The 59,902-nt window shown below is 54.1% G+C and overlaps 7 protein-coding genes across 17 annotated transcripts; 3 read left to right on the forward strand and 4 right to left on the reverse strand.

Annotated features, from left to right (window-relative positions):
- Positions 1 to 274: 274 nt before the first annotated feature.
- On the reverse strand, positions 275 to 9,520 carry PMVK (phosphomevalonate kinase). Of its 2 annotated transcripts, XM_028502814.2 has the most exons (5): positions 9,137 to 9,520; positions 7,353 to 7,416; positions 4,832 to 4,984; positions 1,998 to 2,127; positions 275 to 795 (listed from the first exon to the last, which is right to left on the reverse strand). In XM_028502814.2, exons 1-5 carry the CDS (start codon positions 9,229 to 9,231, stop codon positions 659 to 661), a joined length of 579 nt encoding a protein of 192 aa, XP_028358615.1. In that variant the 5' UTR covers positions 9,232 to 9,520; the 3' UTR covers positions 275 to 658. The 2 variants fall into 2 exon arrangements, with proteins under 2 accessions (XP_028358615.1, XP_035870909.1); XM_036015016.1 differs by lacking the exon at positions 7,353 to 7,416 and having other exon boundaries at positions 280 to 795; positions 9,137 to 9,217.
- A 9,175-nt stretch (positions 9,521 to 18,695) lies between these two features.
- Positions 18,696 to 29,332, reverse strand: PBXIP1 (PBX homeobox interacting protein 1). 4 transcript variants are annotated; one of them, XM_028502805.2, is made up of 11 exons: positions 29,230 to 29,332; positions 26,850 to 26,936; positions 24,988 to 25,114; positions 24,670 to 24,734; positions 24,431 to 24,596; positions 22,768 to 23,001; positions 22,620 to 22,643; positions 22,261 to 22,343; positions 22,028 to 22,159; positions 20,179 to 21,401; positions 18,696 to 19,727 (listed from the first exon to the last, which is right to left on the reverse strand). In XM_028502805.2, the coding sequence occupies exons 2-11, from the start codon at positions 26,898 to 26,900 to the stop codon at positions 19,646 to 19,648; spliced, it is 2,187 nt and encodes a 728-aa protein (XP_028358606.1). In that variant the 5' UTR covers positions 26,901 to 26,936; positions 29,230 to 29,332; the 3' UTR covers positions 18,696 to 19,645. The 4 variants fall into 4 exon arrangements, with proteins under 4 accessions (XP_028358606.1, XP_035871143.1, XP_028358607.1 ...); XM_036015250.1 differs by lacking the exon at positions 29,230 to 29,332 and adding an exon at positions 27,894 to 28,007; XM_028502806.2 differs by lacking the exon at positions 29,230 to 29,332 and adding an exon at positions 27,591 to 27,833.
- Positions 29,333 to 30,188: 856 nt separating this feature from the next.
- PYGO2 (pygopus family PHD finger 2) lies at positions 30,189 to 34,297 on the reverse strand. The gene is made up of 3 exons (XM_028502922.2): positions 33,979 to 34,297; positions 33,512 to 33,561; positions 30,189 to 32,907 (listed from the first exon to the last, which is right to left on the reverse strand). The coding sequence occupies exons 1-3, from the start codon at positions 34,079 to 34,081 to the stop codon at positions 31,846 to 31,848; spliced, it is 1,215 nt and encodes a 404-aa protein (XP_028358723.1). The 5' UTR covers positions 34,082 to 34,297; the 3' UTR covers positions 30,189 to 31,845.
- Positions 34,298 to 34,748: 451 nt separating this feature from the next.
- SHC1 (SHC adaptor protein 1) lies at positions 34,749 to 44,998 on the reverse strand. 4 transcript variants are annotated; one of them, XM_028502565.2, is made up of 13 exons: positions 44,795 to 44,975; positions 41,187 to 41,354; positions 40,561 to 40,631; positions 39,971 to 40,034; positions 39,692 to 39,811; positions 39,396 to 39,449; positions 39,159 to 39,210; positions 38,860 to 38,986; positions 37,884 to 38,082; positions 37,743 to 37,812; positions 37,528 to 37,662; positions 37,144 to 37,382; positions 34,749 to 36,385 (listed from the first exon to the last, which is right to left on the reverse strand). In XM_028502565.2, the coding sequence occupies exons 2-13, from the start codon at positions 41,349 to 41,351 to the stop codon at positions 36,257 to 36,259; spliced, it is 1,425 nt and encodes a 474-aa protein (XP_028358366.1). In that variant the 5' UTR covers positions 41,352 to 41,354; positions 44,795 to 44,975; the 3' UTR covers positions 34,749 to 36,256. The 4 variants fall into 4 exon arrangements, with proteins under 4 accessions (XP_028358366.1, XP_028358369.1, XP_028358365.1 ...); XM_028502568.1 differs by lacking the exon at positions 41,187 to 41,354 and having other exon boundaries at positions 37,528 to 37,659; positions 44,795 to 44,998; XM_028502564.2 differs by lacking the exon at positions 44,795 to 44,975 and having other exon boundaries at positions 37,528 to 37,659; positions 41,187 to 42,078.
- Positions 44,999 to 45,189: 191 nt separating this feature from the next.
- CKS1B (CDC28 protein kinase regulatory subunit 1B) lies at positions 45,190 to 48,917 on the forward strand. Its single transcript, XM_028502714.2, has 3 exons — positions 45,190 to 45,339; positions 47,402 to 47,529; positions 48,397 to 48,917. Exons 1-3 carry the CDS (start codon positions 45,281 to 45,283, stop codon positions 48,447 to 48,449), a joined length of 240 nt encoding a protein of 79 aa, XP_028358515.1. The 5' UTR covers positions 45,190 to 45,280; the 3' UTR covers positions 48,450 to 48,917.
- Positions 48,918 to 51,792: 2,875 nt separating this feature from the next.
- Positions 51,793 to 57,755, forward strand: FLAD1 (flavin adenine dinucleotide synthetase 1). Of its 4 annotated transcripts, none has more exons than XM_028502863.2 (8): positions 51,793 to 51,882; positions 52,346 to 52,570; positions 54,196 to 54,940; positions 55,634 to 55,781; positions 56,246 to 56,344; positions 56,426 to 56,615; positions 57,368 to 57,441; positions 57,543 to 57,755. In XM_028502863.2, the coding sequence occupies exons 2-8, from the start codon at positions 52,490 to 52,492 to the stop codon at positions 57,676 to 57,678; spliced, it is 1,473 nt and encodes a 490-aa protein (XP_028358664.1). In that variant the 5' UTR covers positions 51,793 to 51,882; positions 52,346 to 52,489; the 3' UTR covers positions 57,679 to 57,755. The 4 variants fall into 4 exon arrangements, with proteins under 4 accessions (XP_028358664.1, XP_035870923.1, XP_035870922.1 ...); XM_036015029.1 differs by lacking the exon at positions 51,793 to 51,882 and adding an exon at positions 51,905 to 52,039; XM_028502862.2 differs by lacking the exon at positions 51,793 to 51,882 and having other exon boundaries at positions 51,906 to 52,570.
- Positions 57,756 to 57,901: 146 nt separating this feature from the next.
- LOC114489180 (lens epithelial protein) lies at positions 57,902 to 58,874 on the forward strand. The gene is made up of 2 exons (XM_028503182.2): positions 57,902 to 58,423; positions 58,509 to 58,874. The coding sequence occupies exon 1, from the start codon at positions 58,191 to 58,193 to the stop codon at positions 58,371 to 58,373; it is 183 nt and encodes a 60-aa protein (XP_028358983.1). The 5' UTR covers positions 57,902 to 58,190; the 3' UTR covers positions 58,374 to 58,423; positions 58,509 to 58,874.
- Positions 58,875 to 59,902: the final 1,028 nt, after the last annotated feature.

Genomic DNA, 59,902 nt, shown 5'->3' on the forward strand with positions numbered 1-59,902 from the left:
TGGCGCCTCTGCCCCTCTGTCCCACCTCTGCCCCCCCGGGTGCCTGCCGCACTGAGCCTCCCTTGGAGGCCATCCCAGAAGATGAGACCCTAAGACCCCAAGCCTGTCTCCAGCACAAACAGAACTGCCGCCTGCACGGCTCGGGCCAAGGTCAGCCTCTGCAGGACACGTTCCAGCCCAGGAGGAAGGCAGCCCAGGAGCCAGGAGACACCCAGACCACCCAGGGGCCCTGAGTCCCACCCGGGCTGGGCGGGCAGCTAGGAAACAAGAGATGTCCAGTTCTGAGCATGTGCTCCGAAGAGGTTTATTGATGCCCACATTCTTGCCAAGAACCAGGGGCTAAAAGCATCCTGCTGGGGAAGCAAGGCCGCCGCAGGCTGATAGGCTGGACACCCACAGGGATGGTGGTGCTTCTGCCTCAAGCATAGCCCTTTGCCCTCTAAGTCCCCTGCTATGAGGCAGGGCAGTCCAGTCCATAGAGAAATGAGGTCTTAGAGGTTTCTTGACTTGTCTGACATCTGCCGGCCCCCCAGAAACCTGGACCCAGACCCTCTGTGCGCTCCCCACGTGGTTGCCAGTATCAGCAACCACGAGTCAGGCAGAGTCGTCCCTCCCCATCCTCACCCCTACAGCTTCTGGCGCTCCCAGAACCTGACGACTACAGTCTGGTGCGGACAAACTCGACCAGGTCCTCCAGCTGCTCCTCCAGGCGCTGCTCGTCTCCATGGTTCTCAATGACCCAGTCGAAGTCCCCAAAGTTGTCCAGGCCACATTCGGACTCACCATCATCCACTCCTGTGGAGGCGGCAAGGTGAGGTCAAGCCCGCTCCCTCAGGACATCCAGGCATTGTGCATGCACAGAGGCCCCAGATGGAGCGGCCCTCTCTTCTGCCACTCTGGGGCCAAGTTCCACCCACCCAAAGGAGGGTACTTGCAGACCTCTTGAAACACCCTGGGAGCCAGTTCAGTAGCCTGCAGCCACCTGAGCCCTCAGAGGGTTCTGCTGACTAAACTCTTCACTTGTCACTTCCTACAGAGCAGGACTGGGTCATCTGAAATCACAGACAATGCAATAGGGCAGCAGGTCCCCAACCCTTTAGGCACCAGGGACCGGTTTTGTGGAGACAGTTTTTCCACAGACAGTGGGTAATGTGAATGAAGCCTCACCCGCTAGCCCGCTGCTCGGCTCCTGCTGTGGGGCCCAGTTCTTCACAGGCCACAGATCAGGACCAGGCCGAGGCCCGGGCATTGGGGATCCCTACAATAGGTCACTGCATCTTCACTTTATGTGAAGATCAGTATGTTGCTTGCTTTCTGCCCCTAAATCTCTGATTCAGTCCTCTTGGGAGGCAGCATATGTCCCCTCATCTGACAATGAGAAGAGTGATACCAGGATCACCCGGTGGGTTTGATGTGTCTATAAAATGAGCTTCAAAGCACTTAGCACAGGCCCGGCCTGTGGTGAGCGCCAAGGAGACGAGCAGCCGTCAGGAGGGGTTGGATCCAGTGGATCTGAACTCTCCCAAGTTACAGCGAACTAGGGCAGGAGGCAGCCTGCGCTCTGCCTCTGAATTGCCACAGAGCAGGTCCCGGGCTTGCACCACTAAGGCTGCCTAGTATAGCTTCCTCTCGCCCAGCCCACTCTTACTCAAGCAGCAATGAGTTGTCAGGCCTGCCTCTGACCCACTGTCAGCCCCCCTAGGCTGGGGCTGGGTCCCAGACAGACCTCCAGGAGCCTGCTGGCCTAAGAAGGACAGCCCAGGTAAGGGTATAAAGCCAACATCATGGGGAACCTCTACTCCTCCCGACCCACCCCCCTGCCACAGGACACCTGCCCCTACCCCACACCACGTTCTAACCTGGGGACACTTGTGAGTCTCAGATTCCCTTTTCTAATCCCTCGATCATTCCCCCACAGCCTACCAGGGAGAGAGCAGGTGGCCTGGTATAAAAGTGGGGTGCACCGAGCTCTGGGGCAACGGCTGTGCCCAGCTCACCTGGCGTGAACACCCAGCCCCGCTGCTGCCGGCTCTGCTCCAAGGCCACCACACGCACCGTCTGTGTCACAGCCCCGTACGTTTCCTGGAACCACTGGATGTCAGACACCCTCCGTGTGTCACTCACCAGCTGCAGGGCAGGAACAGACAGGTGACCACGAGGACGTGGTGCAGGGCGCAGCAGGGCAGGGCACCGAGGGGAGGGGGGAAGGAGGGGAAGACCGGCCCCACTCCGAATAAACGGGAGCACGAGGCTGGTAGGCGCACTGCAGAGCCCGGACGAGTGCCCTCCTCCCCCATTATCACCCTACCAGCTGGGGCCAACACCGCCCCGCTGCTGCCCTCCAGGCAGCCCTCCCTGGTTGCTGCAGCCCGCTGCCCAGTCTGCGCACACTCTCTCTGTCACGGACACACGTGTGTCCGATGGGCGTGCTGGTCATTGCTGTGCTAAAGAAAGGGCCTCAGGCTTTGAAATAAGTTCAGCCAGTTCGACATATTCACTTTACGGACAAACAAACTGGGCCAGAAACAAAGATACAGCCCCTGCTCCACCCCAGCACCTGTTAAATCATAAATGTGACTTTTGTCAGCCCCTGCCCCCAGCCTCTCAAAGGCTTCTCATCCTTCTAATAAGATCCGAAGTCCTTGCCTGGGCTCACGAGGACAGATGTTGTGACATCTGGCACCCATTTCACGCCATCCTCCCCTCATCCGCCCCATGGCGGCCAACCGACCTGCCTGGTGTTTCTCAGACACGCCAACCAGGTGTCGTCCTCAAGGCTTCCACCCGCCTCCGCCTAGGATGGCAAGGCAGGCTCCCTCACTGCACGGAAGTCTCTGCCCAAACGTCACCTCCTCAGAGAGGCTTCTCCTGCCACCCGGTGCCCTCCCTGGCCCCCTTGATTCTGGTCTGCGACTCATTTTCCTCTGAGCACTCAGTACTCTTAAAAGCATCATTATTATTTGTTTGTATGTATGCTGATTGTCTGTCTGCCCTACCGAGAGTCAGCTCCGGGGAGGAAAGGACTTTGTCTCATTCACTGCCGTGTCCCTGGCCCCTCGAGCACTGTTCAATGAATGAAGGACTCAGCAAGTACTATGGCAAGTACCTACACATGCCAGGCACTGGGGCTAGGGTGGTGAGCAAAACAGAGCTGGTGCTTACCCTCTCAGAGCTTCTGGTTTTGTGGGAGACAGACACTAAGCAAGCAGCTTCACTAACAACCACGTAATCACAGTGCATGGAAACAAGCATCTCCACCTCACCGCTGCCAAAACTGAACTCCTGACTTTCTCCCCAAACCTGTTCCTCCCACACCTTTCCTGTCTCAGAAAATGACAACTCCATTTGTCCAGCTGCTCAGAACAAAATCCTTGGCACCGTCTTCTGTCCCCACACTCCACAGCTAACTCACCAGTAAATCCTACTGGTTCAATCTCTAAATCTATTCAGAATCAACTGCTTCTCTCTCCTCTGTCAGCACCATAGGCTGGGCTGTGGCCACTCTGCCTGCCTGCGGAGAGATCCTCTGCCTGGCTCCCTGGCTCCACCCTTGCCCTTCCCCCAGCAGCCAGGCTGAGCCTTTGAACCTCAGATCACATCACGCCCCTACTCTGTTCGAAACCCTCCACGGAGTCACCATCTCACACATATATCCAGGCTCTTCCAAGGAACCTGCCTGACCTAGCCCCGCCTGCCGCGCACCCCTCACCCACAAACATCTGTTTGTCTCACGCCCTTGCTGCCTTCAGATCCTGCTCAGATGTCACCATATCGGAGAGGCCTCCTTCCACCCTTAACAAAGCAGCGACCCAGCCTTCCTCGTGCCCCTGGCCTGCTTTATTTTGCTCCTTATTATTTATCTCCAGCTGACAGATCCTATATTATGTTAGGACCTACCTGCCTCTACCCCCAGCTACAGCGTAAGCTCCCTGAGGGCAGATTTCACCGCCTGTTTGCACTAACACATCCCCAAGCCACCTGGAACCAGGCTTCATCCAGGAGATAATGCCAAAATGAACATGGACAAAAAGGGTAAGGCGCTGTGGGAGCGCCTGGCAGGGAGCACCAGCGAAGACCTGGGTATCAGGGAAGGCTTCCCTGCGGAGGTGCCATGGAAGCTGAGCTAGAGCTAGCCAGGTGAAGAGGGAAAGAAAGGGCAGTCCAGGCAGGTAGAAGAACATGTGCAAAGGCCCTGATTCCAGAAGGAACTCAACTTATTTGCAGAACAAAAAAAAAAAAGCCAATGTAGCTGCAGCTTAAAGAGTAAGGAGCCTGCCCTGGCTGGTGTGGCTCTGTGGATTGAGTGCAGGCCTGTGAACCAAAGGGTTGCCAGTTCAATTCCCAGTCAGGGCACATGTCTGGGTTGCAGGCCAGATTCCCAGTAGGGGGCATGCAAGAGGCACCCACAGAGTAATGTTTCTCTCCCTCTCTTTCTCCCTCTCTTCCCCTCTGTCTAAAATTAAATAAAATCTTTTTAAAAATGTTTTAAGAGTAAGGAGGTTAAGCCAGATCTTTCAAGACCCAAAATTCATGTGAAGGATTTCAGTTTTGTTCATTAGAACAGTGAGATAAAGGAGTGACATGACTTGGTTTGTTTTTAAAAGGCCACTCTAGCTGCTCTGTGACGAATGACTTAAATGGGTCAAAGCTGAAGCCAGGACCAGCTTGGGGCTACTCGGTTGTCTGGGGGAGGTGGGGGCGCGGTTCGGGTCATGGGAGACGGCAGTGGAAACAGAGAAATGGGCGTATCTGAGATTTACTGGGGGAGAGACACAGACTGGGGAAACGGGCTTTCCTTAATGCTGCCCCGCAGCACTCGCAGCACTCTTACCCAGACCGGCTGGGAGACGCCCTCCACGACCTTCCTGCAGAAGAAGCCTGGGTCAGCCTGGCGCTTCTCCTCTCCCCAGCGGATCATGTCCCTCCGATAGGCCTCCTTGTAGCTGCTGGCGTCCAGGAGTCTCTGGAAGTCCAATCCATGCTCCTGCCCAAAGCACGTTATGTCTATGCCCCAGCCTCTCAACCTCAATGGCTTCTCCTAAAACAGAGGAGGGGCCATCCCTTCTCTCACCTGCCCTCCCCCAAGATGATGCAAGGGCCAACAGGGTGTCCACCAGGACAGAGGCCTACAAGGGAACGGGCTCTAGGAACAAGGAATCCCAAACATGGACAGAAGAGAGGTCTTGAGATAATTTTTGCACTTTTTTTAAATGTGCAGTGTGGTTGTGTGTTTATTTGTATATTTGTTTGCTTGTTTGTTTTTGCAACAGTTTTACCTTCCCAATTATATCTGAGTTAAACTAATCCTAAAATTATATAGTTTGCACCCCCTGGGCACAGGCTTGGCCTTCAGCTAAAGTTGGAAATAGGAAAACACTGCATTCCATATCCTCCCACTGCCCACTCGGCATGCTCGCTGGTCCCAAAGCCCCTCGGAGACACGGCTTCCCTGACTCTCTCCTTTCCCTGTTACCCCCATCCTCACCCCCACCCCCTGGCGCCACTGCTGAACCAACAGCACTTTCCTTGGCTCCGGCTCCGGCTCCCCGGGCCTGAAGAAGGAACTGCCCTGACCCCCTGCGGGAGCTGCTTCCAGACCAGGCTCCCTTTCTCCAGGGACACCAACGAGCGGGAGGGACCCATCCAGAGAGCCCAGGACAAGAAGGGTCTGAAAAACACCACTCGGTGCAGGTTCTAGCTCTCCACTAACTCCCTACTAACTCCCAGCAACAAGGCCTCTAGCCTCAGACACTGTTTTTTCGGCGGCAAACTGAGGGGCCAAGACCTGGCCAGTCAATCGCTTCTACCTGCACCTCCGGCTCCCAGGTGATGCCAGAAGCCGCCTCTTCTTGTAAACTCGTTCAACTCCTCTTTACGGCAGGGGAAGAGTGGCCGCTAGGAGCTTCATGGTCTCCTTGTCAGTTTTATTTCCCACTGTGATTTACATCAATGCACCAACGTTTAGTTTTGTTTGTGTGTTTAAATGGGAATGGGGTGGAGTAATGCTGGACCTCCAGACCAAGGGGCAGGCTGGCCTATCAGAGTCTCTCACTGAGTTTTCAAAAATGCAAACTCCCGTCCCTCCGACCCCGCCCCCCTCCCCAGTCTGACTTGAGCCAGGCATCATCTGAGAACTCGGGGAAGCAGACTCTGGTTTCCAAACTCCGCCTCAGAGCCTGGGGGTGCTTCGGCGGTGCCTGGATCCCACTGCGGAAGACTGAGTGCCCCCCAGTCAGAGTCACTCCTAGTCTGTCTACTGAATATGAGGAACTCTGCATCCAAAGGTCCCCACTTAGAAAAAAAGAAAGAAAAAAGGCGGGGAATGAAAACCACTGACCCTGTCGTCCCCAGAATCCCCCAGGCTGCAGTTCTGTCATGGGGCCTGTTTAACTGGGGCAGAGGCCTCAGTGGCACAGGAGGATGCTTCCCGTGAGACATGGGAAAGGGGCAAATCCGTCTCGTGTGGCCCCAGAAGGCCAGACTGGGTCTCAGTGACCCAGGGGCCATGAGCTCAGACGCCTGGAAAGGTGTACTGGGAAGTCAAGGACAAAAATGCAGGCCACCGTGGGGACTTTTTCCTTGTGTGGGAGGCTCACCCTTCCCATTTTCTACGTCTAAGGTTCTAAGAGTTCCTGTTTGTTTTTTTAACCCTATGTTAACAATCCTGTTTATTTTTTGTAAAACCCACGTGGCTCAAAATTCAAAAAATACACAGTCACTTACAATGAAAAATCCCTTTCCCAGCCCTGTCCCCAGCCCATGGAGGCTGCCAATAGTACAGCCTCTCATCTGCCCTCCCAGCACCAGCACATCCAGAGCTCCAGAACAGTGTTTAACACGCTGCAGGCACCCCATAAATGTCTGTTGGATGGCTGAATATGCGGGCAGATATTCTTACATTTTTCCCCATTTTTGTACAACGTTCTCTATATATACACTGTTCCGAATCTTATTTTTTTTTTCACTTAATAGTACATCTTGACAATTCGTGCAACTGAGTTGCTCTGGAGAGAGTCCCAGGCCGAGGCCGGCCAGCTGCAGCTATGACGGGCCACCACACTCCACTTTCTGGGTAAGACCGAGCGTGCAGACCTTGCTAACACCACGGCACCAGGGCTGCCGGCTCACCTCCGCAGCCTTCCCTCAATCAGCCTTCTTGCAAATGCCCTGAGGAGGTGGTCTGAAGTGAGTGAGGCCGAGGGGAACGAAGTTGAAGCTGAAAATACCCCCACGAAGTCCAACCATAGAAAGCCAAGAGCTGGCCGCTACCCTGCCAACAGTGGTCACAGCCACCAAACGCAGGGAGCTGGCTCCTTCCGACCCACGAGGTGTCACAGAGAGCCACCACCTACCTGAGCATACTGCTCCTTGAGTGGGCTGGAGAGCCGGAGGATGGCACAGACGTGGGCTCCAAGCCTGTGGACCGGGAGACCCAAACCCCGTTAGTCTGGAGCTTCCCAGCCGAGGGAGAGTCCAGAGGCCGGGGGTGGGGTCCCATTTCTGCTCCTGGGATCTTTCTAACTGTGTTAGGTTTCAATGCCCATGACCCTATTTTCTCATCTGTAAAATGGAGATACCAGTTTCAATTCTGTCTCCCACAGGGTCATTAGGAAACTTAAATGAATGTGAAAGAGCCCTAAAACTAACAGGTAAAACAAATGAAACTACAATGACAATGTGGTATTCTGGCTAGACTGGGTTACTGTCGGACCCCTGAACTAGCTGTCTCTCAGTCTCAACTGACGTGGTCACTGCAACACCAATTCACTCATTCAGCTCAGTTTGCTCGGCCAGCTGTGTATTGTATGGTGCTGTGTGCTCACACACTCATTCAAGCACTGACATAGCGACATAGATGTTTCAGATGAGGAAACTGAGGTTGAGTGAGTGAGAACTGACTCACCCAAAGGTACGCTGCAAGTAATGAAGCCAGTGTTGTTAAAATGAAACTAATAGCTAACATTTAGTTCCCGCGCCTTTATGAGGTGTCAAAAATTATTCTAAGCCCTTCACATGCATTATTTCATTTAATCCTTACAGCCAACCTATTATTACCCTGGTCCCACAAATAACAAAACTGAGTCACAGAATGGGTAAGAAACTTATACAAGATCACAAACTAGCAAGTGGTGAGTCAGGATCTGAATCCCGGCAGTCTAATTCCAGAGCCTGTGCTTCTGACAACTATTTAACTTCTGCGTTTGCAGGTAAGGAGAAATGCAACTTAGGAACAGGTGGTGGATACTTGATGGGGAAAGATTCAGGCAGTTACCTCTTCCCTGGGCTCCCCCACAACCTCTTAAAACCCTTGCAGTGCCCGATAACAACCTCCGGGTGCCCCCACCACACTGGTCTTCAAGAGGAGGATGCCCGCCCTGCTGTCTCCCTGACCCCGCTGCTCCCCCAACCCATGACTCCACAAAAATGCTCCCACACAGAACATCTTGCTTTGAGAGAAAGGTATTATTTGGGGGACAGTGAGATAGAGCAGAAAGAACCCATTCCTCGGAGCTAAAGTTTGAGTCCTGGATCTGACGATGACTTCATGACCTGGCAAGTTTGGGTTGTGTTTTGTTTTGCTTTACTTTTCAGAGCCTCAGTCTTTTCATCTGTGAAATGGGGATACTGACTAGCACTGCCACACAGTACCTAACAAAGAGGTTTGGAGGATTAAAGGAGATAATACATATGCACAGTGCCTGGCACATAATAAAGCCTCAATAAACCCCAGTTATTAGGCGGTGTGCTGGGCAAGGATTTGTCTTTGGAGTATGACACAGTTGGGGTGTGGTCTTGAGAAAATCCTTTATCCATGACTCAGTTTCCTTATCTGTAACGGTTACCTGCAACATTGCTCTATGGATTAAGAAAGGTGTGTAAAATGTGACTTGGTAGTACCTGTTATTAATGCTTCTTGACAAGAAAGACCTACAGTTTACAGTCTTTGGAGACGTGGCCACTTGGTAATTTGAGGTGGGAGTGTATCCCCCACCAACAGCTCAGTGCTCCTCCCATCAGGAACCCGAGGACCCCTACTCCACAGCTCACTCCATCACACCCTAACACACCCCTCGTGTCACGTGATGCGGCATTTCCCCTCCCCTCTTCCCTATCTTCCCCTCTTCCTCCCCGACACCTGCTCTGCAGCGCCTCGGTCACGAAGTCCTTCCCGGATTTCCTCTTCCCGCTGAACAGCAGCACCAGCCGGGGGCTTCCTCCCAGCGGGGCCATGGGGCCCCCACGCTTTGCGATCCTGAAGAGGACACTACTCCCAACCCTTAAATCGGGCCACCTGTGCGAAATGGATGCGGCCACTAGAAGGAGCGACAACGGAAAGGGCTTCCGTACGCGTCTTCTCCACAGCTGTAAAGAGAGGACTACCAGCTCTCATACGGCTTCCGAACATTTTAATTAACATCCAAACTAATTAAATAGGGAAGCAAAGAAGGCTAATTCCCAGGGCGGTCTTCTCCCCTGCAGAAGCTCCCCTCCCAGCGCTCATTTAGAAGAGTCCGGCCCCGCCCAAACCCTGACGTCACAGTCCCGCCTCCGCAGCTGACAGGCGGGGCGGGGACTGGGTGCGTCTGTTTGCCTCCTGCGGAAGTGACGTCTTAAGTACGTGAGCGACAGCAATAATACAGGCTAAAAGGGGTACTTGAGGTCGCCCCGGCCGATATTACCTAGTGTTTCCTGGAGTCCCGTTCTCAGCCCGAAGTTCAGGGGCAGATGTAAGTGGCCGTGATCTGTCCCCTCCCTGAATTCCCAGTTCCGCCCCTGCCCACTGCAGCGACGGGCAGCCAGTCCCAGCCGAGTGGCTAGAATTGTCTTTAGCCAAGACTCGCTCGCTGGTATTTCTCTGAGCTGGTCCAAACAGAGCCCGTAACCCGTTACCGCCTGCATTTGAGGAGCTATAAAGTCATGCAGTCGTGCAAAGAGAAAAAGTGAGGTGTGGAGGCCTGAGAGACCGTTAATTCCCTGAATACTGAAAACATGGCACAGAAGCTCAGGAAAGAGTGGTCAGTGGTCACATGCAAGAAGGACTGGCTTCAGGAAGGTCTTGGTCTTTGTCTTTTTTAAGCAGCTGTGAAAGCGCCGCACTCATCAATGCACTTAGAAGGCAGCGTAGAGTGGAGTTTAACTCCAGCTTTGGCACTTGGTAGGAACGCCACCGTCAGCAAGTCACGCTGAGTTCATCATTGATAATGCCCACCTCTCAGCGTTCTGTTAAGGGGATGTGGAAAATATGTTAAAATACTTGATAAATTCTCAAATATCACCCAAATGTGGAGTTGTGGTTTAGTCTCAGCACTTTGTGACTTTAGAGTTTATAATCCAACCCAGGATCAGATTTTCCAGCTCACCTTCCAAACATTTATTTGGGACTCCACTGAAGCCTGAATCGCGCCCATGCTAGCAGAAACCAACAGGACGACCTGCTCTCACACGCCTGCTTCCCTGAGGCTCCACGAGGAAGGGCTCAGAACTCCCCCTCAGAGTCTCTGCGCCTACGTGAGCAAAAGCACACCCTGCCCCTTCCTCTGCCCACTGGAATGGAGCCCCCGGGAATTCCCAGTCAGTGATCAGAAATACCCTAGCCTCTTCTCAGAAGTTTCGCTCTGCTCCCTGACTCAACTGCACCTCACTGTCCCCCACTGTCCTCTCAAGTGGAGGCTTTTCATTTTCCCAGCCCTCACAGTTCAGCACAGACTCTGTGTCTGGCTGGGGCCTCCCTCCCTCCCCATTTCAGCCTCCAGATCATTATTCCCTGACCTCTTGGAAAATTCTGGCTCCTTTAAAGCTTATATACCACCTGGCTAACCCAGCCTTTCCCCTCTCCTCAGCATTGACAACCACCAATCCTGAGACTCACCCTCATGTACTGAGACTTGGTCACTGGCTCCTGGCCATTTCCACCCTGTCATCAGTGTCAGTGACCTCCCTACCTGCATGGTCAGCCCATCCAACACTCTGACCATTCAATGCCTTGGGCTCAGGTGACCAAAGGCTTTTTTGTCCTCTCCTTCTCAGATACTAGCTCCCATGGACACACCCAGGGCCTTGTCATCCCCAGAAGCCATTCAACCTGCAAGGCCACTTTCTAAAATACTGCACAGAGCAGTGCTTCCCTCCCAGGGCACCGCTGGCCCATAACACCTGCTCTCCTTCCTTCCACAGCCAAAGGGAACATTGAATGAGTGAAGATGTATGAGAAGCCTTTGTAAGCTGTACAGGGCTGCACAAATGTGAGGTGCTGTTCTGGGGCAGACTGCTGGTCTGGAAGTTGGGGTGTTACTGAGGGTGAGGCAGGAAAATAGAGAGCAGCAGGATTGTCTGATGGGAGTAGAAACAACCTGGGAAGGGGGTGGCCTGGGTGCTTGGGAACTGAGATCAGAAGCCAGAGGTGCCAGACACCCTGGTGTGATGGAAGGCCCAGAGACAATGCTCATGAAAGCCAGTGCTGGCTTCAGACAATGGAGAGTGCACCCAGAAGTGAGACACACGATCACCCTAAGAATCACCTCTCACTGCGGGGACAGACCATTCAAAGAGAGGTTTGCCACTCCAACCCAGAGGACAGCCTGGAAGTCAAATCTAGACACTCTCAGGGAGCCTGCTCGCTGTGTTAACACAGCCAGGGGAGCCTGTGCCTGCAGGGGACCAGTTCCTGCAGCTCTGCAGAATCTGGAGAAGCTGGGCTTTGTCACTGCCCCTCCAGCCCTGCCAGGCAGAAGGAGGGGGGTCCCAAGGTCTGCCTTTCCAAGGCAAGCCTGTCCCATAGTGGAACCAGATGTCATCCTGGCTCATAACACCACTGACTACCCTTGCTTCAATTCCATGCCTCTGGTTCCAATGTATCTTCCCACAGTCATCGTCCAGCTGAGCCAAGGGTGCCCTCCACCAGTGTGAACCAGTCTCATGTGTGGGTGCCCATTGCTTCTGGGCCAATGGAGCCTGGCAGCTGAGGGACAGAGAGGGTGAGGGCTGTAAGGAAGTGGGACAACAGGGGAAGAAAAGAAGAGAAGGGTAACCTGAGTCGTTGGGGAGCTAATGGGAAAGAATCCTATTTATTCTTGTACTTGTGCAACATGCATCCAAATGTCCAAAATGTGCCAGGTACTGCTAGAGACACAATGGTAAACAAAACAGAGCCTGCTCTTAGAGAAAGAGATCTTACAGGCAAGAAGGGGTTGGAAAGAAGTATTCCAAGTCATGAAAGGCAAGGACCTACATCCCAGATTGCTCTATCCAGCAAAACTTTCATTTAGAATGGAAGGGCAGATACAGTGCTTCCCAGATAAGGTCAAGTTAAAAGAGTTCATCATCACCAAGCCCTTATTATATGAAATGTTAAAGGGACTTATCTAAGAAAAAGAAGGTAACAAACGTGTATAGTAAAAATGACAGCAAACTCACAATTATTAACAACCACACCTAAAACAAAAACAAACTAAGCAAACAACTAGAACAGGAACAGAATCACAGTAATGGAGATCACATGGAGGGTTATCGGGAGGAGTGGGAGGAGGAGAGAGGGGGAAAAGGTACAGAGAATAAGTAGCATAGATGGTAGGTAGAAAATAGACAGCGGGAGGGCAAGAATAGTATAGGAAATGTAGAAGCCAAAGAACTTATGACACATGGACATGAACTAAGGCGGGGGATATGGGTGGGAGGCGGTATGCAGGGTGGAGGGGAGTGAAGGAGGGGGAAATGGGACAACTGTAATAGCATAATCAATAAAATATATTTTTTTAAAAAACAAAGATTCATGATTTAGAGTAATTTTTGTTTTCCTATTAGATTATTTCATAGTGAATGTAAACCTTGGAGCTGGAGAACTAACCCCACTTCAAATACTATTAAAGAATGATTTATTGATTTTATTTTACTGTGGTTTTTTTTTTTTATCCTCACCCAAGGACATGCTTATTGATCTTAGAGAGATGGAACGGGGAGGAAAGACAGAGGGAGAGAAACATCAGTCGGTTGCCTCTCACATGTGCCCCAACTGCGGACTGGGGATCAAACCACAACCTAGGCATGTGCCCTGACCAGGAATCAAACCCATAATCTTTTGGTTTACAGGATGATGTTCCAACCAATTGAGCCACACCAGCCAGGGCTCATTTTACTGTTTGTTTTTGTTTTTAACAATCTTAGTGATAAAGGTTGATGTTTATTTTTGAAAGGAAATTGGGAGACTTGCCTCACAGTCAGAAGCTATAAGTTGAGAAGCCGAGTCGTGCGTCTCCAAAGCTCGGAGTTTCTGCAGGCAGGGCGGCCTCCTGGACCTGCAGGCCATGCCTGGCCACGGGACGGTCACTCCTTCCCCACGGGCCTCTTGGCAACACTGGACTCAACACTGCTGGAAAGCCTGTGAAGAGGTCCCTGTCCAGGGCCAGGCTCAGGGTGAGCGATTCATCAATGACTGATAGATAAATGAATGAGCGAAGGGGTGGGGACTGCAGAGACAGCTGGGAGGCCAGGACTTCACTCCTGAGGCTAAAAGGGCCCTTCGTGTAATCCTAAAGCTGAGGCCTCATAATGCCAGACCCAGCTGCTCAGTTTCCTGGGGCAGCGGCTGGAAACCCCTCTTTCACTCCCATCCCAGACCTTGGCAGGTCCAGCTTCCTGTCTCTCTTGCTACTGCCCCCCTGTGGCCACTGCCAGACGTCTCTGGAAAAGGAGCCATGAGTGAGTCACCCATCCTTCAGGGGCAACAAGAAAAGGAAACTTGTATAGCAAGCAGCTCCTGCGGACCTCACCTGGGAGCCTGAATGCCCAGCGTGAGGAGCCGGAGAGACAGGGAGAGGGGAGGAGGAGGAACGGGGGACTCTCAGTCAGGAGTCCACAGCTGTGGGCCTCCGTCTCCACTCTGTCCCTAGCTTTGGGACCTTGGACAAGCCGCTTCCCTCTCTGGGCCTCAGTTTCCACCTCTGAACAACAGAAGTGGGTGTGATGCTCATGCTGCCCTTCTACAGCCGGCCTTCTCATACCCACAAACTGGCACTGCTAAGGTGGCAGCTGGTGGCCAGAGAGGAACCGCCTCCAGGACCAGGTACTCGGGTCACTGACGTGGGGTACACACAGGCCCAGGGAGGAGGGGTCAGCTAGAGACACACAGGTGAGAGCTTAGATGTTGCTTCCAAACTCCAGGTCCGCTGATGGGGAAGGAAGGGGGCGAACAGCAGTGCCCGACATTCTAAATGCCCACCGAGGTCCTAAGGGCTGCCTGGGGACCCGTCTTCCTACTCTGCCACTGGCCAGCTCTGATGGACCTTAAGCAAGTCACCTCATCTATCTCAGTTTCTTCATGTGTGAAATAGAGATAGTTATGGCCATACCTTCTTGGAGATCTACTTCCCAGGGAGAGAGAAGGGTTAGAATTGCCCTGAAAGATCCGAGGCCTGAGTAGATGAGTGAGTGGCCTGTTTCTCTGCGGGCCTCAAGCCTTGGTTTCTGTTCTGGTCCCTCCCAGCCAGCTGTGTGGGACCAAGGCTGAACGCTGGATGAGCGGGTCTGTCTGGCCCGTGGGTAGTTGACCTTCCATGGGGGGCTTGTAACATTTTCCTCTCCACCGCTCTCAGGTTTCTGCCTCTCCGGCCACAGTCCCATGACCTGTCCCTTTGACTTTGGACAGGGTCACTGCCCTCTGCTGGGTCAAGGGAAGTATCGGATGCTGGTATGAATGGCTCTAAAGGGCCCCACCCTGGAGAGGAATTGGGGGCGTGATGAGACACGCGGCAGCTCCGTGGAGCCCAGAGGTGAACAGCTGGGAGAGTGGCTCTATCCCGACCCTTATCCCGTACGTCAAGCCCCGCAGCTTCCCCCCACCTACCGTCTGTCTGCACTAGCAGTTCGGCCTTTCCCCCTCTCCCAGCATTGCAGGAGGGTGTAGTCATCCCCGGTCCTGAGGCCGGGAGCTGAGTGTGTCCTGGACTCCTCCCTCTCCTCCCCGCCCTTGAGCCAGCCCAGGCCAGTCCATTCTGATTCACTGATCTAAATCAGGCGCCTGTCATCACCCCCCTGGGCCCTTGGTGGACACCTCCTTAACGACCTCCAGGTTCACATCTCTCCATTCTGCCCCTCCGACCACCGGCTACAGCGCACCCACGTGTGACTCAAACGCCTTCAGTGTCAGGGGCACTCTCCCCACTTCCTACGGGAACGCTCCCCCTTAGACCTGCAGGAGAGTCCTGTGAGGGGATTTGCTCCCTTGGGAACGTGAACTTAACCCTCTGGCCACACCTTTGCCCAGGCTGGAATCTCCTTCTCCTGCACAAATCCTATTATCTTTTAAGATCCAACTCAAAGGTCACCTCTCCTTCCTCTTCAGTTCCTCAGCTGATGCCTCTCTGATGCTGTGGGGAAAGTAGTTAAAATTCTGCTTCATGTTAGACTCACCCACTCAGCCTCAGGGACAAGACTGGGGTCTAGCCCTGACTGGCGTGGCTCAGTGGGGTGGGCATTGTCCCACAAACTGAAAGGTCACTGATTCCATTCTGAGTCAGGGCACACGCCTGGGTTGTGGGCCAGGTCCCCAGATGGGGGTGCGAGAAACACAACTGGTCCATGTTTCTCTCACACATCGGTGTTTCTCTCCCTCTCTTCTCCTCTCTCCAAAATAAATATTTCTTAAAAAAAGAACTGGGGTCCCCACGGCACTTTGTGTCGGGACTTGAATGCTCGTGTCTTCTCCCCGCCAGCTGCTGCTGAGGGTTTGAGAGCCAACACCATCTGCCCCCATAGTAGTTCGCAGAGGCCCCGGCTTCCCCCTTAGAGCTTAATTAAAAATAACTACTATTTAGCCCTGGCTGGAATAGCTCAGTGGATTGAGCACGGGCTGCAAACCAAAGTGTTACAGGTTCGATTCCTAGTCAGGGCACATGCCTGGGTTGCAGGCCATGACCTCCAACAACCGCACATTGATGTTTCTCTCCCTCTCTCTTTCTCCCTCCCTTCCCTCTCTAAAAATAAATAAATAAAATCTTAAAAAATCAATAATACCATCTTTAACAGTACTCTACAGTCTGAAAAACCTTTTCATTTATTTGCTAGTGACTTACTTTATCCTCACAACAGCCTATGAAGGGCTGCCGTTTCCACTGTAATGCTGGGAATGCGAGGAGGGGCACCTTGCCCAAGGCTCTAGGTAGGCCCCCAAGTGGTGGGGCCCCAAGACTGGGCTTTCTGATCTCAAAGCCTGCCCAGGCCGGAGGTCTAGTTAGAAGTGAGCTGGGCCAGGCCTCCCTCTGGCCCGGAGTGATTAACAGGTGATTGGGAAAAGGGCCCGTTTTTGCCCTAATGGGCAGGGCCCGTTCTGGAAGCCAAGGATTGCCAAGGAGATGGGCAGCACCCTTAGGGGAGAGCCCACAAGGGGAGAGGGAGGGAACTCGGACAACGCAACAGGAGGTGGGGACGAAGGGCTTCTGCAGCTCAGAAGGCTGAGTGGTGAAATGGGGCGAGGGGCCTGCTGGGCTCTGGCACCAGCGCCCCACCCTGCCCTGCAGAGTCCCTGCCAGACCTCTGCAAGCATGTGAAGTGTGAAGGGACTGGGGACGTCTGTGTCCCAGAACAAGGCCGAAAGAGATGTCTCCGCATCAGGGTGGCCCTGGAAGGTTCCCATGGCAACAGCTAGCCAGTCCAGCGTCTGTCCTTGGGCCCACTTGGGGTGGGAGAGCAAGGGGGTACCGAGGAGCAATTGTCACGAGGAACACGTGCCTCTGACCCTCAAGGGGATTATGGGAGTGGTACGGGCTTGAAGGAGACCCAGCACCAAATTTCAGCCACCTCCCCACCCATCACCTTGGGGCGGGTGGGAATGGGAGCAGTGGGCAAAGCCTGGGTCCTGGAGGACCGAGGAGGCCGACGGAGACCGAGAGCCTGGAGGAGTTAAGGGCTGGGGGGAGGGCTTGGTGAGAGAAAGCTGAGCTGAGGGTTATGGGTAAGGGCAGCTCAAGGAAAGGAGGTTAGGCTAAAGGATGAGGGAGGGAGAGACGGCAGATTGGGGGATGGCGGGGAAGTGAGGGTTGGGAACTGGCCAAAGGAAGCAGAACTTTTCCATTTAAGAGGGAAGGCACAAGAGGGCCACTCCCTACTCCCGTGATTCCCCTGAGGCACCCACAGCTGAGCTCTGAGCTGGGGAATTCCCAGAGCAAAAAGCAGAAAACCATGGGCTCAAAGTACCGAGCTCTTACACTGCAAGGGCCCAGGCAGGCCCTGAGAGGCCAAGCAGGCCTACCCACAGGCTTCCTGTTCCCCTGGCCCCGGGCGCGAGCTGTCCTCCAGCTCTGTGGGAAAGGAGGGGAGCCGTCGCCCAGTCCCAGCCTCCCCTGGCTCACCTCCACACACTGGCCCTGAATCAGCAGCACATCCTCTGGTCTGGGACCTGGGGCCCCTGTCTTGGCCAGTGCTAATGTGGGTGCATGGATGTGACGGAGAGAGGGGCCAAATGACCTATGATGGGCACAAGAATTACCTGCCAGGGCACCCCGGAGAGAGGGTCACCAGAGTGGCCCACATCCCCACTGTCCTGGCCCTCCCCAATACACCCTTGGGTTCCTGGCTCTTTTTCCCCCTGACCTGATTCAGCAGTTTGAGAAACCTGCAGCTCAGCACAGCTACTTCCTGAGTGGGAAAGGAAGAGGGGGTGCTCTGGGGAACTTCCTAGCCTGAGAGTCCGTTATGCAAACGAAGGAAATGGTGAGAAATGGAACTGAGAAGCCCCGAGTGGCCACAGTGAGAGTCAACAAACTCCCTCTGGGAACCCGGAGGCCAGGCTGTGGCCCCTCCCCCAAGCCCAGGCTGCTTTCCCCAGACACAGAACCCCGCCTGCCTTCCGGTCTGAATCCCTCTCCCGGACACCGGAGTTTAGCACCAGCATATGTTCTGAGCCACAGGAACGGCACAAGCTGGCTTCCTCAGGAGTCACCACAGTCCACAGAACTGGGATGCCAGCCCCAGACTCTGGCCCTCCACCGACTTGTATGTGCTCCTCCCAGCCCCTTCTCCAGAAATAGCACAGTCCTCTCCTACAGCACCCCCAACCCCTGGCACCACCTCTCTGCCTATGAGGACATTCTTCATCAGGTCTCGCTGCTCTCTGTCTTGCTGTAGAAAGCAAGTACACAGCAGACTGTATAAATGTTTGCTGAATGTGTGGTCCTTGTTGCATCTCCAGCCAGCCCTGCCTCCGTCCGCCCCACACCTCCCCGCAGCTGCATTAAATGAGCTGATACACTCACAGCCCTTGAACAGAGAGGGGCACCCTGTGAAGTCACGTAGTGTTACATAAGCACTTGCTACCCATCGTGGCCCCTTCTGGATGGAGCCTGCAGGCCCCTCCCCTGTACTAGTAACACTTCTGACCTAGCCTGCAGTCACCCCGCATCCCGCCCCCTAGGGGATTCCCAGGGTATCAAGAAGCCCCTCAGGATGGACTTCCTAAAGCATAGCCTAACGGAGACTGGGTCTTCTTGGAAAAGCTCACCCGTGAACAGGTTGGGGTCAGTGGGGTGGGGTCCGAGATTTGGGGCACTAAGTAGTGGGGGGGCAGGCCAAGGTCTGGAGCAAATGTGGGGCCAGGGCGCCACCTAGCGGCTCCCTCACCTCCCCAACCCAGAAGCTTCATGATGGGAGGTGGTAGGAAGGGTTCTCCCCTCCCTCAAGGGTGAAATAACTTTTGAGTGCCAAAGTCTGGACATTTTGCTTATATTGCTTTATTTAATGTCTCCCCAAGCCCTCCAATCCCCTTTTATGAGGATAAGAAACACAAGGTTCCTGGAAATTAACTTGCCCAAGATTACTCAGCCTGGATTTGGGCCCAGGGCTCGGATGCCAAAGCCCATGTTCGTTTTCTACATCTTGCAAGGGTGCAGGCAAGTCCGCTGTAAGCGAATGGGGTGCTCCAGCCCCTGTAAGCAGATGAGGTGTTCCAGCCCAGAGGGCCCGAACTGTTGGGAGGGCACAGAGAGGGGAAATGGGTGTATGGGGGGAGGGAAGTACCAGTGCCGACGAGGTGGTGGAAGTGTCTCCCTGCCCTTGGAAACCACCCCAGGTGACAGACCTGGCCAACGTCACAGCTCCAAAAGCTCTTGACTGGGATCTGAGTTCACAGTTCCAACGGGGAGGTGAGGCCAAGTGAGAAGCCAGTGTAAGAAGGGGACTTCACCCCCTGGGGAGAGCTGCTTCCAACTCTAATAAAGCCCCAGGGGAAGCCCTGATTCTGGGCCTCCAGCCAGCAGCTCTCGAGCCCCAGAGGGCACGGGGTCAGGGGGTGGGGACCGTGGCCCACTCTGGGGCAGCACACACAAGAGGCGGGAAGCTCTTTGGTTTCAGAATCAGAATGCCACCCCCCACCCCAGCCCATTCCATCTCCCCATAAAACAAGCTTCTCCCCCGTCCCCTTTCACATTCGGCATGACCTAATCAGACTGCCAAGGGGCCCAGCCCAGGGCCCTGGACACGCGTGTACATTTGCGCAGACAGCAAGGCAGGCCCAGCTACGGCCTTCTTCTAGAGAAAGTGGCATCAGTGCAGGGCTGGGTGATTTCACTCTCCTCTGTGAAGGACATTCAAGGACACCAACCAAGCCAGGAGAGATGGCAGTTTTTAGCAGTCCCCAGGGGTCGGAGAACAGCAGGCCTCAGCCCCTGCGGTGGTGGCTGCGCTCCTCCCTGGGCCCCACGACTCTGGGGCTCCGCCAGTGTTTGTCTTTCTTCCCGGACCTGTGGGGAGGAGGGCGGGAAGAGGCCTTTAGAGAATAATGCCACGTGCTAAAGAAGGGTTCCCTGAGGAGAAGGGGGCCCTGTTTCCCTTAAGGAGGCCAATCACATTGAGGGCCAGACCTAGTCTCCCAGAATGAAGGCCCCCGCTGGGGAGGCAGGAAGGTGGAAGCAATCTCCCTCACGCCCTGGGCCAAGCGGATGTAGGCAGGTCAGGACAACTGGGGAGGAAAAATCCCCCGGCCCAAAGGGGACGCCTTTCGGGGGAGCGTGGCAGCCTCCTGCCCTCAAAGACAGGAATGTATCTGGCTTACGAGAAGCCGGAAGGGACTAACAGTGGAGACAAGGACCCATATGAAAGGCCCTGGTCTCAGGACCCTTGCTCCTTCACACAGCTCCCACCTCTCCCCTTCTCCTCTGTCCCACCAGACCCAGCGCCCCCACAGCGGCCCACCTCTTCTTCAGTGCTTTGTCTCCAAAGAAGTGGCTGAAGATGAAGTCCTCAAAATCATCCACCTCATCGTCATCACCTGTCTGTCTCACCGCCACCTCCTCTAGGCTGTCCTCCAAGGCATCCACAAAGTCCCGAAAGCGGAGGCGGTCGTGGCGGAAGATGCCATCCTCACCAAAGTAAGCTGGCGAGAGGGGTAGCTCCTCGGTCAGTTGCCCGGCCCAGGGCAGGCGCGCCAGGTATGTCCTCAGCAGAGAGGCCATCTCCTGCTGCCGCACTGGGGCTAGCTCAACGCCATACAAGGCCAGACCCTCCTGTCGGGCACACTCATGCACGCCCGAGCAGCCCTGGGGTGCCCGGTACTTGTGCCTCAATAGCTCCGCCCAGAATGGCTGGGGGTTACGTCTGTCTTTAGCCCCTTCCTTCCGCTGAGGGTGCTTCTGCTTTTCTCCAGAGGAGTGGAGGCTCCCACTTTTCCTCGGGGACTCCTTGGGACTCTGTTGCTTACCATCCTTCTTGCCCGACTCCTCTGCCCTTGGCTTGCCCTCCTTCCATCTCCCTGCCAGCTGCATGTCCTCCTCACCCCTCCAGCTCTTCTTCCTTTCCCAGCCAGATTCCTCCTTTTTATGCTTCCAGTGCCCAGCCTTCCAGTCCTGCTGCCCGTCCCGCCACTTTTCCTTTCCACTCCCCTCTCTGGAACCCTGGAAGTATGGCTCCTGATGCCAGGTTTCTGAGGCATTGGCAGGGACCCCAGTGTCCTGGCCCCAGTTCCCCAGGCCCTGCAGCTTCTGGGCCAGCCTGTGGCCCAGCTCAGCAAGGCCAGGGTGAGCTGGGTCCCCCTGGCCTGCATCCTTCAAGCTCCGCTCCAGGTCCTGCTGCACAGACCCCAGGAGCCGCCGCTGCCTCTCCAACTCTTGCCTTAATGCCTGGGCCTCAGCCTCCAGCTGTTCTTTCTGCTCTAGGAAGCCAGTGTCCTGCCCCCAAGGGCCTTGCTCCTTGGAGACCTTGCCACCTTGTGGGCCTCTGCCCCAGCTGAGGCACACCCCATCGGTCCCCCGGACGCAGTCAGCCTCTAGCCCCTGCAGGCGGGCCCGCAGCTGCTGCAGCTCTGACTCCAGGGCCCTCTGGAAGGCCTTGCCCTGCTGCAGGGCCCCTCGGAGCTGGGCATTTTCCTCTTCTAGCCCTTTGGGCTGGTGCATCAGGCTCCGAAGCTCTTCCTTCTGGGCCTGGAATGGTGTGGAGATGGAGGGTACCACAGAAGGGTATATTCAGGATGAGTCCAGTGCCTTCTACCCCAATTCTATTCCAGTATAGTGGACAGGTGGCCCAAGGCTCTTTTATGGCCTGCGATACTCGGAGGATTTGGTTCTAGCCTCCCTCCACCATCCGCAACATGCGCCAGATCCTGGGGTCCCCAAATTCAGTCACAAGCCCCAGCTTCTATGTCCGTATATAAGCACACACTTCGATTCACCTAAGGATAGCCAACATGTGGCTCTCATTACCTAGTTTCCACCTCCTATGCCCAGAACAGACATTACTAATTGATCACAGTCCTTCTTTCCCATTGAGCCTTGGCATGTTCTTCAAATCCTCCACCCAATGCTCTAAGCAGACCATACCAATCAATCAGAGGTGGCATGCCACATGAAACAGGTATGCCAGCCCTGGCCTAATCTTTAGCATGAGAAATATGAGCAGAGAACTAGGAAGATGACCTCCTAGAGTGGAAAACGGACAGGGTTAAGGTATATGGGTAAATAGGGGAAATTTCTTTTTGAGGGAGGACAGTGGGACAGACACTTGACCTAAGGAGGGCTGGCCTACCCCACTGCTTCCTGCTTGCGCCTACCTGAAGCTGGGCCTGCAGCAGGCGGATATCCTGGTTCTCCTTGGCCAGCTTGTCCAGCAGAAGGGCCATGTTCTGCAGGCTGGGGACGCTGTCCGGGGGCGCTGAGGCCTGCAGCTGCTGCTCCAGCCCCTCCTGAAGGCAAAGGAGCCAATTACCCTACCCTGACCCACAGCCCAGGCAGCCCTGAACACCCCCAGCCAGGCCGGCACACTGAGGGCCACCTTCACACAAACCTGCCCCTCCCCCACAGCATCCGGTGTCTCGGAGTCCACTGGGGCATCTGGAAAGACCTGCAGCTCCACTTCCTCCGAAGGCCCTGTGGGAGAGTGCAGTCCTGAGACTGGCCCCCAGGCACCCAGAACCCGCTCCTCCCACTCACGCACAGGGTCACTGTCCTGCCCTGGACCCACCCCTGACTGAGAGGTCCAGCCAGCTGAAGAGCCAAGGATTGCTCTGAACAGCTGACAAGGCACAACTGAGCAATAAACGTACACCCCCGGCATCCCTACTTCTGACCCAAACTGCTGCCCCCATCGGCCTCCCTCAGCTGGGAGGGGACAGACACCAACAAGCCAGGGCCCTCCCCACTCACCGCTCTCCCACTCTGAGAGGCCACCTGAGGACGGAGACAGAGCAGCCCGGTGAGACCTCAGAGGAGGGCGTGGGGTGAGGCGAAGGGCAGGGGGACAGGAAGGGCCAGGCTACAGGCTCAGGGCCCCAGGAGGGGAGGCGCCACTCACCAGAGAAGAGGAGGACCCCTAGGCCCAGAAGTACCAGGGCCCCGAGGAGGCACATGTTGAGGGAGAGGCCCAGCTCCCCACTTATGCCCGGGCCTCTGGCCTCGTCCCCCACACCCAGGGGCAGCGGAGGCTGAGGAGCGCTGGGCTCCCGGCCCCGCCGTCTCCGCAGACCCTCCACGTCCACGTCGGTGTCATCCTCGCTGCTGGTGCAGTGGGCCTCCTCCCCGATCCACGCTGGAGGAAGGGTGGGGACAAGGCAGTGAGGCAACTGCAGAGGTGGGACACGGGAAGAGGGGAATGGGGGGGAGGCACAGGGAGGCCCCCAGCCCTGATCACAGAGAGGCGTCTGTCTGCACAAGCGTCAGTGACCCCCCCTGCCCAGTCTGGAGATGGGAGACTGGTCCTTTCGGTCTGCAAACTACAAGGGCAGCTTCATCCTAAAAGCACCCTCCTTCCTCCCATCACCTCCTACAGGATGCCTCCCATCAAGCTCCTACAGCGACCACCATCCTCCCAGGTCAGTCCTGACTCTGGCCACTCCTGTGCAGTCCCTCTCTGGCTCCACCTGGTCCTAAAGGTGGTGGTCTCCTGACACCACTTCTGTTCTCTGCTCTTCTCACTGTACCCACCGTCTCTGCCCCACCGCCGACGGCCCCCTGGAGCAGAGGAATCTGTCCTGCCTGACCTGGCCTCCCTAGAGGTCCAGGTCCAGACGTCTGCCTGCCCACCGGTCACGCCTACTCGGATACCCCGCGGGGACCAAACACTCAACACACTGCCCTCCGAACTGGTTCTCTCCTGGTGTCGCCCCAATTCGGGGAAAGGCACACTGCGACCATCTAGCCAACCGAAGCCTTCACATCACATCCAGACAGTTCGACACCTGAACATCTTGACATCGCACGCCTTGTGTGTGCCATAGTTCCGGTCTCCATCAGCTTTGCCTGACCACTGCAGTGGCCCCCTAAATGGCCTGAGGCCGTGGCCTCTCCCTCCACCCTGTCACCTCCAACACAGATGAGTTCATACGCTCTTCTGCCACAAACCTCGGGTGCAGCCTCCTCAGCACAGGACAGACGGCCCCCAGCCCTTGGCTGACACTGCAGCCTGGGCCCGGCTGTCCTCTTCCTCCTGCCCTGCCTACTGAAAAGCCTGCTCTTTGCTCCAGGCTCCGCCCAAACGTCACCTCCACGGTCAACCTTCCCCAACCACCCCTGCCTCCTTTCCCCTCAACCTCCCTCAACCTGTCCCCTGACTGAGCCACCCTCCCCCTCCTGTGGGAGCAGCTTAATTATATGTCCCTTTGCCTAGGCCACGAACCATCCGCTCCCCCTCCTCCCGCACGCAAAGAGCTAACTCGTGGTAAGGACTCAGGGGACAAGAGTTGAATCGAGAGGCAAGAAAAGAGGAGGCCCCAGGGCAAGGAGAAAAGAGCCAACCGGACCTGGGCACTCCCACTTTTCATCTGTGTGACCTAGGTCAAGTCACCTAACCTCTCTGAGCCTCAGGGGGAGGGGGTGAGGACTCCCCGATACAATTTAAGGAAGCACCGAGCTACTAAGTCCTGGAGCCTGGCCCGGGGCCATGCTCAGCAGGGATGGCTACTCCCACAAACACACCTTCCGGAAGAACAGTGCCAGAGGGGGACGAGGAGGACTCTCACCGGCTTTGGGGGATGAGGGCAGACTCTGTTCCGAGCTCTGATCCTCCAGGTCCTGTGTCTCCCGTCCCAGCTCTGCCACCACTGGGGTCTCCTCCAAGTCTCCCTGGGCCACTGTGTCTCCTGAGCCAGGGCACTCCACACCATGACCATCACCTTCCAGCGCGCCCTGATTTAGACACAGCTGTGAGCAGCTCCCCACCCTGCCCACTTCCTTCCCTGTCCTCAGCGAAGGTCCTCACCTTGGCCTCGGTCTCCTCTGGCAGAATGGGACCAGACTGGGAGCTCTCACTCTGGCAGAGGGTCTCTGTAGTGAAAGAAAAGGCCCAGGGAAAACACCACAGCCCCCCAGTTACACTTCCTACACAGCCCTCTCGCTCCTGCAGGCCTCAACTGGTTGGAAGAGGCAGGAAAAAGCCAGGATGGAATGAGGGGAGAATATCTTAAACTGAGATTAATGTGGGAAATGAGACTAACCAGCTTCCCTTCCCTGATTAAGCCGGAACCCTAGAACACGGAAGAGAGATGGTTGCACCCCACCCTCAGCAAGGGCCTTTTACCTTCTCCATCCAAGGTCCCAGCTAGTTCTTCGCCATCTGCCTTGGAGGAGCTCCAAGGGGCCTGGGGAGCTCTCTGAGGTTCTAGGTCCACCCTGGACTCGGGGCCCAGGGTCTCCACAGGCAGGCTCTGGGGAAGGGGAACAAGCAGGAGGTGCTCCAGAGAAAGGACAACAGGCCAAACCAGAGTCCCTAGGACCAGCTGCGCTGCTCAGGGACCCCAACCCACATGTCACAGAAACTCAGCACACCGAGTAGTGAGCTGATCCTAAGCGAGGCGGAGTGAGGAGTCCGCTGGCACTGAGCATCGCAGCTCCATCGTGTCTGGCCCTTCCTACCCTCACCTGCCGCTGAGGAACCGTCAGAGGCTCAGTTCTGCTTAACAAAGAAGCATCACTGGACCAAGGCGCTGGACACCAAACGAACCTGCCCCCCACCCAGAAGCTGGGTGCACAGAGCCTGGGTCTCCCTCCCCTCCAAGATCGTCAGCACTTCCCTCCCTGTTACTGGCTGCAAGGTAGGAGGATGGCAAGAGAACCAAGTCCCCTGGGTGCCTAAGGGTCACAGTGGTCAGGTCCTCCAGGGGCTTCCCTGCAATTCCCCTCAAACAGCTGGCACGCCCACTTCACTTACATCTTCTAAGCTTTTCTGGCTTTTCCCACTCCCTGCCGTACAGCCCTCTCCCAGTTGGTGCTTACAGAAGCCTGGCCCTCTGCATCCGTCCTTGCCTCGCCTGTCTGCCGTGGTGCTGCGAGCCTGGCTGTCCAGCTCGGCCTCTTCTCTCCATGTGCATTCCTTCTCAGCGGGCCTGTCACCTGCTTACCCTGTCCATGGCTCCCGCCACCCCTCCAAGAATAATTCTTGACCTTAGAATGTTTCTTTGCAATTTTGGAATCACTTTTTTCTCATGGCCACCTCTACAAGGCAAGAATCACAACCCACCCTTTTCACAGGGGAAGACAGCAAGGCACAATGCACAGCCGTCCACAAAGGCACCCCAGGGCTCTGAGAGCAGAGTGTCCACCCTGTCCTACTGGCGAGCCCCAGTCCGTGTGTCCTGCTACAGCGTCACCCCTGAGGTCGGCTTCTTCCCCACACAGCTGGGTTCCTCCAGGGCACTCGAACTCCACGTGCCTAACTCCAGCTCCTCGCCTTCGCTCCTGGCAGTTCTAACGCACCAAGCCACTGGGGCTTGGATCCCTTTACAAACTCTCCCCAGCCCCTCAGTCCTCCATCCCGCCAGCCCCTCCACCCTTCTCAGTGGCTTCAGGAGCACAAGAATCCACTGGGTCTGAGCCCCACCAACTACTGCTTGGACTACAGGATTTTTAAAACACCCTCCGCCTGTGCCCCAAAGCCGCAGAGGCTCCGCCCTCTGCCCGGGCAATGAGTGTCCTGACTCCTTCAGACTCAGAGCCCTCAGTGGTTTCCCAGCAGGATGAGCCCTGAATGCCTGAGCCAGGCCCATCAGAGGTTGTCTCCCAGAGGGCCCAGGCTCGGCCCTGGCCTCACTCCAACACTCTGACCCCTGCTGCAGCCTCACCCAAGGGGCCTCCTCATCGTCTCTGCAGAATGGCTTTCCTGCTGTGCCTCATACCCTCTGGTCAGGCCGGTCTCCCTACCGGAATTTCTTTCTGACTTCCCACAGCTCACAACAACAGTTGGTTCCCTACTTTCCAAGCACAGTCAAGTCCCAGCACCTGACTCGTGAGGTCTGATTTCCTTCCCCTGACACTAGGGTCCCTTTCACAGGTGGCAGGAGGTGAGGCAGATGACCATCAGGACCAAGGAAGGGACAGACCCAGAAAGCAGCCCAGCCCTGCAGGAGTCCCCCTCCAGGAGGTTCCCAGGCCTGCTTTTCCTACCTCTGAGCCAGCAAGCATCCAGGTGTTGTCCGAATCTGGGCAGGAGGCCATAGTTGCTGAGGTCCTTGAGGCTGCAGGGGCTGCCACCTGCAGAGAAGAGCTTCAGCAGCCCTGCTCCCTTCAGGAGAGGCAGGATGCAGGGAGCAGCCCGGCTGGGTTCCGAGGCTTAAAGGCTGCCCAGCAGCTTCCAGACCAGCCTGGTTCAGTCCTCCTGACCCTAGCACTTCATCTCTGCTGGGCAGTATTTGTCTTGCAAATCAGAACCTGTGGGCAGCCAGGGAAGCTTGCCTGTCCCAAGGACCAACAGGGCTTTGGGAAACTGAACTGACCTTGAAAGGTCAAGTCAAATCAGAGGGCTGGAAAGGCTTTGGGGAATAACCAAGCCAACTGTCTCATGCTGTGGCCAGGGCACACGGAGGCCATAAAGTGGCTGAGCTGACTTACAAAGACGAATGGCAAAAAAGAGTGAGGAAAACAACCCAGCCCTCCCTTCACCCAGGCAGGCTCCCCCCAAGTCATTGCCTCCTCCCCAAGGCTAGGAAGAGAAGACTCCACTGCCTCCTTCAGCCCTAAGTCTCCTATTCACCCACCCACCATAAGTCCTTCTTACAGTCTAGTTCAGGGGCCCTCAACACTGGGTGCACACTTTTCAGTCTCAGGGCATCTGAGACTCTGATTCAATTGTGATCAGGGGCAGGCGCAGGCAAGGATCTTTTTGAAAACCTCCCAGGCGGTTCTCACCTGCAGCCAGGGGTGGGAGTCTGAACGTGCCTTTAGTCGCTCTTCTCTTACCCTCGCTCTCCAGTTCAAATTCTGTGCCCTTCTGAGCAACCCCCGAGTTTCATCTAAGGGAACTTAAAGCTGATTGGGGAAAGGGCTTTATGACAACTGTCATGTACAAAGACTTTACAGTTTTGAAAGCATGGACAGAAACCAGGGCTGTGGTCCTGCCCGGGAGGATCTGCTCTGACTCGGCAGAGTGGGGGCGGGAAGTTTCTGCTTCCAAAGCCTGGTACCAAGGAAGGCAAGTAGAAAAGGACCCACCCTTTCATCCAAGGCCCCGAGTGACCCCTCAGCTGGGCACCTGCAGCTGGAAGCTGGCTGGCATAAAGGTGGAGGAATAGAGGGGCTGACCCCCCTGAGTCTTGAGCTATGATCCTACAGAGAAGGATAAATAACTTCTTACTTGGGGGCTAGTTCCCCTGGGGGACAGAAGTGAGGCTGGGAGGACTGATGGCAGTTCCACCTTCGGAAACCACGTGCTGTTCCCTTATGTATAAGTGGGTGTAAGGCACACAGTGGGTCTTCAAGATCCAAGCCCACAACAGATGAAGGAGAGCTCAGTGTCTTTCCCTATGCCTATGTCTCCCAGACACACACACCCATCCCGTAAGGACACAGGAGAACGGCTGCAGTGACTCCCCGTTCCCAGTCCCACAGCCCCACCCCCCACCACCAACCAGCTTCTATGGGCCTCCACAGAGCCAGCACTGTGCAGCCACCCTGCTCTCAGGCACCTCCTCCGCTGCTCTGTCACCATCTCCCCATCCCCAGTTCCTGTGTGACTGTTAACAGGTGGTGGCAGGAAGGAAGTGCAGCAGCTTGGGCTGAGGTCCCTGTTTATCCCTGGCTGTGTACAGCCTGCTCAGGTCCTCCAGAACCAAGCACTATGGTAACCAGCTTGTGATGTCAGACCATTGTCTCCATGGAAACCGGCAACGGTATTTGGGTCAACAAGACAAACACTTCTGAGACCCAAACAGGAGACAATGCTGGAACCGTTGCACGCAGGGTTCTAAGCCCTGGTACCTCTCTTGGTTGGGTTCACCCAAGATTCCAAAAGATCCCCCTGTTCTCCCAAGTCAACATCTCATGCCTTATTAGGAAGTTCCTTCTGCTGTCTAACCTCTACCCTTCCGCTCTGTCCTTTCAGATCTCTTTCTCATCATCGCTCTCTGGGAAGAAAACCCACCACCACCCCCTCCTGCACTACCCCCTCTCTCTTCATTCAGGCAGAAATCAACAAAAACACCCTTTAAGGACTGTCAGAGATTTCTGCTATTTCTACAAGACAGCTAAAGGGGGAGCTCTCCCATTCCGTTCAAAGATGGGAATTCTGGTCTAGCTAATGTCAACCCCTCTAAGAGTTGTTCCCCCAAAGCTCTAAAGCGAAGGACTTAGGGCCACAAGTACTTGCCCGGGGGCCCCAGAGCAAGTTCCTGTTTTGGCAAAAGCAGCCCATGGTCCCCTTTCCCCCATTCCAGCAGTGACAGCAGCTCTGCAGACTCCGTGGAGCACAACCCTTTGCGTTCGGCCCTTCCTCTCCGTTACCCTCCCTCCCACGGCACATCTGCGGGCCCTCTCCGCTCTGGGGAATTACCTGATCCTGCTCTGGCTTCAGTCTTCAGCTGAACTTGTTGCGGGCTCCCCTGGTTCCCAGCCCCAGAAAGCAGAGTAGTCATGTGACCCAGGATTGGCCAATGGGGAGTCAACTTCCCTGAGGGCGGGGGTGGGTGGAAACTTTTGGCCAATGAGAACTAGAGCGGAGGGGCGGGGTGGGGGTGGGGACGGAAAGATAAGGGAGGACCTGTACAACCCTAACACCTGGGCTTGCCTCCTGGTGGGAGATTGGAATTCCAACAAACTGAATTTTGGGTGACCATCCCTCCTTTCCCAGTGTCTGTTTACTAGAAGGAAGACTCAACTGAAAGGTAAACGGTGGCATCTCCAGAGAGGACAGGGACAAAAGCCAAATTGGGCCCAGGATAGACACAGGCAGCTGCAGGATGGGGGAGGGGAGAGTGGCAAGTCGTGGTTGGAAATAGCCTTCCTGCCGCCCTCCCCTTTCTGCTGCCTGCAGATTGTTTAAGGATGCCCCTATCCCTTGTTTAAAAGAGGGGCCTGAAAAGCATCCCCAAATGACATCTGCCGAGCCAGGCAGGGGGTGCCCCTTCCCCCATCCTTGGGCCTACGTTCGAGACCTAACCCAAATAACTGGAGGTTGGAGGGTAGGCGCTACACCCGAGAAGGCTAAAGGCACTTGTTTCCCCGAGGCCCAGGAGGCAAGGCTCCTGCTAGGCTCCAGGCCGGGCCCAGGAATGTGCTCAGAAAAGAAACTTTCTCAAAGCAGGGACGGACAGGTAGGTTGGGGGAATGCGGGCGTAAGACGGGGGGCATGCAGGACTCCCTCCACCCAGGTCCAGCTACAGGGCTAGATCTTTCTGCCATCCCCACTAACCAGGACCCTCAGGGCATACACGACCCCCCACCCCAAGTGCCCTTCCCAGCAGTGACGTTTACCCACCCCAACCTTTGTGCACAGGAACAGCAGCGAGTCCGTCTGGATTTTCAAGTCATTTTATTAATCCAACAGTACAAAAGACCCCTCTCCCACCACCTCAACTCTGCCACCCCCACTTTCTTCCAAAACAGTGAGGGAGGGACTGAGCAGGCTTCCCACAGGAGCCACTTTACAAAATGCTGATGTGGGGGAAGGCAGCACAAAAATAGCAACAGATGAAAGGGGCAACAGAACCACAAACACAACACAAAGACCAGCAGAGGGGCCACTCTCTGTTGTTTTAAAGTTGGGGGTGGGGACCCAAAGAGGCCACAGGCCCCTCCTTTCTTCCCACAGCCTCAAAGGCTGGCTGGCTGCACTAGACAGGCAAGCCGAGTTCTGCAGCGTTACCTGTCTCCTCTGCACGTGCTGGGGTCTGGGCAACCACTAACCCTCCCCGCCCCACTGAGCAATGTGTGCAGGAGCGCTTAAAGATCAGCTGTGAGGGGCTCCTCAACAGGCCCCAGGCTTTATCTCTGGCAGGCAGTGCTTTAAAATAAAAACAAAGCACAGCATTGGATTCTGCCTGAGAAATGAGTACTGAACACCTGGCCTGAGGATATAAAGGAGCAGGGGAAGAGAGAATACCCAAGCTCTGAACTGCATTTCAGTACCTTGGCAACGAGGGTCCTGCTGCTTCCCCCACCCACAGGCTGTGACAGGGATCCTTTTATCAGAAGAAATGAGGTATAAGGGCCCTGAGCCCTTTCAAGCTTTCTCCTGCAATCAAGCCAGAGAGGTGGGGGAAGGAGGGCACCGGAAGTTGAGGACCAACGCTGAGAACGATGTGCAACAGCTGGGCAGGGCCGGGGCACAACACTGTAAGGGCTTCCAGGGCTGTCCAAACTTCCAAATACTCTGGTCTGTCAGACCACATATCCCAGTTTTTGGCAAAAAAAAAATATGGTCATTAGCAGAAAAGCTCGAGAAAGGCTGAGAAAGGACCAGTGACTTTGGTATGAGGGAAATGTGTCCCGACAGCATCCTTTACCTACTGTCTCGAAGCCCCAAATCACCAAGAAAATGCCGTGGCCAAGAACTCCTGTTTCTTCAGACTATTTGGTTCTCCGAGTGGGGAAGAGTTGAGCAGGTTTTGGAGGTGGTAAGGGGAAAGTAGAAAAAGGGGAACATCCCTTTTTATCCCCCAATGCTGTCTCTCAGAGCCCATGGAAGGGCTGTTGTAGGGAATGGGAAGAGACCGGAACTCCTCTGGCCGGAAACCCTTAACACTTGACTCCAAAAACTAAGGCTGGAGCTGTGGGGCTAGATAGAGGCATGTTAGGCACAGGTGTTTGGGACGTCCATCCATCTGCGGAGGGGACATCTCTGCCTTCCAGATCTTTCTCCAGCCTCTTCTCTCTTGCAGCCATACCCCTAGAGGCTTCCGGAGACTGCCAACAAAAGGTGGCTCTGCTCAGCAGGGCTTTGGTTTCCTGGATCTCTGTAGATCTCCACGTGAAAGTTCCCACAACAGTGAGTGATCCAGGTTCTCCTGCCTGCCCACCCCAGTTCCTCTTCTGCCCCCAGGAGCCACTGTGTTTCTGCTCCAGGGGGATGGGACACCAGTGGAAACAAGGACTAAGAGCCAGACGCGAAACAATCACCCTGGAAGAGCAGGGAGGAATGTATGCACTTCCCTGGGTCACCTGGCCAGTGTCACCCATCGTTGGCAGCCACCAGCTGCCCCATGCCCTCTCGGATATAGACCGACTGGATCTCCTTGGTCTTGAGGCAGAGATCGCAGGCCCAGACTGCAGAAGCTTCAGTGGTCAGCAGCCCATAGGCGCTCTCAGTCATGCCCGTGCACTCTCGGTGGAACCACTTCTGGCAGGAGGCCTCACACAGAATGGCGTCCTGGTCATCGTTCACCTCGCTCCGACAGGCACCGCACGGGTACACCAGGCCCGGAGGAGGCTGGGGCCCTGAGCCCCCACCTGCCTTGCCAGGGGGCGCCAAACTGTTGGCATCTGGAGTGCCCCCACCGCGCCCACTGCTGTTCGGGGGGAAACTGGGCTGACTCCCATTAACGGCGGCAGCAGGGGAGCCCGAGTGGGGCTCCTGAGGAAAAGCAGTGGGAGCAGGTGGATTCAAGGGCTTCCCCCCGTCCTCACCGCCAGTGCCGGGAAAGCCAGGGTCCGGACCGGAAAAGGGACTTGTGTTGGGGGGCAGGCTGGGGAGGCCCTGACCAGGTCTCTGAAGAGAAGGGCCAAAAGGTGCTCCTGGCTGGGCAAAGCGCTGGGGGAGAGGAGGGCCCAGCTCCCCTCTGGGGGGTTGTCCCATGGTGGGTGAGATCATGGGACCAAAGCCCCCAACCGGGCCTGGCATCATCTGCCCACCGGGAGGGCTAAAGTTTTGACCCAGAGGCTGGTTGAAGGGTTGGCTAGGAAAGTTCATGTTGCCTGGGGGTGGGTAGCCAGGGCCCTGTGGGGGCATGTTGAAAGCAGGGCCCATAGGGTTGGGAGGGAAAGGGGGGGGCTGTCGACGAAGAGGCTGTGGACCCCCTCCACCTCCAGTGCCGTAGCCTGGGGGTACTTGGCCTGCCATGCCCCCCTGTACACGGAAGCCTCCAAAGGGGACAGGACTGCCAAGAAATGGAGGGGCCGCGCCCCCCACCTTAGGGGCTCCGAAGTCATCCTCAAAAGGGTTGGATGCAACCAGGTGATCCACCATAGGAGTCGGGGGTGGCGCAAACTCCGTCAGATGCGAGTATGCAGGGCCCTGGTGGGGAACAGAAGAGGGAAAGAGAGGGTCATGGAGGGGAAGTGCAGACCTAAACCAGGAGAGCACCGGAAACACAGTGCGCATTTTGGAAGCTGGCTCCAGCCACCTCAGATCTAAAACCAAGACGGACCTTAGTATGCCACAGAGAAATGGGGGAGCGCAGAGCAGCAACTGTGTTTTTAAAACAGGCAGAACTCTGCTGGAATCCCAGCTCTGACACCAAATAACCTCAGGACCCTCAGATTCCTTATCTGTAAGAGAGTCAACTGCCCACCTCCCCAAACCGTTAAAACAGTACAGCACAATCTTGGGCACCTAGGGAAAAATCAGTGATAGGTGCTATTGTTATGAGGGGACCAGGACAGGAAAAATGGGTGAGGAAGATTCTAAACCCGACTGACAAGGTCTTTGGTCAAATCATCTCGTCTCCCCCCACCACCCAAACTTGTTATGAAGCTGAAGGAAAGGACCAGGAACAGAGCAACAGAGACCACTTTCTCTTCTCCCTGCCCCTGACCAAGGCAAACCCTGGAGTGACAGAGTGGACAGTCCAGGGAGGGAGGGCCTGCTAGAATTCTCGCGCCCACTGACCACCATTCACCTGAGTGTTCGACTTCCTTCGCTTCTTTTCTGGGCTCTTCATTTGCAAACCTAGAGGAGCAGCAAAAAGCAAACACAAACAAGTTTCCCTGAGGTTTCCCCAACCTCCTTGCTCCCAGTCATGCTCGCAGGAACTCTCCTAAATTGAAAATACACTTACTTATTTACAACAGATAAGTACTTAAAAAAGATATAGTATGAAAAGTAAATTATACTACCACACTCTCAGCTGCCTCTTCCTTTAAATGAGACATCCCATCCCTTGACACTCAGATTCCCAAATGACTCCTGAAATTCCACGTGCCTCCAAACCAGGACACCTGCCCCTAACCCCTGGAGGGCTTCAGGCTTCACTCACACATCGCCTCTCGGCCTAAGGACTCCCGCCTCCCCCTGCCCGACTAGTCTCCCTTCCAAGACCCCCAAGTCCTCGGCTTCTCCAACCTCCAGCCCTCTCAACGCTCTCACCGGCCTTGCCCTGCTTCCTCCCGGTGCTGGGCGGCGCAGGGGGTGGTGCGGGGCCGCCACCTCCCTCCAGCTTGTCCGGTGGGGGCGGCGCCGAGGCGGCCATGGAGCGGGGGACCCGGGTCAGCGACGGCGGGGGACGGACGCGCCCTCGGGCGGTACCATCGCCCGGAAAGGGTGTCGGGGGCAGCACAGGCCCCCGAGGTGTGGCCACCCAGAGTGCGGCAGAGGGCAGGCGCCGACCTGAAGTGGTAAGAGTGCGCTGAACCCAGCTTCACTGCCCGCCTGCGGCCGCAGCCACCGGAACCGGAACTCGGCTTGGCCACCACCACTGAGCTGGCTGGGGGAGGCGGGGTCCGGCCTAGACCTTCCCAGAGCTCCGCCAGGGGGCAGGGCCGTACCACTGCAGGACCTGGGTGGGGGAGTGTGCACCGTACAGGGGGAGGCAGCGGTACAGGCTAGCTCCCCCGGGCAGGCGGCAGCCGGGTCCCCGCCCTCAACTGGACCGTACCATCCCATCCAGGGCCGGAGGGCCGCTGCACAGGGGAGCGCAGCCATGAGGCCTGGCTGTGCAGACTGCGGTCCGGTCCCCATTGCAAACACAAACGTGCCCCGATCGGTGGTCCCAAAGGTACTACCCTGTCGCACCCTCCCGGTGTCCCCCAGTGGTCGCACGCAGCCGACAGCTCGAGTGAGGCCAGGCGGAGCCCACCACCCCAACTCTCCACCAGGAAGGGCCCATAGCGAACAATAGCGACAGTGACTTGAGAGGCTGAGGTATAAGAAATACGTATTTTAATGAAGATTCTTTCCCTTTGGTATAAGTGAGACCCGTGAAATCATCCAAACAACAAAAAAGAGGCGAGAGTTCAGTAAAGTCTTCCTTAGAGACGGGCCGGGCCGGCTTCCACGTCGTTGTAGCCCCCCAGACTCGAGGGGTAACAGGGTTTTAGGTTCCCCGCCCTCAGCCCACCCGTGAAACGGTGACACTGATGCTCAGTCAGCGGGACTCCCCGCCCCCCCCCCCCCCCCCCCGCCTTTCGGTAAGGGGCCCAAGTGCTTCTTCCCGCTCAGTCCTACAGCGGACTTCTGACTTGGGGCTCACAGAAAAGATAACGCTGCCGGCCCCGCTGCCTCCCAGGCTGGGGTGAGAGAAAAGCCAACAGTTGTGAAACGGCTTTGAAGTTAAAGAGATGAATGTATAAACGTAATCTATTACCATCATTTTGTGCTCAAGAATAAGCCACGGAAAACAAATTAGGAAAGTATATCTACAACCCTAAAATATATGCACAAAATAAAAAGTAAATGCAGTTACAACAAATCTGTAGGTGGTATTTGGGGATTGTCTACTGCGTTGAGTCTCAGCGCCCAGTCCTGCCTCCACCAAATCCATCTGGGGGAAATAACAGTCCAGGAGGCCCCAATTCAGTCACCCCCCTCCCCACCCTAGCACAGGGAGGCAGGGTGGAGAATCCAGGGGGAAGGGCTACACTTTGGCTGTAGAATACAACATGCATGCAACACGGAAGGGCTGGGGTGAGTGGCGTGTATATACAGACCCCTGGGGTCAGGAGCTCCGCCAGGAGGCACTGAACAAAGGAGTCCATCTCCCCTGGCTGGGAGGGGGGCTCTGAGGAAATCTGTAAAGGTGGCATATGCCCAGGGAGAGGGAACAACTGCCACCCCAGCCTCTGTTCTCCCACCGCAACTGGAGAGGGTGCTGAGCAAGGAGAGGACAGGGTCCCAGAAGCCAAGGTATCAGCACCCCATCCTTGACCTCAGGGGCCCGAGAACTCTGTATAAAATACAGTATCTTAAGAACTAGGAGATGGTCAAAGGCACAAAGTTTAAACACTGGGAAGGGAGGGCTGTTGAGACGGGCTGGAGTAACCTGAGCCCAGGGGTAGACCACAGATGTGATTTGCTCCCCGTTCCCTGGAAGGGTGACTGCCTAACACCACAGGACATTTCCCACTGAGGCACACTGCCCAGACCTTGAGCACCCCCCTTCCTAAGGAAGAAGGTATCGGGTTGGCACAGGAAAGGCCCTAGGAAGGGGGCCACTCTAGGTTAATACTTTGGTGAGGTTTGGGGAGAAGTAGGATTCTCCCCCAGGCTCCTGACTCATACCTTCTCCCTGAGCTGGGCGCTAAACCCAGTGTCTGCACCGCCCCCAGCTCCTGCACAAGGCCAAGCCCACAGGACGCTCCAGAGTGAGGCCCTGAGAGGAACAGTGGAAGGGGTTGAAGAGCATCTTCTGAAAAGCACCTGGGACAGATCACAATTTTCGCTCCACAGGTTGCTGTAGACACAGTTCGCTGCCCGCAGAGATGATGGGCAAGTGATTGTCCATGTGGTAACTGATGAGGTGACTGACACTCTCAAAGCGGTGATCCTTTGTGCGAACCTGGGAAGTGGGAAGGGAGCGGGTCAATTCAGATGGAGAGTCAGGTAAGGCCTCAGACCAGAAGCCTGAGGATGCTGAAGTATTCAAGAAAACTGAGAAGGGAAAAAAAGATGCCAGGGGCAGGAGGCCATGGGAATGGGAAGGTCACGGACTGGGAAAAGGCCAAGGGGACAGGAAAAGTTGTGAAGGGTGTCTACTCCTCCCTTGACCTAGGGGAAGGTGGCAAGTCTCAGGGGACAATACACAGTACAAAATGGGGAAAGGAGGCCGAGACTGCTGTAGGAGAGAGAGCAGAGCTGAGACACAGTGGGGCAACAACGCAAGTAAGACACAGGACACTGGCCTGGGCCCCAAGTCTAGAGAAGGGAGCAGGCCCATGGCTCTCTTACAAGAGGAGACTTGGGGTGTCCAGTGTAACCATCTGACACTGAGCATAACCTCTCCAGGATGGTTACCTCGTTCATCAAAAAAAGGGGCTCAGGTAAGATAAGCACCTTTTAGCTCTCCTGGGCATAAAGTCTGGGGATTTGAGGACTGGCCAGGACTAAAGAGAACACAGCTCCAGTTCAGGAATGTGACAGGGGAAGGAACCCTAAGCCGCTGGATAGGGGATGCCAGGCACCTTGTGAGCAGGGGAGGCCCATAAGGGGTGCCCAGCTGGGAAAATCTAAGGAGCAGTAAGGGAAGGAACAGGTCTGCACAAGAGGGTACTGCGCCTCCCTTTGTGCCACCCCCACCCACACCCCTGCCACACTCACCACACCCTCGGGGTCCACCAGCAGCAGGTGCTTGGGCTGCCCACTCTGCAAGCCAGTGAGCACGTACTGGCCAGGCGTGGTCGTGCTTTCCCGCACCAGGAAGTCCCCGTTGAGCTGCAGCAGGGCTTCAGCCTCCCGCCGGCTCAGCTTTCCGTGGAACCAGGGCTCGCCTCGCAGCTGCTCAGCCATGGCCATCAACTGGGCAGGTGGAGGCACCCGAAGGGCATCTTCGAAGGGCTCTAGGGGTGCAGAGAGAGGACTAAGAGGGGCAGCTGGCACAACACATGCCCAGGACCCAGAACCTTCAGGGAGGTGAGACCAGGAAGGAAAGAGCAGAAGGAAAGTAGGCAGATGGAGATGCAGAATGGAAGGAAAAGCACTCACTCATGTCAAAGAGGTCTCGAGGCGCACTGCCATTGACAGCAAGATTGGGGGGTCCGGCCCCACCCCCTGCTTGTCGGACCTTGTCCAGGTTCTGGACGTTGACATAGGAAGGGTCATCAAAGAGCTCTCTGCCTGCTGAGGAGAAGGGAGGTTTCCAATGACCCCAGCCCTGCCTCCTGTACCCCTGGTTCTGTCCCACTCAGCCCCCTCCATACCTGGGCAGGGTGGTGGAGGTGGCATCTGCTTATGGACTTCCAGGTCTGCCCCAACAGGCTGCCCCACAGGCTGAAAGTGACAAAAATAAGGTGAGACCACTCCTATCCTGGGCCCAACCCACCTCTATCCAAGCAACTTACCAGTGTAGCTCCCAGGTGGCTGGGGGTCTGGGTACTGGGCAGAGTGGGTCGAGCAGGCCCCGGGGAGGCTCCTTCCCGAAGCCTCATGTCCACCACCCCCCCAAGAGGGGGTTCCTTCCCCGGGAAGTCATTATAGTATTGATGGTCAGGTGGCTCTTCCTCCTCCTCGTCCCAAGCTGAGCCATCAAAGCCAGCCATCCTGTGGGGAACAGGAGGGAGTGAAGAATGTAGGTGGGAGGATGGAGGGAGGAGAACAGAACGATGATGGCCAGGTACTGGGATTCCCTTCAGGGCAGGCCCTAGGCTGGCTGTTTTCTATAGTCATTTCATCCTCTCTCACCCCTGTAAGGCAGGCAGTTCTTCCTTCCCCAGTTTTATAGAAGAGAATGAGGGTCACAGATGAAAACATTTGCCCCGGGTCTCACAACAAAGGTGGTTCAGCTGAAATGTAAATTCAGATTTGACCTGAAAGTCAAATCTTCTTGATTACTGCACCGCCTCCTTCCAGAGGGAGGGGCTGCTCCAGAACATTTTAACCTCCTGTCAATACTCAACACCCACTGGCCCGAGGAAAGGTAGGGATCTCAGGAAAGAGGCGTCGACCCTCACTCAAACTTTCAGTGGCTTCTAGGGAAGGAAAATCAAAGAACAGGGCAGAGAATGGGCAAGAAAGAGGGACAGGCCATATACAAGGCAGCGGGGAACGAAAAGCCTGTCCAGCTAGGTCCCGGATCCAGAGTCTGAGGTCCCAGACTACAGCTCCCCCACAGGCGAGTAAGGGAAGAGCTGGCCCTGCAGCAACCCAGGCCTCCCTGATAGCCACCGGAAACTTAAGAATAGCAGGAAGTGGGAAGCAGGGGCACACAGGTTATTTCCTTCCCTGAACCATTCTGAGCTCAAGTGTGGGAATAGCAAACCTACTTTCCCAGTTCTGGTCTGGGGTCCAGTAACTGCCCCTCCCTCTTCTTCCACTCACCTGTCGTGGGGGGTGACCAGCTTGGGCGGGTTCCTGAGGTATTGTTTGAATCGTAACTCGAAGGCCTGGCCAATGGTGCTGATGACGTCCTGAGCAAGCCCTTCGGGACACTCCAGGATGTGGCAGGCTGAGGGCACAGCAGAGGCTGTCAGTGAGCTGTGAGGCGGGGCTGCTGGGAGGAGGTGTAGACAGGAACACTCATCCTCCTCCTCGGCAAGAGCCCCTGCTGAGCTCCTGCTGCCCTGCTCACCTGCCTCACGGACAGCCGGCCCTACCCAGTGCTCCCCATCATGCCTCACCTCTCTGATTCACCGGGTCTTTGGCAACATAGGCGACATACTCAGCGGTGTCCTGGGGTGAAGAGTCAGAGCAGGTCAGTTAGCTAAATTTAATAGCCCCACTTCACTCCTGACCCCTAAATCACAGTCCTTTTCAGTATCACGTCCGTCCTAGCATGCCCACTTCTCTGGCCAGTGTCTTCCCAATCCCTGCCTCTTACTCTTGTCCCACCACCTTTGCTCTGCTCCCCAACTCACCGGGTCCCCGCCGGATGCAAACGAGATAGACTGCATGTGGTGGTTGGCAATGATCTGAAGGTTAGGGCAGGAGATAGAGAAGGAAGGGGATGACATGTGTCAGGCAGCCTCGGGGCTCACCTGAGCACCCCTACCCCTAGCCCAGAACCCTGGAGACTCAGTCCCATCCTTCTGGCTTCTTAATCCACGCCCTCCTAATCTCCTCCTGCCCTACTGTCCTGCTGCTCCTAGTTTCTCGCCCTCCCATCAGTGTTTCTGGTCCCCCTGCCCAGCCCCGCCAACCTGTCCCCACCAACCTGTTTGCAGTCTGCGGCCATGAGGTTGAGGCTGCTGGTGGAGACGGTGAGAGTGATTGGCATTCCAGCAAATTTCAGGTTACTCCTCCCCAGAATGGAACTGAGTGGGCGGCTACAGGGCTAAGGAAGTGCCCAAGGGTCTCAGAGGCTGGGGGTTCCCAACACCCAGAAACCCCCACACTCCTGCCTTTTGGCCTTCTCCCACATGTCCCACACTCGCCTTAGCCCTGCCCCTCCACATCTCCCAGCAGCATCCCTAGCCCCGTCGACCCCAGGTACCTTTCTCCTTCTTGTAGCCCCCTTAGCACCTGGCACAGCCTCACACACCAGACTGATGGCCTCCCTGGGGAAAGAAGGGTACTCAGACCCAGAGCCTGCCTCTCAATCCTCTCAATCAGCTGGAGCTGCCACAAGGCTGGGGGAGGGGAAGGCCAAGCCAGACTCCAGGGGCGCTCCAGGCTCTTTGTCGTGGTGGATTGAATTAAGGGCCTTTAATATTTGATGACACTGAGAAGCCGCTTCCTGGCTGATTGGGTTAGGGCCTCAACAGACTAGCCCCACCCCCTTCCAGCTACCAAATGTCCCATTCCCTTCCCAAAGGCAGCAGCAACCTTCCATCTACCCCTATTTTCTACTCAGCCGCCAGCTGCCTCTGCCACCTCCCCCGACAACTCCCGAGGGCTGGATGAGTAAGAAGGATCCAGGCCAGAGTTGCCTCTTTTCACTCAGACTCAGACTCGCTCCCCTAACTTCCCCTCAATCCCCTTTACCACCCAAAGACGAACCACCGCTAGCACCAACAGCAAGTGACCCACCCCTCCTCCCCTCATGAGCCCCAGAATGCCCACATTCTGCCCCTCCCCACTAACCTGGTGACTTGAGTTCGGGTGTTGAAGTCGAGGGCGCGCATAGACTGCAGGACCTCCACACAGCCCATGTACTGAGGGGAGGGACAGGAGGTCATGGGTCAGCCACCTCCCCCCAGGCCCTCCCCAAAGGGTCCTAGGACTTTTCTCTACATGGTCCCTAAGGGAAGTAAAGATGAAGAAGTTCTGCCACAGCCCACAACATGCAAGACAACAGGGAATGAGCAGAGGAGGAAAGAGCAAGCTGGGAGGAACTCATGCATCTGGGAAGAAAATTTGGAGGAGTGACAGTCATTGGGTGGGATAAAGTGACATCTCTAGAAAGGGGGAGGAGACTGGAGGAACAATCAAGAGTCGCTCATTCCAACACTTACTAAGGGCCTCCCATGGGTTGGGCATTGTGCTAGGCATGGCAGGGTGGGGGTGGGGTGGGGGAGTCACAAGAAGAAAAGGGGACCCAGGCAGAAGCTGGAAGGGGCTGCAGAATCAGAAAAGAAGCAAGAGAGATTTAGGAAAAAGGACACAGAAACCAAGGGAGTTGCTGGGGGAGAGCAGGAAAAAAGAGACTCCAGCAAAGCTAGAGCGAGCAGAGGAACCAGAGGGGTCTGGGAGGGAGGATGTTCACTCACCCGAACCAAGTAGGAAACCCCAGGTCCCATGACTTTGTCGTTAGGATGCAGCCAGCCCCTCGTGGGCTTATTGACAAAGCTCCCGTGGCGGGTCCACTCCTCGCCCCCCAGCTGGCCCCCTTCCACCCGAGTCCTGCGCCCGCCGCCTCCACTCAGCTTGTTCATGTCCTGGAGGAGGGGCAGGGGGCCTGAGTCTGGCATGGCTGCCCCTGTAGTCCCCTCCCCATCCTCGGCAGCCCTGCCTGGCTCCCCCTTTGGCCCCGAGCGCCCCCCAGCCGGGTTGGCCAGCTTCAGGTTGCTCATCCGGGGGAAGAAGGAGCACAGGGTAGTGGGACTATCGTCGCCAGGCAGAGGTGGCAGGATGGGTCCCAGGGAAGAGGCTGATGGGGAAGGCAGTTCCTCCGGTGGGGTGGACCCCGAAGCCCCCTCTTCCAGCGATGACAGAGACTCATTCCGAAGTGGATTGTACTTGGGCTTGGGGGGCAGGAGATCCATGGCTGGAGTGAGAGGGAGGCTGCTGCCCAGCCTGGCCCCCCTGCCAGTCAGGGCAAGGGGGCCAGGCAGGGGGCATCCCCAGGCTCTTAGCCTGATTGGCTCTTTATGGCCCAGGGATCTCAAGGGTCCTGGGAAGGAAGAGGGACAAGTGTCTCCGACTCCTCTAGCTTCCCCAGCTCAGACCCAGGCAGCCTCAAGCCCCATCCCCGCCCAGCCCAGGGCCTCTTCTCTGGCTAAGCGAAGAACAGGCTGGACCTAGAGCTGCCTGGCTCCTCCCCTGGGGCGGGGAGCTAAGGGGAAAGACCAATCCCAAAGACAGTGCTGACTCACAGGCTCTGAGGGGCTGAGCCCCCACCACTGCCCCAACCTAGAACTCTTGCAGAGGTAGGGCTACCCACCCCACCCCACCCCCACCCCCAAACAAACTAGTATCTGGGGAGGCATAAAGTGGGGGTGGGAGGGAAGGATGGAAGAGTGAAACGGAAAGGAGCGGGATAAGAGGAGGTCTGGCTCAGCCCAAACCGGACAAGGGCAGGCCAAATGGAGCAGGAAGCTGAGGGAGGGTAGGAGAGGAATGAGAGAGGAAACAGAGGCAGCTGGGGGTGGAAAAGGGAGGGGATCCCTGAGCTTAGCATTTTCCTTCCTGTTCTGGTTGAACACTCAAATTCCCCCCTTCCAGCCCAGGCCACCCCACCACCACTACTACTAATGCCACACAGGGTGGGGTGGGGGTAGCCCCAGGGAGCCTGGGCCATTAGCAACCTCTGCTTCCACAGCTGTGGACAGAAGCTAAAGAAATGGGGAAAGGAAGGAAGTGATCCTAGTGGATGAAGAGAGGGGCCAAGAGGAAGGGCACAGCTGGTGAGATAAGGGGATAAAGTCCAACCCGGGTGGTGCATCAGGGAAAGGAGCTGGGGAGGAGAAGGCAGGCTGGTAGGGCCTTTTTCTTTATGTGCAGCACCTACCATGCCAAGGAGCAGTGGCCCACAGACAAGCACTCTTCTGCCCACTTTTCCACAGGCCTAGTTTGCAAAGCCAGCTGTCAAGGGTAGAAGTAGGAGCAGAGCACTGACACCAGTCTGCCCCCTGGACCTGCCAGGTATGCCATTCCCCTCCTTTTGCAGTGGTGACTGGTGAGGGTGCATGTGTCCACTGGGGAACACGGTTCCTCTCACATGAGGGGTGAAGTCTGGTTGGAGGAAGTGGGAGAGTGAAACAGGTGGGAGACCATGAAGGGACAGAGAGAGCAGAAGACAAATCTGTGCGAAGTAGGGGAGAAAGGGGTGCCAGGAGATGGGCTTAGGCTGGACACAGGGAAACCATCCCAAACCCATTCCTTCCACCCACAGCTTTCTGCCACAGCTCTGCTTGAGGGAGCCACAGAAGAAGTGGGAAAGTGACCAAAAAGGAAGTAGTAAAGTACATACACCCCTTAAACTCACCTTGGAATTACCTATTTGCAAATTACTTCAGAAGATAAAAAGATGCAAATAATCACTTGATGATAGTGATTAACAATACCAGCACTCAAAACCTGTTAGATATTATGCTAAGCTTTCACTTCCCCTCAGTCCTCATCAGAGGAGAGCTCTGTCATTTCACCCACCACTGGTGAATTCTATCACGCCATTTCCTAAGGCTCAGCGGTCAAGCACAGAGAGCGTGAGGAGAGGGCTCAGTCATAACCTCACACCCACAACACATGCCAACACACACCAGGATGTCTTCATCTTTACTGATGGGCGTTCTGTAGGAGCCTACTGCATCCAAAGGCTGGGAACGACCGACAGGTGTGAGCATTTCTAATCAAAGAAAGAGGAAGAAATGGGGCTCGTTCTGCAGAGAGGGAGAGGAGCTTGGCGTACTGGCAGTGGGGGTGATTGATTGGGTGTGGGGGAGAAGCTGCATGTGCCTTCTCAGACCAGCAGGGAGGAGGCAGCAAGAACTGCGGGAAGTAGCAGGAAATGTCGAAAGCCTCAGGAATGTTTCCAGAAAGGAAGGCTGGGCAAGTGGGACCAGAAGGAATGTCCACACAAGAACTCTGGTTAGGGGGAGGGTAAGAGCCAGAGAAGTGGTGGAGGCTGAGCAGCCCCTTAAAACAAACAAACAAACAAAGAAGCAAAAAAGTGACTGTCCCCTACACCCACCCAAGTCACTATTTTCTGGTGGTAAAAAACGTTTGCTCCTGTCACACACCAAATCCCTTGATACAGGCATGAAACATTATAGCTGTTTCTGGGGTGGGTCGATCCTGCGAAGGAAAACTCAAAGAGTGGCACCAGAATCTATGAGCAATCTCTCTCCCACCCTCGTGCCAAACCCCAAGTCCAACCTCCTTCAAGTAGCCACCCTTGGAAGGGGGTAAGGGAGAGGAAAAGGAAAAGGGATGTTTTTAATCTCTCACTCCTCACACTTAGAGTTGGGAATTTCGACTTCCCATTTGATGGAGCATGGGACACTCAGGAAAACTGAGCCCAACGCCTGAAAGCGCAAAAGGACAGGAAAATGTGAGCAAATGGAGTTTATGGGGCTGAAGGCAAAGCTTCTGAGGTAAAGACCTGGGTTCCACAAGCTTCTGAGGATTGTCCTGAGGTAGGGCAATCCCCTAGGACCGACGTTTTGGATACTTATAGGAGGCAAGGCTTCTGGACAATAAGACGTGGATTAAAGAAGGGGTGGTACTTCAAGAGGGGGCGGAGCCCCTAGGAAGGTGTGGCTTCAAGAATTCGAATACTGTAGTTTTTTGAGGGGCAGGGTTTTGCCCTTTTGGGAGGCAGGCTTTCTGATAGGCAGTAGTTAGCGGAGAATCGTCGCGCTGAGGCGGAGTCTTTCCAGGGAACTGGAAAGACTAACGTGGAATTTCTTGTACTAGGGCTTGGAAGCATGTCTAGGGGTGGGACTTCCAGGAAAGCTGGGCGACAGGGTGGGGTCAGGGACAATAAATAGAAAACAAGTCGGGGTTCAGGGAGCCCCCTGAAGCTAGAAGGTGGGACTTCCGGGGAGGGGGTCTCAGGGGGCGGGACTTACAAATGACGGCCGGAAGTAGGGTCCCGGGAGAGGGGTTCCGGGGCGAAGGAGTGGGTCACCTCAGGAGAAAAACAGTCTCAACTTACCAGGGCCTCATGGAGTCTCTGCACCGCACCGCGGGCTGATTTGGTTCTGGATCACGCCACTGCCTCCTTGGGTCGCTGCTCCAACTTTCTCCCCGGGCAGGCCTCCCTGGAGGAACTTTATTGCACTCACTTCCGGCCTTGCTAACCCCTGACCCTCTACCTCACCGTCCCTCCTTCACCCGTCCCACTTTGCGAAGTCAGCCAATGGCAGTGCGATAACTCGTGCTAGCCAGTAAGAGGCCTATTTTTCACCTAAGATCGTTCTTGAGAAACGTCAGAAGTGCGCTCCAATAAGGACTTGACGAGAAGCAAATTTAAGCCAATAGGTGACTTGAAGGTGCAGTTGTCCCGCCTTAGACCGAAAGGGCCAATAGGAAGCGCAGGCGGCGCGTTTGAAAGTGAGGCCAAAGAGGGTGGGAGCGCGTGCTGCTGGGAGTTGTTTGGAGGTTGGTGGCGCGGGGCTGACGGTGTTCAGGCGGAGCGGTCATGTCGCACAAACAAATTTACTATTCGGACAAATACGACGACGAGGAATTCGAGTACCGGTTAGTGCCGGCGCGGGGGCCATGAGGAGGTCGTAAGCTTTGACAAGTGAGGGCACGAGGAGTTAGTAACCAAGACTAAAGAGACAGACTCGGCGCATGCGCAGCAGATTAACGGGAACGGGTGATCGTTGTGAGCGTAGATCGCATGCGCGAAGGGTAGTGGTGGGCGATTGTATAATAGCGAATTTGGAGCAAGCCCTCTTGGGGGAGGTGTAAGTGGGAGTGGTCAGAGTGTTAAGCCTGCTGACCACCTTCACACACCTTCACCCTTGGGTCCCTGGGTCTTTCTAAACTTACTGAGCAGGTTGAACTTGCCTACCTGAGACTGCTTGTATCACGGCAACACCATGGAGTCACAGAGGCAACTACGAAAAGGCAGAGGCGGAGCTCGAATGTTCCTCGTCTTAAATGCAAGGGGAATTGGAGAGCCTGAGTGTCGCTCCTTAACTCTGGGAAAAGGGGCGTGCTTCTCTGCTTCTTTTAGGTAGAGGGTTTCGAGATACTGGAAAGTACAATAATAAAACTGGCCAGGAACATTGAGCAAAGACTTAACATGGATCTAATGGATACCCTTCAAATGTCTGAAGGGGATTTATTTAGGAAACCAATTATGGAGTGCTTATAGGTTTCAGGTGTTCTCCTAAAGTGCAAGGGTAAGCATGGTCCCCGCTTTCAACAAAGTGAAAAAAAAATCTGTGGAAATAGTGACAGACTTCAGAAAGAAGGTAATAATTGGTATGAGAGAGATAGATATATACAGGTTGTGGTAGGAGCACTTAGGATTTGCCAAGGATTGTGAAGAAAGGGATCTCTACAGAGTCTGCATTTGATAAATCTTAAATTCATAATTCTAGATTGGAGAATTGGGGAAGACAAGGGATTCTACAAATGTTGGCATTCCACTAATTGTATTAAGTGTAACACTTAAGACAACCTCCTTGTTTGTATCCTGTCTACTCGACTGAAGACCATAAAGTGGAATCTTGCTTGTGTTTCTTCTCCAGCCTAGTACAGGGCTCTGGGCTCTATGGAGAATTCATTGTGTGCTGACAAATACATTAATCATCTTTATGTCAGGTCCGCTGGAAAAGACCCCAGGTTCTGCTTGGACCCAGTTAACTTTCTTTCCCTCAGCTGTTTTCCTCTACAACTGAACGAGCTAACTAAAACTATGTGCTTACGACACACTGCAGTGCTAGGGAGGAAGTCACTAGTTTTAATCCTCTGGAAGATTTGGCAGTGGCATTTAGGTTTAAGAAAATCTTTGGGTTTTTGTGGGGTTTTTTGTTTTGTTTTTTTGTCTAATTGGGTATTGAAGCCAGTCTTTGTGCCAGGGGCTTGTTGGAATTTAAGTTATTTTTAGACATTAAACTGGAATTACATTTCTGTTTAGAAAAAAATTATGTTACTAGTATGATTTCATTGAGCATGATGAAGTCTATCTAGGTTAGCCCAATTCAAATCAGAGTAATATTTCTTGGCCATGAAAGTAGACTTCGCTTGGTTAGGAAAGCATGGAGTTTCCCAAAGGAAGTCTCACGGCACATCCCTTCAGAATTAGGAAAATGAAATTGAGAATAGATTTTAAAGGCTAAGACATAGACATTATTTCATCCTTTGTGATGGCTTTTCCACACAGCACCTCATAAGAGACCTTTCTTCATAAAAATTGTTTCCCTTAGCAGTCCTGTTCAAAATCACCTTTAATTATTATTAACACCATGTGTGTTGCTGGGCCCCCATTACATTGTTTTAGGAGAATCAACTAGAAGAGTAAGTTCCAGGAAGGTGGAGGCAATGTATCAACAGTGCCCGGGGAATTTAGGTGCCCATTCACTTGAATTATTCATTAACTTGTACTTTTTTATTTACTTCCTTGAAGATCTATATATGTTGGCCTTTATTTTCTAGCTGCCTCTACCCCAAAATAAGATTATATAAACTCCCTGACAACAGAAACTGGTTTCTCTCTTCTGTCGTGTCTCGGCTTTGTATGCAGGCACTTGTCTAACAGACTGTACTGGTAACACAAATGCCCCTTCTTCCCATGTTTCTGTTACAGGCATGTCATGTTGCCCAAGGACATTGCCAAGCTGGTCCCTAAAACCCATTTGATGTCTGAATCTGAATGGAGAAATCTTGGTGTTCAGCAGAGTCAGGGATGGGTCCATTATATGATCCATGAACCAGGTCAGTGCAATGGCTGCAAGAACCATGTAGGGCTGCTTCACTGAGGGAGTGATAGATCATACGACCCAAAGAAATAAGGTGAAGGCGAGAGTGGTTTACTGTTTGTTTGTTTGTTTGTTTGTTTTTATCCCACCAGTCATCTAAAAAACTAGAGTGGCCAAAAATAAGAGTAAAGTATCTGAGAAGTTCAGAGACAAACTATCACTGAAAAACCTCCTTTAATATTGAATTCACTCAATGGGTACTCTCTTTTTAAGGCCACGTATATCCTGGGAGAGGTTATGGCCCCTACTTCATTCCCCATCAGAAATAGAATTCTTGGATGTGTTCCAAATAAGCCAAGAAGCCCTGGTTGGTGTGGCTCAGTGGATTGCGTGCTGGCCTGCAAACCAAAAGATCGCCAGTTTGATTCACAGTCAGGGCACATGCCTGGGGTGCAGGCCAGGTCCCAGTATGTTAGGGGTGTACGAGAGGCAACTGATAGATATATCTCTCGCACATCAATATTTCTCGCCCCCTCTTTTCTTTCTCCCTCCCTCCCCCTCTCTCTAAAAATCTTTAAAGAACCAAATAAGCCAAAGAAAGTATACTTCCTAATGAGACACCAAACTGCCAGGCAAAACTAATAAAGCTCCCTGCTACCCCCCACTCCAACCCTTGCTTCACAAACATAGCAGAAGAACTCGTTAATAATTCTATACTTGGCAGATAAGTTAGGTGTATGGGTTCTGCTTTAGCGTATGCTTAAATCTTAATTTAGTTATCAAGATCTGAGTGGGTGATAGCTGGAAAATGGGAGTAGGGTACCCTATAAATTGTGCACAGAATGGTGTGAGTTTGTCTCTTAGGTTTCACTCACTCTTTCAGAACCTCACATCTTGCTGTTCCGGCGGCCACTGCCCAAGAAGCCAAAGAAATGAAGCTGAGGAACCACCTTTCAGCCTCAAGCTTTACACAGCTGTCCTCACTCGCTAACATCTTTCTGATAACATTATTGTGTTGCCTTCTTGTTTCTCACTTTGATATTTAAAGGATGTTTAAAATACACTGTTTGATGTGCTGGTGACTGCTTTGCTTCTTGAGCTGAGCCAGCAGCACCATGACCCAGCCAGAGGAGTGCTCTCTGGGCTGTGCAGCCTCTGCTGAGCATGACCCCAGAAACACGGTGAGCTCTGAATCCAGCAGAACACAATTGGCAGATGGAGGAAGCATCTGAGAATAAGACCATAGCTGTTACAGGGAATTGTGTGAACTTGCTGTGTTGCTTTTTTCCTGCCAGGTGTTGTATGTGTGGTGATTTATGTTTCAATGTATTGGAAACTTTCCATTTTATTCAAGAAATCTGTTTTCATGTTAAAAGCCTTGATTAAAGAGGAAGTTTTTTTATAATCTAATTCTCTTCTTGTAAAGACTTTCCCCTCTCAGGGTGAGCATCACATTCAGTATCATGGTTCTAATTATATGCCCTTCAGTAGCAAAAGCCCAGCTCTTTGCTGATAATGAGGTTTATTTCAACATTCAGGTAACTGGTTTTTAATCTAATCTTAAAAGCAGACATGCTATCAAACATCTACTGACATATATTTTGATCTAACAACTGACTGAAGATAGGCAAAGATGGAGGTTATATAGGGGTAACATCATCTCATCAAAACAAGTTAACTGTTTCCCACAGTCAGGGATGCTGTCTTTAACGTAGTCCTGATATTTGAAGGGCACATGAAAATAAATGGAAAGGGCATGAGAGTATCAGCTAGAGGAGGCTGCTACTGTTCTCCACTTCCTGCCAAGCCTAAGGCCTGGGCACATTGTTTGGGGGTTGTTTTCAGTGGTTCTCACTTTGGCTGAGCAATGGAACCACCTGGGGGGCTTTAAAAGTACTGATTCATACATCATTTCTAGAAGTGTTGACTTAATTGACCTGGATGTGGGGATTTCAAGCATTCATGTACAGGTAGTTACAGCACTAACTTTAGAGAGAATAGGTGTAAATTGTAGCTGTTCAAGAAACATTTCACCAAATCATAGTTTACGCTCCACTTCAAAAAATAGTAAATACTGGCCCTGGCCAGGTAGCTAAGTTAGAGCATCATCCCATTAGGCCAAGTTTGCAGCTTTGATCCCTGGTCAGGGCACACAGAAGATTCAACCAATGAATGCATAAAGAAATAGAACAACAAATTGATGTTTCCTTTCTCTAAAATAAAATAATAATAAAAAGATAACTGGTAGTAAGTAAGGGAGATTCATCTACCACCTTTTACCTGTCTTCCATCCATTTATTCCAAGATCCATAGTTCAGCTGTGGTTCCTGGCCCAAAAGCATCAACATCCTCTGGAAACTCATTAGAAATGCACATTCTTGGGCCTTGGCTGGTGTGGCTCAGTGGACTGAGCACTGGCCTGCAAACCAAAATGTTATAGGTTCAATTCCTGGTCAGTGCTCATGCCTGGGTTGCCTGCCAGGTCCCCAGATCTGGGCACATAAGAAGCAACCAATTGATGTCTCTTTCTCCCTCCCTTCCCATCTCTAAAATAAAAATTAAAATATAATGCATATTCTTGGGCTACACCCTAGACCTACTTAAAAAGGTTGGACCTAGTGACATTTAACAAGCTCTCCCAGTGATTCTGGTGCATACTTGAGTTTAAGCAGCCCCTGGGAAAGGACTGGACCAGAGCTGCTGATGTTCAAGTTTGGGGAATTTCACTCCCCAATATTACCATTGTTACTAATAAAGATAATAGCCCTGGCTGGTGTGGCTCAGTGGTTGAGTGCTGGCTTGCAAATCAAAAGGTCACCGGTTCAATTACCAGTCTTGGGCACATACCTGGGTTGTGGGCAGGACCCCTGGTGGGGCGAGCACAAGAGGCAACCACACATTGAAGTTTCCCTCTCCCTTACCCTCTCTAAAAAATAAATTTTTAAAAAAGATAATGGAACACATGGCTTATGTAATGAGGCAAGTAGGACTAAATAAAGTCCTTTTATTTGGAAAAACTCCATGCTTATAAGTTGAGAAAGAATAATCTCAAAACCTGGGTCTTCCATTCACTTTGTGGTGGTCATGTGACCTCTCTTCACTTTTTGGAGCCTGTTGCCCTGTGTAAAACATGCGTCATCTATCTTAGAGGGGTTTTAGGGAAGTCAAATGAGGTCAGGTGTGGTTCAGCAGTCCTCCCAGTGATGAATGAATTTTAAATCATTGCCACAGAAAACAAAGTCCACAGGCCAGTAGCATTAGCATGACTTGAGAACTTGTTAAATGCAGCTCTCAGGCCCCACCCAAGGTCCCCAGATGAGTGGTATAAAGATTAAGGTTTAAGAAGTATTTTTAGACCAAAGGCAACTGAGATGAGAGTAAGTTAGTAGAGTGGTCCAAAGTGGACACGTGGCATTCCCTTGCCTCTGCCGTCACTGTACCTGCGAGAGCAGTAACTGGGAGAGGTGATGTTTAAACCAAGCATCATCAGGGGCAAGGTGGGGCAAGGGTTTACCTTGTCAAAGAGATTTAATTAGCTTTATCATCTAAAACATAGACAGCCCCGGATAGTGTGGCTCCGTGGATTGAGAACCAAAGAGTTGCCAGTTTGATTCCCAGTCAGGGCACATGCCTGGGTTGTGGGCCAGGTCCTCAGTATAGGGTGTGTGAGAAGCAACCACATTGATATTTCTCCCCCTCTCTCCTCTTCCCCTCTCTCTAAAAATGAATAAAGTCTTTTCAAAAAAGAGACAAATGAAAGTTGTACACACTAAAAGCTCATCTCCAGGATCTCCCTACCCCACAGGCAGCGCCGACATTTCTTGCTGTCCCTCTGCTACAATATAAAATCCCTTCTGACACCAGTAGCAGCCCCTGACCCTTTAGCCTATAGTAGAGATATGATTAATGAAAACAGCCATACAGACTAGAATCTGAATGTAGAACGAAGGTTAGAGTCAAGCTTTTATTTCCAGCAGCAGATAGGAGCACCCAAAAATCCTTAGAGCACCTCACTGCTCCTTTCGCGCCCCAGACCTCCCGCCACCGCACTCCCTTTCACACCCTAGTCTCGTCCAACTCCCACCACCTCCCCAACCTTGGCCCGGAGCCCGGCCTCCACATTTCCGGGTGAGAAGTGACAACGTGATTGTCGCTAATAACAACCCAGCACTGTTCCCACCCCCTGACTCAGGCTCGCGAGCGACAGTCGACTTCACCAATGGACGTGTGGAGGTAGTCTGAGCGACAGCTAACATAACCAATTAGCATGAGGTAAATGTGGATGTAAGGCGGGACTGTGAGTACGGAAGCTGCCCTGGGACAGAAGAAAAGGAGAGAGGTAAAGACCTGGTGAAAGGGCCAAAAGCAGGTAAGAACATGAGAGAACTCGTAGTCCGGAGAGTGGTGGGAAGAGACGGGATTCCGGGCTAGCAAGGGTGCCTTCTTCTGCAGCAGAAGAAGGTGGCTGAGTTCTGCTCGGGGTGGAGGGAGGGAACGCATTTAAAGAGGCCCAGCCCCAGGAGCAGGTAGACATTTAAAGGGACAGGTGCCCCAAAGAGAAGAGACATTTAAAGATGCATGTGCCCAAGATAGAGCAGACCTGTGGTAACGAGCTCCGCAGACATAAGACCTTAAAAGTGGTAGCTTCTTAGAAGAGCAGGACATTTTAATAAGACTAGAGCCATGCTTAGAAAACGTTTAAAGAGGCATGGGCTGGGATTTGAGAACATTTTTATTAAAGAGGCAGGGGATAAAGGAGTTAGTTGTCAAGGACCTGGTGAGGAAGACCATGCACTCCTGCTCTCCCCTATTGTCCTTTCTGGCTCCTCCAGGTTCCCTCGACCCCGGACCCCCTGTTCCCATGCTATGGCCCCCAGTGCCCCTTAGATCTGGCGGGACTCCCGTGCTTACGACCCCTATTTGGGGGTCTGGGTGGCTACTGGAGGGCCTTGCAGAGGGGAAGAGAAGGCAGAACCATGGCATCTAGGGCCTCTGAACCTCCCCCAGGGCGCAGCGTGACGGCGGGCATTATCATCGTTGGAGATGAGATCCTCAAGGTGTGTCTGGGACAGAAGAGGCGGGAGGGGGGTTCTTCTGCCTTTAAGAGTCTGCTTCACATTGTGTTGAAAGAGGTGAACCAAGGTGCAGGCCCCCTTGCTGCAGTAGGATCCTGGAGTGAGTTCAGTATGGTGGAGGAAAAGTGGCCCTCATCTTTTTGATTATTCTGTTGGAAAACTTACAGTAATGTCCCCACAAATTGCTAGGGTGGAGGAGGGGATTTACAGAAATGACAAGGAGTCCAATGTGCAAAGGAGGTACAGGTGCATGTATTGTTTAAGTGTTAAATCCAACCTATTGAGGAATGACCCAAGGCACTCGGCCAAGTGAATAAGTGAGATAGAAGGAAAGTACTAGAAAGGAGAAAACCCTTCTGAATGATCCAGAAGTCATGGTGGATATCAGGTTTGTACTTGTAACAGTGGCCCCTATATTTTGAGTGCTTACTAAGGCCTGGCAGTGGTCTCATTATATCACATATGTGATTTTACTAATCCTCACAACAACCCCATGGCATTGGTACTTTATTATAAATCTTAATTAATAGATTACGAGACTAAGGCCCAGAGAAGTTGAGAAAGTTGTCCAAGGTAACACAGCTAGGAAGTGGAAGATGGACTCCCAACCTGATTCTCTCTTACTCCAGAGTCACCACTCAAACTACTAAACTCTGCAGAGCAGTAGCAGAGATGGGGTTGGAAAAGAAGATTGCATACACACCATAGACAGACAGCCTCTAATATCCTGCAAAAGAATTTGAACTTTATTCTGTATACGGTTGGAAACAACAAATGGCTTTTGAGCCCAAGGGTGATGCAATCACAGTGACACATTAGGAAGGTTATTCAGGAGGCACCAGGCAGAGCGCTGTGGCTGGAGGCTGGGAGCCTGGCCAGGGGGCTGTTACAACTATCCAGGTGAAAGGTGCCAAGGACCTACTTGGAGGCAATAGAGTCAGAGGAGAGAGCAGGTGGGGAGACATTTCAGAAGTAGAGTTGACAGCATAAAGGGCCTGAGTGGCTACAGACAATGTCCGCAGATGCCACTGACAGCCAGGGATGGGGGAAAGATTCCCAATAGGCACTTGGAGGCAGGGTACCAAGACTGTCAGGTTGGTGAGAAAGCGAAGGAGTTGTCCACATAAAATTGATAATGGAGTTAATAAGTATAGATGAGGTCAAGGTCACTGTGCAGAGATGAAGGCACGAGATACATCATCCTTGACTCCACGTGGATCTTCCCACCCTTGTGCTCCATCCAGAATTCTTGGCAGCCTGAGGGGGTATTCCCCAGAGAGCAGAGTGCCCCATTATCAGGCAGATGCAACTTTCTTTCTTACTTTTTTAAAAGATTTTATTTATTGACTTTTAGAGAGAGGGGAAGGGAGGGAGAGAGAGAGGGAGAGAAACATCGTTGCCTCTCACATGCCCCCATCCAGGAACCTGGCCCCCACCCCAGGCACGTGCCCCAGGAATCGAACCAGCGACCTTCTGGTTTTTGGTATGATGGCCAACCCACTGAGCCACACCAGTCGGGCCAAGCAGATGCAACTTCTGTCCCTGCCCCCTGTGCCCCTCATCCCACAGTACTGACATTCTCATCTTCCCCATCTCATGTCTCCCAGGGCCACACTCAGGACACTAATACCTACTTCCTGTGCCGGACACTGCGCTCCCTTGGGGTCCAGGTGTGCCGAGTCTCTGTTGTACCTGATGAAGTAGCCACCATTGCTGCTGAGGTCACCTCTTTTTCCAGCCGCTTCACCCATGTCCTCACAGCAGGGGGCATTGGTCCCACTCATGATGATGTGACCTTTGAGGCAGTAGCACAGGCCTTTGGGGATGAGCTCAAGCCACACCCTGAGCTGGAAGCAGCCATCAAAGCCCTAGGAAGGGCGGGCTCAGAGAAGTTGTCACTGGTGCCCTCCTCCGCCCGCCTGCATTATGGCACAGATCCTCACACCGGCCGCCCCTTCAGATTCCCACTGGTCTCGGTCCGCAATGTCTACCTCTTCCCAGGCATTCCAGAGCTGCTGCGGCGGGTGCTGGAGGGGCTGAAGGGACTGTTTCAAAACACAGCTGTTCAGTTCCACTTGCGGGAGCTGTATGTGGCAGCTGATGAGGCCTCGATTGCCCCCATCCTGGCTGAGGCTCAGGCCCACTTTGGACGCAGGCTTGGCCTGGGCTCCTATCCTGACTGGAACAGCAACTACTATCAGGTGAAGCTGACGCTGGACTCAAAGGAAGAAGCGCCCCTGGAAGAATGCGTGGCCTACCTGACCGCACGTCTGCCTCAAGGATCACTGGTCCCCTACACACCCAATGCCATGGAGCAGGCCAGCGAGGCTGTATACAAACTCTCCAAGTCAGGTAGGGGCCTCCTGAGAGAGGGGCGGATGCGCCAGACCACGGTTCTCAGGAATGTGGGAATAGGGGGTATCCCCCAGAGAGCAGAGTGCCCCATTATCAGGCGGATGCAATTTTCTTTCTTATTTTCTTTCTGTGGGGAGGCTTCCCAAAAATCCAGGAGAAGGTAGAGGATAGCTAACTTGATTCATTCATTCTTCCAATAAATGTTGATTGAGTACCCACTTTCACCAGCACTGTGACAGGGATTGGGGAGATAGCTCAAGAAGGCAGATGTATGCCCTACTTGATGGACCAGTAGTTTAACAGGAAAGATAGACACTAAACAGGTAATCATGCGTGAGATGTCAGTAAGAGATCAGTCTTTGACTGCAGTCAGAGAAGGCTTCTCTGGGCAAGTGACATATAAGCTGTGTGATAAGGAAGATTTGGCCACACCAGGAAAGGGTAGAGAAGGAATTAACAGGAGGTTTAAGGGAATGGAAGGAAACCAGGACCCCGGACGGGAGGCACTGAGATGAGGTGTGGCTGAATGGCAGGCAGGGAGCAGACTCTGCAGGCCTACTAGGCAGCATGAAGGAATCTGGACTTTATCCTGGGAACACTTTGAAGATACTGAAGGGTTTTAAACAAGGGTGCTGTGATCCCTCTGCCATATGTGTCTGTCTGATGGTCTCTCCGCTACCTGTCCGGCAGGGTCTTCTCTGGGGAAAAAGGTAGCAGGCGCCCTGCAGACCATTGAGACTGCGCTGGCTCAGTACAGCCTCACCCAGCTCTGTGTGGGCTTCAATGGGGGCAAGGACTGCACTGCCCTCCTGCACCTCTTCCACGCAGTTGTGCAGAGGTGAGCCCATCCCCTGAAAGCAAGAGCCCAGAGGTACCAGGACACCTGATCTTCCCCATCGTCTCATTCCCCATCTTAGGAAGCAGGGAGGGCAGAGGGTATCTGGGTGAGTTCTGGGAGGGAGATAGCCACAGTGACCTCTTGGTTCCATCCCCTCGCCATGTTTATTGAGCATCTGACACATGCCTGGCCCTTGAGGACATGCAAGCCACCATCCCGGACCACAGGAGGTCCTGGTCCTACGGAGGAGGGGATTCTCACCTGGAATGGGTGTGTGCTGTAGATTTGAGAAGTGAAAGATCAGAGCAGGCTTCCCGGAGGAAGTAGGTTCTGATGGATGGGAACGACAGGAAAGGGGAGGAGGAGAAGGTGTGCATCCCAGGAGCAGTGGAGAACAGCGAGAGCTCTCTGGAGAGCATTTCCCTGCCCATGCTGGCAAGCCTGTGGTTTCTCCCCCCTCCCAGGAAGCACCCTGACACTCAAGAACCCCTCCAGATCCTATATATCCGTGGCATCTCCCCTTTCCCCGAGCTGGAGCAGTTTCTACAGGACACTATCAAAAGGTACTGGGGGCCTGGCGGCCTGGGCTCCAAGATGGGCTTGGCAGATCCCATTTGTTACCCTCAGCCCTCTCCCTTCCTCAGGTACAATCTGCAGGTGCTGGAGGCTGAGGGCGACATGAAGCAGGCTCTGCGCCAGGTGCAGGCACAGCACCCCCAGCTGGAGGCCGCCCTGATGGGCACCCGCCGCACGGACCCCTACTCCCGCAGCCTCTGCCCCTTCAGCCCCACCGACCCAGGCTGGCCCTCATTCATGCGCATCAACCCACTGCTGGTACTGCAGAATAGCACTCACTGCCCTAAGTCTCGTGTCCCCTGTCAGTCATTGCACCTCGGCGCTCTGAGCTGAGGACATTGGAGCCTGAGGCGCGGATGTAGGGGCCTCGTCATCTAAGGAAGGTGTACTATTTGTTCATTCAGCCCTTTGACCAATATTTGTTGAGCTCTGATTCAGTGGCAGGCACTGTGCTTTTTCTTATGGACAGAACAGTGACTTAGACCTGTGCTATCCAATATGGCAGCCGTTAGCCATTTATTTACACTCAAATCATAATTGAAATGCAAATGACTAAAAACCCCCACTGAATTGTATGTCTTAAAAGGATGAATTTCAATGGCATGTGAATTATATTCAATATCTCAATTTTTAAAATTAAACACAATTCAAAATTTAGTTCTTCAGTTGCACTAGCCACACTTCAAGTGCCTGCCTTGTTAGACAGCACAGAAAGAGAACATTTTCATCATCATAGAAAATTCTACTGGACAGCCCTGGCTCACACAGACATGGCCCCTCCCTGTCCTCTGGGAGCCGACATGCCAGTGGCGGGCGGATTGGGGGTGGAGAGGGCACAGGATGAAGGTTTCTCTTTCTCATTGCTTGGTCTACACAGAGCAAGGTGTACCAGCGAATCAGATAGCAGGGCCTCAGAGCAGAAGAGCCCTGAATGGACCTCTTCCCAGGCAGCAGGGGGTAGAGTGGGAGAGGGCAGTATTTGTGACTCTTCTCTGACTCTGACCTCCCAGGACTGGACCTACAGAGACATCTGGGACTTTCTGCGTCAGCTGTTTGTCCCATACTGTATCCTGTATGACCAAGGGTAAGGGTGTTGGAAGAGAATGGGTGTGGGGGGAATGTGTGGGTGCTGAGATAGGGAGAGCCACCCCACCACACACTCGCCCTCTCCTCTCCTGGCTCCAGCTACACGTCCCTGGGGAGCCGGGAGAACACAGTGCGGAACCCAGCCCTGAAGTGCCTGGGTCCTGGAGGACAGCCCACCTACCGTCCAGCCTACCTACTTGAGAATGAAGACGAAGAACGGAACTCCCGCATGTGACCTGCCCACTCCAAGAGGAGTGAAGGCTGCCCTGGGTGTAACCTCTCAGTAATAAACTGTGCCCCTCCTTTCACGCACCTGCTGCTCTGTCTGTGTCTTCCTGCTTCCAGAGGGATGGGAAAAGCAGAGTGGGCCGTGCCTTGCCGGCTCTGAGCTGGCAGTACCCACTCTGGGGCTGGAAGGGAGTCCTCATTGGTGATTCTGACTGAATGCCAACCACTGAGGGTACCTGAGGTTTCTAGGCTCAGGCTGGAAGAAGGTAGCCGAGCTGCCCTGGCTGTGGAGGATGAAAGATGGAGTGGCCGGCCAGATCCCCCTCCTAAACCCACCCCTCCTCCATCTTCATCGCAGTGCACAGGGGCTGACTCAGCCCACTCGCCTGCCCAGAACCTTCCCTGTGTTAGACCCTGGGGCCTTTGTCCCCGTAGTCATGAGGCCTGTGGGGGTGGGAACAGTGTTGATAAAAGGCACCAGCGGCAGTTCCCACACCCTTCCTCAGAGTTGCTGCCCACATGCAGGCCCGGACACAGCCCCTAGCCCAGGCCCTACCCTTCTTTGGAGGGACCCTGCCAGACGCTGGGCTCCGAGTGCCTGTTGTAAAGATGGGCCCCAGGTGGGAGGGCCTGCAGCGCACCCTGAAGGAAGTTGCCTACATCCTCCTGTGCTGCTGGTGTATCAAGGAGCTGCTGGATTGATGGCGGCAGAGAACTGCCTCCCCACCAGCAGCACAGCTGGTGTCGCCCAGGTGAGCAGAGTGGGGCAAACGGACAGGAGGCATGGCTGCAGCTTCTGTGGAAGAGCCTGCCTCTCAGCTTTCTATTTTGTTTTAGTGCTCAGCCCAAACCCCATCCAGACGCCTGCGGCCAGCTGCACTTGACTAAGAATGGGCCACAAACAAGTGAAGTTTGGATCCTGCTTGGAGTTGGTGCCATCTGTCTGATCTGCCTCGTCTGTGGGCCTTCGCTCCCAGCCCCCACCTCTGGTGGGGTGGGCCTCTGGTGGGCGGGGCCTTGGCCTGCTGGCCAGAACCCCAGTAAGGCTGCTGCAGGACCTGGCACTCCTCCAAGCCTGGCACAGTGAGCCCACTGGCCCAGGTGGCTGATCTTATATCCTCGTAGTGCCAAGAATGGGCTGCCCCCTAATATCTCTGAGAATCCCTGAACTACATGTATAATAAATAGGACTTGAGGCCGAAAATTCTGTGTCCAAAGGGGAGTCAGAAAAAGTCAGCACTGGAAGGGTGTTGAAGCCAGCGTGCCGAGCAGGGAGGGAAGGAGGTTGTCCTGGGTGGAACTGAGACTGAAAGTCAGGTTTCCTGACTCACTGGTGCCTGAGCAGGGAGGGTGGAAAGGCCGGGTTCCTCCCAACCTGTGGGTAGGGAGGGGTCCAGCTTAGGTGGGGTCTTTTATGAGGCCCTATGCATTAGGGTGGGAACACAAATAAGAGATCTAGCCTAGCCAGCTCCTGCCCCTGAGGATCTTGGAGAAAGCCCTGGGCTGGTGCTAGTCCCCAGCTCATGGAGGGGTGAGGCCCTGCTCCTCCAGCTCACAGCACTGCAAGAAGGGCCACACAAGTCAGGCTTATCACAGGACACAACCAGAAGGAACAGAATCAACTCTTTACTTCCCCCTGGAAGTCACCAACAATTGTTTTCCTTGAATTACCCCCAGGGGTAGGTACACATGAGCCATTTACACTGTCTTGCGCATGCTTACTCATGGTTACTGACATTGCCACTCACAGCCCCTTACAACCTCAGAGCTGGCCATAGGGCCGGTTCAAAGCATCCTTGGGATCTCTACCCATCATTCCCTGGCCCTGCTTGGGGCTCGGTTATTGCTCCCCTCTCTCTCCTGAAGTGTGGGCCTGGAGATGGTGTATGCGGCCTTCCTCTCACTCCCAGGGACCAGCTATTCCTCAGCCTTCTTCTTAGTTAACTCTTTTTCTCTGGGATTATTTTATTTTTCTTTTTGTAAAGTTAATATATGCCTAGAGTAAGGGATTCTGATAGTAAAAAGTAAAGCTCCCTCCTACACCTATCCTCCAGCCCCCAGTTCTCCTCCCTAGAGGTAACCATGGTTACCAGATTCTTGGAGAGCATTATAGAAATAGCCTATGCATATACTGCATATTCGTTCACTTAACAAATATTAAGCATCTGCTCTCTACCAATATGGGTGCTTTGAATACAGCAATGAACAAAAGAGATACCTGTATTCTTGGA

This window comes from Phyllostomus discolor, chromosome 14, assembly GCF_004126475.2.
Source record: "Phyllostomus discolor isolate MPI-MPIP mPhyDis1 chromosome 14, mPhyDis1.pri.v3, whole genome shotgun sequence".
Taxonomy (NCBI): domain Eukaryota; kingdom Metazoa; phylum Chordata; class Mammalia; order Chiroptera; family Phyllostomidae; genus Phyllostomus; species Phyllostomus discolor.

What these genes read in the sequence shown, in the direction of transcription:
- FLAD1 (XM_028502863.2), top strand. Translation starts at nt 52,490, where the DNA reads ATGGCATCTAGGGCCTCTGAACCTCCCCCAGGGCGCAGCGTGACGGCG. An exon ending in TTGGAGATGAGATCCTCAAG is followed by an intron (nt 52,571 to 54,195) that starts GTGTGTCTGGGA and finishes CATGTCTCCCAG; the next exon opens with GGCCACACTCAGGACACTAA. An exon ending in ATACAAACTCTCCAAGTCAG is followed by an intron (nt 54,941 to 55,633) that starts GTAGGGGCCTCC and finishes CCTGTCCGGCAG; the next exon opens with GGTCTTCTCTGGGGAAAAAG.
- PYGO2 (XM_028502922.2), bottom strand. Translation starts at nt 34,081, where the DNA reads ATGGCCGCCTCGGCGCCGCCCCCACCGGACAAGCTGGAGGGAGGTGGC. An exon ending in GAGGAAGCAGGGCAAGGCCG is followed by an intron (nt 33,562 to 33,978) that starts GTGAGAGCGTTG and finishes CTGCTCCTCTAG; the next exon opens with GTTTGCAAATGAAGAGCCCA. An exon ending in GAAGGAAGTCGAACACTCAG is followed by an intron (nt 32,908 to 33,511) that starts GTGAATGGTGGT and finishes GTTCCCCACCAG; the next exon opens with GGCCCTGCATACTCGCATCT.
- PMVK (XM_028502814.2), bottom strand. Translation starts at nt 9,231, where the DNA reads ATGGCCCCGCTGGGAGGAAGCCCCCGGCTGGTGCTGCTGTTCAGCGGG. An exon ending in ACCGAGGCGCTGCAGAGCAG is followed by an intron (nt 7,417 to 9,136) that starts GTGTCGGGGAGG and finishes CCCGGTCCACAG; the next exon opens with GCTTGGAGCCCACGTCTGTG. An exon ending in GCGTCTCCCAGCCGGTCTGG is followed by an intron (nt 2,128 to 4,831) that starts GTAAGAGTGCTG and finishes CCTGCCCTGCAG; the next exon opens with CTGGTGAGTGACACACGGAG.
- PBXIP1 (XM_028502805.2), bottom strand. Translation starts at nt 26,900, where the DNA reads ATGGCCTCCTGCCCAGATTCGGACAACACCTGGATGCTTGCTGGCTCA. An exon ending in CAGAGGAGACCGAGGCCAAG is followed by an intron (nt 24,597 to 24,669) that starts GTGAGGACCTTC and finishes TGTCTAAATCAG; the next exon opens with GGCGCGCTGGAAGGTGATGG. An exon ending in GACAAAGCACTGAAGAAGAG is followed by an intron (nt 19,728 to 20,178) that starts GTGGGCCGCTGT and finishes TCCTCCCCACAG; the next exon opens with GTCCGGGAAGAAAGACAAAC.
- CKS1B (XM_028502714.2), top strand. Translation starts at nt 45,281, where the DNA reads ATGTCGCACAAACAAATTTACTATTCGGACAAATACGACGACGAGGAA. An exon ending in GACGAGGAATTCGAGTACCG is followed by an intron (nt 45,340 to 47,401) that starts GTTAGTGCCGGC and finishes TTTCTGTTACAG; the next exon opens with GCATGTCATGTTGCCCAAGG. An exon ending in TTATATGATCCATGAACCAG is followed by an intron (nt 47,530 to 48,396) that starts GTCAGTGCAATG and finishes TCACTCTTTCAG; the next exon opens with AACCTCACATCTTGCTGTTC.
- SHC1 (XM_028502567.2), bottom strand. Translation starts at nt 41,681, where the DNA reads ATGGATCTCCTGCCCCCCAAGCCCAAGTACAATCCACTTCGGAATGAG. An exon ending in GGGCTACAAGAAGGAGAAAG is followed by an intron (nt 39,812 to 39,970) that starts GTACCTGGGGTC and finishes GCACTTCCTTAG; the next exon opens with CCCTGTAGCCGCCCACTCAG. An exon ending in CTGGTCACCCCCCACGACAG is followed by an intron (nt 38,083 to 38,859) that starts GTGAGTGGAAGA and finishes TGTTCCCCACAG; the next exon opens with GATGGCTGGCTTTGATGGCT.
- LOC114489180 (XM_028503182.2), top strand. Translation starts at nt 58,191, where the DNA reads ATGCAGGCCCGGACACAGCCCCTAGCCCAGGCCCTACCCTTCTTTGGA.